This window comes from Balaenoptera borealis (genome assembly GCF_965194805.1).
Source record: "Balaenoptera borealis genome assembly, chromosome: 1".
In the NCBI taxonomy this organism is placed as follows: Eukaryota; Metazoa; Chordata; class Mammalia; order Artiodactyla; family Balaenopteridae; genus Balaenoptera; species Balaenoptera borealis.
In genome coordinates this window covers 69594703-69666480 of record NC_138860.1, presented here as the reverse complement: position 1 = coordinate 69666480, position 71778 = coordinate 69594703, and the positions used below count along the sequence as shown (strand labels likewise).

The 71778-nt window shown below is 50.8% G+C and overlaps 1 pseudogene across 1 annotated transcript; it reads left to right on the top strand.

Annotated features, from left to right (window-relative positions):
- Positions 1-11825: 11825 nt before the first annotated feature.
- Positions 11826-64514, top strand: LOC309617345 (thimet oligopeptidase-like; annotated as a pseudogene). The gene is made up of 14 exons: positions 11826-11967; positions 12168-12543; positions 12623-12818; positions 13823-13874; positions 13981-14109; positions 14746-14884; positions 15098-15223; positions 61093-61228; positions 61429-61804; positions 61884-62079; positions 63084-63135; positions 63242-63370; positions 64007-64145; positions 64359-64514. The product of its transcript is annotated as a thimet oligopeptidase-like (transcript).
- The last annotated feature ends 7264 nt before the right edge of the window (positions 64515-71778 follow it).

The window sequence follows — 71778 nt, the reverse complement described above, 5'->3', positions numbered from 1 at the left end:
TCGAGTCGCTCCGTTACTCGGTGGGCTCAGCGCGCGCCGTGGGGGAAGAGAGGTGGAGGTCCGGGAAGAGGGGACGGGCGGCACTCACGTAGACCAGCAGCAGCCATGGGTAGACGGCGGGCTCGGCCACCACGGGCGACTCCAGCCTCAGCTTCTCCCCCACGTTTTCGCGCGCGGCCCCCGCACCAGGCTAGTCTGGCGGTTGGGGGAGGGGCGGGGCGCCGCCGGCGGGGGCGGGACAGGCGGGCGGGCGGGCGGGAGGCTGAGGGGAGGGAGCCTGGCCTGGGCCTCAGCCGGCGCCGCCGCCGCCGCCGCCGCCGGCCTGCTCCCGTCCGGCCCCCGGCTCCCTCTTTGTGGTCACAGGCCCGGGGCCTCCAGCGCTGCTGCCAACTGGGGCCGGCGTGAGCAAGCACAATGAGCCGGGGCCCGGCTGAACCACTCACTCGCGGCGAGCACCTCCCGCCCCGTGGACCCGCCCCCACGCACGCACGTACGCACGTACGCACGCACGCACGTACGCACGCAAGCACGCACGCACGTCTTCAGCTGCCCCCGGCCACACCCACCGGCCCGAAGTGGAGACCCGGGGAGACCCCTCGGGGCCTGGGGTGGCGGGTTCGACTCCCGCCCTTGACGTACCGTGACACCTCCCCCCCAATATGTTTCTAGGTATTATATGTATATATGAATATACTATTATATACACACTTGCGTATGAATTTATATGTGTATGTACATGCGCATATTTACATATAGGTGTGTGTGTGTACACATTGTATATATGTATGTGTATATATCTTATATATATGATATATGTATGTATATATACGATGAATTTCTATATACAGTACATATATATTTTTATGCTATATGCTTTTATATGTAGGTGTATATGTGTGTCTATATGTATGTACGTGTATGTATTGCATATATTATATGTGTATGTATGTATACTGTCTATATGCACACCTAAATATCTTTGTATGTGTGTATATACGTATGCTATATATGTACCTAGGTGTGTATATTGCATATGTTATACGTATGTGTACATACTGTATACAAACTATGCATTTTATATGTGTGTATGTATAGTGTATATGTATGTGTGTATTGTCTATATTGTGTGTATATGTGTGTATACATACTGTATATATACGAACTGCATTTTATATGTGTGTATATATGTATGTGTGTATTGTATATACTATGTGTGTATATGTGTGTACGCATACTGCATATGTACACAGCTGTATATTTTTGTATGCTTGTACATATGTACGTGTGTGTGTATATACACACACACCCCATATGGATTCTGTTTGTCTGGAGAACCCTCACTGATACGGACACTTATGACAATTGAGTACCTGCTCTTTGCCAGCCAGGGAGCCAAAGGCTTGTCTTTCGGTGTCTCCCTTAAGTATCACGAGTCCCAGGAGGGAAGGTGATGCTGCTCCTACCAGTTGAGGTGCCTCAGGGTCAGTTAGGTGGACAGGGCGGGGGGCTGGAGCCTGGTGGAGCCCAGGTGGAGTTCTAGCAGCAGTACAGCCTAGCAGTCCCACTTCCCCGGGTGCTTCTCACAAAGACGCCGAGGGAGAGTCGGGACCTGAAGGAGGGAATGAGGAAGCTTCCGTGGGTCCGCAAGCCCAGACCAAGGCTGACTCGTCAAGAGTGTTAGAGGTCAGGACTGTGGTTACCCTGGGGGTGGGCTTACACAGAGCCATTCATATCCTGAAAAAGTATCCATTCTGCTCTTGTTTGTATGGTTACCCCCCTCCCCCAAATCTTTTAAAAACAGATTCTCTTGGTTGCTGGGAACACACACGGGGAAGTTGTGTGTGAGGGGGTATGATCCAGGGGACAGGGAGGATAAGCCCCCCACTCGTAGGGCAAGGAGTGGCTCAGCTTTGTGAGCTGAGGATGGCCCACGAGGTTCCAGAGAGAAGGGTCCCTGCTCCGTTCCTGCTCTGTGCACCCCATTCCCAGCCTGAGAAGCCCAGAGCCACCCACCCCCCCGCAACACACACACACCAGGGAGGAGAGCCAGTCACCCTGGCTCCCAGCCTCCGGCTCCAAGGCTCCCGGCACTAGGAGCTATTTTCAGCTTTCATGCCCTAGGACACGGCCAGAGCTATTGTCTCCGGAAACTCTCTGTCTGTCTCTCGCCCGGCCTCCCTCCCTTCCTCCCTCCCTCCTCCGCTTCTTCCCCTCCAGCTCCATCTGTCCTCCCCTCCACCCTGCATTTCTACCCAGGATGGCTCACAGACAGCTGCTCCCCGTGCCCACCTGCCACCATTCCATGGATGTCAAAGCAAGCCCTGGGGACTTCCCTGGAGGTCCAGTGATTAAGACTCCGAGCTTCCACTGCAGGGGACGCGGGTTCGATCCCTGGTCAGGGACATAAGATCCCACATGCCACACAGCACGGCCAAAACAAAATGAATAAATAAAGTTATAGTGATGAAACAGCCCTAGTGGTGCAAGGATGGGACGTATAGCTCTATGGTATAGAAAAAAGGTCCAGAAACAGATATATGAGAACTTGATATGATAGAAAGTGGGGAAATTAAGGAGTTTTCAATAAATGGCATTAGGACAATTGCATATCCATGTGGGGAAAAGTAAATTAGAAAAAAAAAAAAGCAAGCCCTGGTCAGGTGTGACCTTGGGCCCAGGGCCATTGGCACAGGTTGTCATGTGGGATGTTCTTCCTTAGACTCCTCCCTCCCTCCTGTGTCACTGTCACTTCCTCCAGAACCTTCCTGGACTCCCCTCCACAAGCCCAGGGTGTGCCCTCACCCGCCCTGGATCACCAGAATTCCAATCCCGGCCCACCCTTCCCCGCCAGGTAGAGAACTGTGCATGGTCAATAAGACCGTAGAGGTCATTGGCCATTGCTATTGCAGCTGGAATTGTTACTGTGTTTAGATAGGGTGACCAACACCCGCCCCCAGTTTGCCCAGGACCGCTCAGGTTTGAGCGCTGGAACTCTGGGGAAACTCTCAGTCCCGGGGAACCCCAGAAGGCTGGTCAGCCTATTTAGGACAGATCTTTCACTTGATCTCCCAACCCCCGAGAGCCAGAAAGGGAATCTCCCCCCTCCTTCCATTGTAACCTTCATTCATTCATCCACTCATCCCTTTATTCAACTCCTTTATTCAGCAAGTATTTATGAAGCATCTACTACACAGCAGACACTCTTCTAGGTGCTGGGGACATAACAGCATCCCTGTCCTCAAAGAGCTCACGTTCTAGTGAAGGCAGCAAACAGTAAACTGAGAAGGTGTGATTTATTACATGGGGATGATGTCTCGGAGACCACTGCAGGGCAGGGGAGGTGGGAGAGGAAAGGGGCAGTTCTAAATGCAGGCGCTGACGGGATTGGGGCAGACCTTGCCCTGGGCCAGGCTGGTTGCTTCAACACAGCTGTCCTCGCCCAGAGCCATCCTGCCCCCGCCTCACCCAGTTCTTCCGTGATGTGTGGGGAAAATCTGTGGTTGTCACAACTGGGAGGGAGGGCCCCTGGAATCAAATGGGTGAGGCCAGGGATGCTGCTAAACCCCACACAGTGCCCAGGAGGGGCCCTCAGCAGAGGATGACCCGCCCCGAATAACCCCAGTGCCACGGGGGAGACCCTGCACTAATATTATTCAGACCCGCTGGTGCCCCGATTCCTGCACAGGCAGGGACTCTAACCGGCTCACCTCTGTATCCCAAGGTGACCTAGAGTGGGGCAGCCACGAGGGCTGAGATGAGTATCGGGGGTGAAATGACAAACCTCTGCACCCACTCTCCCCTCCGCACCCCAGGGGCGATGGTCTCTATCTCCTCCCCGTGCAGGTAGCTTTTCCCTGAGCCATTTCTTCTTGTCAAGGTCCCTGTCGCAGGTTGGGTTCCCCGAAGATGACGTTGAGAGCAAGGATTGGAGTGCAGGTGGTTGATGTGAGGCGTGCAGGAACAGATACAGCTGCCATAGGGTCCCACAATTCCACTCCCGGGCATAGATCCGGAGAAAACTCTAATTCAAAACTATACATACACCCCTGGCATTTCCCTGGTGGTCCAGTGGTTAAGAATCCATGCTTCCAGTGCAGGGGGCGTGGGTTCCATCTCTGGTCAGGGAACTAAGATCTCACATGCCGTGTGACAATAAAAGAAGAAAGAAAAAAGAAAGAAAGAAAGAGAGAAAGAGAGAAAGAGAGAGAAAGAAAGAAAGAAAGAAAGAGAAAGAGAGAGAGAGAAAGAAAGAAAGAAAGGAAGAAGGAAAGAAGAAAGAAAGAAAGATACATGCACCCCAACGTTCATTGCAGCACTATTTACAGTAGCCAAGACATGGAAGCTACCTAAATGTCCACTGATGGATGAATGGATAAAGAAGATGTGGTACATATATACAATGGAATATTATTCAGCCATAAAAAGAATGAAATAATGCTATTTGCAGCAACGTGGATGGACCTAGAGATTATCATACTAAGTGAAGTAAGTCAGAAGAGAAAGACAAATATCATATGATCTCACTTATATGTGAAATCTAAAATACGACACAAATGAACGCGTCTACAAAACAAAAACAGACTCACAGACATAGAGAACAGACTTGTGGTTGCCAAGGGGGAGAAACAGTGAGGGAGGGTTGGATTGGGAGTTTGGGGTTAGCAGATGCAAACTATTAAATATAGGATGGATAAACTACAACGTCCTACTGTCTAGCACAGGGAACTATATTCAGTATCCTGTGATAAGCCATAACGGAAAAGAAAAAAGTTTTATTTATAGGTTCCATCCCTAACTGAGCTGGCCCATCCCCTCCCATGTTTCTAAGTGCAGCCCGAGGCTGCAGACTTCCCACCGTGGTCTTCAGCTCCAGAGCAAGCCACCTGCGAACCACCCACATCTTCCCAGGGGCTGGCAACTCTCCTTTGCTACTGATTCCAAGACACATCCAAATAGCAAAAATGTGACCATGAAAAGAAACTCAGGCATGTTCAAATCAGGGAAATAACATTCTTAGCTCTGTTCAGTACTCGCTTAATTTTACAAGAGCTTAGAGTTACAAAAAAGTTGCAAAGATCTGTACAGAGTGTACAGAGTGCCGTGGACCCTGACCCAGTACCCCTATTTCCAACTCATTAGTACCTTAGTGTGACATGTTTATCCAACTAAGGAACCAAGATGGATACATTGTTATTAACTAAAGTCCACACTTTATTAGAATTTCCCTAGTGTTCCCCTAACATCCTTTTTCTGTCCCAGTCTCCTCTGGGCTGTGACATTTCTCAGACGTCGCTGGGTTTTGATACCTTGAAAGTTTTGAGGAGGACTGGTCAGGTGTTTTGTCCCTCAATTTGTTAGTCTGTTTGTTTTCTGATGTTTTCTTATGGTTGGTCTGGAGTTATGGGGTTTGGGGCGGAAGACCCAGACAGAGATAAAAATGCCATTCTCCTCAGGTCACATCAAGGATACACACCATCAACGGGACTTATGACAAACGATTTTACCCTTGATCACCTGGCCAGTATCGTCTTTTTTTTCTTGCTGCGTTGGGTCTTCGTTGCGTGTGGGCTTCTGTAGTTGTGGCACGGGGGCTCAGTAGTTCTGGCTCCCAGGATCTAGAGTGCAGGCTCAGTAGTTGTGGCCCACGGGCTTAGTTGATCTGCGGCACCTGGGATCTTCCCGGACCAGGGCTTGAACCTGTGTCCCCTGCATTGGCAGGCGGATTCTTTTCTTTTCTTTTTTTCTTTTGCAACCAAAACGTTAATCCCAAGGATTCTCACAAAACATATTACAAATGACAGCATGAAAAAAAAAATTGCACAGTAACTCAAAGTTCAGCTCTACAATATACTCTTAATCTGGCAGGACATTGGTATCTTGATAATCTCAAATTTCCAAAAAATATTACAAAGAGCTATGTATTCATGTACAGCAATCACAGAGGGGACGTATGACCTAACTCAAAGGTAAACTAACTTCCTTGAAACTTCTTAGATTTTAAACTCCCTGGACAATCTCTTGTCCGGTGTGAAGACTAGTGGAATTTTTAAACCTCTAATCTAGGGTAAGGGTGCGGCTTTCATTTTTACCTGCTGGCTTGGGTTCACAGCACCTTTTAAAGACTGCTTGCTTAACTACAGCTGCATACCACATCCCAGCTACAGAAAGTCTTTTCAATGTTTGCCAGTGTTGTTTCCATAATAGTAAACATCACACTTTAGGTGGGCAGGAGTTAGAGTTTTATTATCAGTCTAGGCAAGACCAAAAATTCAAAGCAAGTTCAATTTTGCTTAAGGGAACATTGTAAGGTAACAATTCTTCATATTACATGCCTCACAGGACCCATTTCAAACCATAGAGAATGACACCTTTATGTGTCACTGTCCCAAGAGACAAACAAATGTGAACAACTAAAACATTTAAAAAGTGCACCAAGCTTCGGAAGTCTCAAACAAAACTTGAATTTTCTGTACATACTCCTGCCAAATGAAGTTATTGCCTGTACACCACTCCTCTTGCAAAGTGGTCTTCTATTTCCTTTCATCTGACCTAGATCGGCTAGGAGACCTAGAGAAAGATCGGGACGGCTTGTGATTTCTCTCTTGGGACAGGGATCTCTCTCTTCTCCTATATCTAGAAAGGGACCTGCTCTGGCTGACGGAGAAGGCTCTCCATCTTGGAGATGTGCGGGAGGTGGAGGACTCCTCCTCCCATAATCATCTCGAGGGCGACGACCCCAAGAAGGAGGCGGTCACGATTTCGACTTCTCTTTTCCCCATTCGACAGGTCCACTCTTACTCGGCAGCCACATAGTGTTCTCCCATCTAGTTCTCGGACAGCATCGGCTGCATCTTGGGGATCTTCACATTCAACGAGAGCGAAGCCGGGAGGGTTTTTAGCACCCCACACACTTCAGAGTGGTCCATAATAGCCTAAAGCTCGTTCCAATTCAGCCTTGTTACCACTGTTTCCAAGATTCCCTACATAAACTTTACAGTCCAACGGACAGGAATCACGTTGCAAGACCCTCGTGGCTCCTGGGTTTCACGGGCCACAGGGTGGTCCCGGGCCTCTAGAATCTGGTAGCTGAATCTGCTCGCACAAGCTGTCCTGTGGGGATGCGTTTTCCCCTATGTGTCCAGCCCGGGGCCCTGCTCTCTTGGCCTGGCCTCCCGGGTGAGAGGGTGAACCCCAGCTCCCTGGAGCAGACACTCAGAGCCCTGGTGACCGGACTCACGGCTGACGGGGCTGGAGCGGCGGCTGGACACGTGTGGCCAGCCTGGTGGTGTTTGGCCCCGTCTGCAGTTCCAGTTCCAGCTGAGAAAGAGCCTCCCTGTGTTACTTTCTCCTGGTTGTGTAAGGATCCCCGGTGTCATTTGACAGAAATGTAGACGGTGTGTTCTTTCTCTCTTTTCTCCCTGCTTCCTCTCCTCCCTCGCTGCCTCCCTCTCTCCCTGTACCTCTTTCCCTGTTCCGCTCTCCCTCTACCTCTTTCCCACTCCCTCTCTCGCTCTCCCTCTGTCTCTTCCTCTCTCCCTCCCTCTCTCCCTCTCCCTCCCTCTCCCTCTCTCTTTCCTCTCCCTATCTCCCTCTCTCCTCTCTCCCTCTTCCCTCTTCCTCTCCCTCTTCCCTCTGCCTCTTTCCTCTGCCTCTTTCCTCTCCCTCTTCCCTCTCCTCTTTCCCTCTCCTTCTCTCCCTCCCCCTCTCTCCCTCTCCCTCTCTCCCCCCTCTCTCTCCCTCTTCCTCTCTCCCTCTCCCCTGTCTCTGCCTCTCCCTCCGTCTCTCCCTCTGGGAGGGAGTGAGGGAGATGGAGAGATGGAGGGAGCGGGAGAGTTGGAGGGAGAGGGAGAGGGAGAGGGAGAAGAGGGAGGAGAGGGAGGGAGAAGACGTCTCTCCCTCCCTCCCTCCCTCTGCCTCCCTCCCTCTCCTCCCTTTCCCTCTCCCTCCGTCTCTCCGTCTCCCTCACTCCCTCTCAGAGAGGGAGAGACGGAGGGAGAGGCAAAGACAAGGGAGAGGGGGAGAGGGGGAGAGGGAGAGAGGGAGGGGGAGAGAGAGGGGGGAGAGAGGGAGAGCTCTCTTCCTCCCTCCTTCTCCCTCTCTCCTCCTTCTCTCCCTCTCTCCCTCACCCTCTCTCCCTCTCCCTCCCTCCATCACTTTCCCTCCTTCTCCCTCTCTCCCTCCCAGAGAGGGAGAGACAGAGGGAGAGGGAGAGGGGGGAGACAGGGACACGGAGAGGGAGGGAGGGAGGGAGGGAGACAGAGAGGGAAGCAGGCACCCTCTCGCCTTCTCCCTCTCCCTACCTCCTTCTCCGACTCCCCCTCTCCTCTCCCTCTGTCTCTCCCTCTCCCTCCCTCCCTCCCTCTAGGAGAGGGAGAGGGAGAGAGAGAGAGGGAGGGGAAGGGAGACGGAGAGGGAGAGACGTCTCGCCCTCCTTCCCTCTCCCTCCCTCGCCCTTTCCCTTCCTCTCTCCCTCTCCCTCCCTCTGTCTCACCCTCTCCCTCCCTCTGTCTCTCCCTCTCCCTCCCTCTGTCTCTCCCTCTCCCTCACTCCCTCCCAGAGAGGGAGAGATGGAGGGAGAGGGAGAGACGAGGGAGAGGGGGAGAGGGAGAGAGGGAGGGGGGAGAGAGGGAGAGGGAAGAGGGAGAGTGGGAGAGAGGGAGAGAAGGAGGAGAGAGGGAAAGGGAGGAAGAGACCTCTCTCTTTCTCCCTCTCTCCGTCTCTCCCTCTCTCCCCCTCTCTCTCCCTCTCCCTCTCTCCCTCTTCCCTCTCTGCCTCTTCCCTCTGCTTCTTTCCTCTGCCTCTTTCCTCTCCCTCTTCCCTCTCCTCTTTCCCTCTCCTTCTCTCCCTCCCCTCTCCCTCTGGGAGGGAGTGAGGGAGATGGAGAGATGGAGGGAGCGGGAGAGTTAGACGGAGAGGGAGAAGGAGAGGGAGAAGAGGGAGGAAAGGGAGGGAGGAAACGTCTCTCCCTCCCTCCCTCCCTCTCCTCCCTTTCCCTCTCCCTCCGTCTCTCCGTCTCCCTCACTCCCTCTCAGAGAGGGAGAGACGGAGGGAGAGGCAAAGACAAGGGAGAGGGGGAGAGGGAGAGAGGGAGGGGGAGAGAGAGGGGGGAGAGAGGGAGAGCTCTCTTCCTCCCTCCCTCTCCCTCTCCCCTCCTTCTCTCCCTCTCCCTCCCTCCATCACTTTCCCTCCTTCTCCCTCTCCCTCTCTCCCTCCCAGAGAGGGAGAGACAGAGGGAGAGGGAGAGGGGGGAGACGGGGACACGGAGAGGGAGGGAGGGAGGGAGGGAGACAGAGAGGGAAGCAGGCACCCTCTCGCCTTCTCCCTCTCCCTACCTCCTTCTCCGACTCCCCGTCTCCTCTCCCTCTGTCTCTCCCTCTCCCTCCCTCCCTCTAGGAGAGGGAGAGGGAGAGGAAGGGAGGGAGAGGGAGAGAGGGAGGGGGAGGGAGACGGAGAGGGAGAGACGGAGAGACGTCTCGTCCTCCTTCCCTCTCCCTCCCTCGCCCTTTCCCTTCCTCTCTCCCTCTCCCTCCCTCTGTCTCACCCTCTCCCTCCCTCTGTCTCTCCCTCTCCCTCACTCCCTCCCAGAGAGGGAGAGATGGAGGGAGAGGGAGAGACGAGGGAGAGGGGGAGAGGGAGAGAGGGAGGGGGGAGGGAGGGAGAGGGAAGAGGGAGAGTGGGAGAGAGGGAGAGAAGGAGGAGAGAGGGAAAGGGAGGAAGAGACCTCTCTCTCTCTCCCTCTCTCCGTCTCTCCCTCTCTCCCCCTCTCTCTCCCTCTCCCTCTCTCCCTCTCCCTTGTCTCTGCCTCTTCGTCTCTCTGTCTCTGGGAGGGAGTGAGGGAGATGGAGAGACGGAGGGAGAGGGAGGAAAGGGAGCGAGGAAGAGGGAGAGAGGGAGGGAGAGAGGGAGAGAGGGATAGAGGGAGGGAGGGAGAGATGTCTTTGTCTTTCCCTCCCTCCATCACTCTCTCCCTCTTCCCCCTCCCTCTCCTGCTCCCTGTCCCTCTCCCTCCCTCTATCCCTCTCTCCCTCTCCCCCCTCCCTCTCCTGCTCCCTGTCCCTCTCCCTCCACCTCCTTCCCTCTCTGGAGAGGGAAGGAGGTGGAGGGAGAGGGAGAGGGAGAGGGAGCACGAGAGGGAGAGAGGGAGAGGGAAAGAGGTATAGGAAGAGCGGAACAGGGAAACAGGGACAGGGAAAGGGGGACAGGGAGAGAGGGAGAGGGAAAGAGGGAGAGGGAGAGCAGAGCAGGGAAACAGGGACAGGGAAAGAGGGAGGCAGAGAGGGAGATGGAAACGGGGAAAGGGAGGGGGGACGGATAGAGGGAGAGGGAGAGAGGGACAGGGAAAGAGAGACAGGGATGGAGGGAGGGAGAGAGGGACAGGACAGGGCAAGAGGGACAGGGAGAGAGGGAGGGAGAGAGGGAGGGAGAGAGGCAGAGGGAGAGATGGAGGGAGAGTGAGAGGCAGGGAGGTAGAGGGAGGGAGGGAGGGAGGGAGACAGAGAGGGAGACAGGGAGAAGGGCTGATGGGGGCTCCCTCCCCCTCCCATCCTCTGCCCACTGCTTTCTCTTTTTTCTGCTTCAACAAACACCAGGCGCCTTTCAGATCAGCCCTGAAGTCAACGTTGATGCTTGGGACGGCCTGACCTCCCCGCTGCCTTCCAGCCCAGGACCACAGCTGGGAGATGAAGTCTGCGGGGCCCTGGGGGGGGGCAGCGGCGGCGGAGGTGGTGGAGGCAGGCACCTCCTCTGACGCCCAATCTCTCCTCGTTTACGAGGCAGCCGCCAGCTCCCCTCCCTGACTCCCCAAGATTTGGGGCCATTTTAATATGTGTCGATAATGCCATGAGCTACTATTTAACTTTTCCACGAGGACCCATCTCCCGAAATGCAGTGGTTTTCAGGCTTGGCTGCACTAGAGAACCCCCAGGGAAAGGAGAGACGTCTGTACCTCCCTCTCTCTCCCTCTCCCTCCGTATCTCCTTCTGGCTCTCTCCCTCTCCTTCTGGGGTGATGCCCGATGAGCTCAGATTCGCAGATGTTCCCCCCATCCCCTCTCTGTGCCTTGCGTGGGGCCTGGGCCTTCTCACTGTGGCCCGGGAACAGCCTCGACATTCAGACATCGGTTCCTGCAAGGACACTTGCGTTTGGTCCATACCGCATGTGGCTGCAGTCTGTGCTTCTCCCGTTTAGCATCTTCAGTAGATGGGGGCTGTGCATGAGCCCTTCATCTTCCCCGCAGACACCACTGGTGCTTGCTCGGCCTCGCGGGTGATGTCCACGGGGGACAGACCTGTGTCCCCACCTTCTTGGGCTGCAGACAGGCCACGTTGGTCCTGTGGTGACTGGGGGCTCCCAGGAGAACCCCACTGCAGACCCAGAGAGGTGGCCCCAGAGAAGGTGGCGTACGCCTGGGGCCAGGCCTCACCAGCCAACCACGGGGCACCTGCAGCAACAGGTCTCTCGCCGTCCAGGGGCTGGGTGTTCGGGCGCCGTGGGGATGAGCTGCTGTCTGCACGGCAGCCAAGTTTGTATTGTTGAGCCCGGGGAGGCCCCTGGGTGGCTCCTGGAGAGCCTGGTCACATTTCTTCCTGCCCTTGGCCTTAGAGCTCATCATGGTTCACGCCGTTTCTGGTTCCAAAAGGACCTGTGTTCATAAAGACCACATGTTAGGACAGCACCAAAGTGTCTAGAAATCCAGGCCAGGAGGAGGAGGGAGGGGGTTTGGCTGTGCCCGCCAGTGGCCTGAGAGCCCTCCCACCCACAGAGACCTGGCCCGGGGCCTGTGGGGAGGGCGTGGCCCACGGTCCCCAGCGCTGGCTGTCTCTGGGTTCCAGGAGAACTGCGCGATCCTCGGGGAGCTGGTAAGGCTGCAGGCTCAGAAGTCCCGCCTGCTGGGATTCAGCACGCGTGCCGACTCTGTGCTGGAGATGAACATGGCCAAGACCAGCCAGGTGGTGGCCACTTTCCTAGGTAACCCCGCCTCCCCGAGTCCCAGTGGGGACGGGGGTCAGGTGGACCTTGACTGGACGTGGTGCTGCCTGAGACCCCACTGTGTCAGCCCTTGGGGGTTGCCTTCCCCAACCCTTCATTCTGCCTCGAGGGGCGTGGGGTGGGGGGCGGCTGGGCGGCTGCCACAGGGACATAGCTGAGCCTCTCCCCTCCGCCCGCAGATGAGCTGGCCCAGAAGCTGAAGCCCCTCGGGGAGCAGGAGCGGCCCTGATCCTGGAGCTAAAGAAGGCTGAGTGCCAGAGGCGGGGCCTGCACTTTGATGGGCCCATCAACGTCTAGGACCTGCGCTACTACATGAACCAGGGGGAGGAGACGCGCTACCACGTGGACCAGTACCTGCTCAATGAGTCCTTCCCCATGCAGGTGGTCACGCGCGGGCGGCTGGGCATCTCCCAGGAGCTGCTGGGGCTGACCTTCGACCTGGAGGAAGGCGCCAACATGCGTCACAAAGATGAAGATGTGAGGCTCTACACGGTCCGGGACGCGGCCTCGGGCAAGGTCATCCATCAGCAAGTTCTACCTGGACCTCTACCCTCGGTGCATGCGTGGGGGAACCTGTCGGCCGTGGGCCGGGGCTCCTCTGTGGTAGCGGGGCCTCACCCGCGTCCCTCCCCAGGGAAGGGAAGTCCGGGCACATGGCCTGCTTTGGCCTGCAGCCGGGCTGCCTGCAGCAGGACGGGAGGCGCCAGATTGCCATCGCGGCCATGGTGGCCAACTTCACCAAGCCTACGCCCAACCCGCCCTCCCTGTTCCAGCATGATGAGCTGGAGACCTACTTCCATGAGTTCTGGCAAGCGATGCACCAGCTCCGCTCCCAGGAGGGTGCGGGCGAGGGGCTGAAGGCAGGGGGCGGGGAGGGCCCGGGCTCTCCCGTGGTCCTCAGGCAGGCCCTCGCCACGGGATTCTTCCGCTGATGTCACCCCGCACGAGGAGACGCCCTCGGTGTCAGTTTCCATCATCAAACCCCACGCACTGGGCGCGTAAACAACGGAAGTGGATGTCCTCGAGACTCTGGAGGCTGGAAGTCCCAGATCAAGGAGTCAGGACTGGTTCCCTGCATGTTAAATACAGGTATTCAAGAGTTGCCTTTAAAAAAGACAAAATAGAAGAAAGGAACGTTGCATGCAAGGCTGGTGAGTGATGAGTGATGAGAACCAGAGGTTAGGCTCTGGGGCCGGGAGCACCACGCCCTGTGAGGCCCTGGGGCTGCTGCCAGTCTCGGTGGAGGCTCAGCAAGTCCCAGTGACTTCCCAATGTGGGGGGGGTCCCCAGATGAGCGTCTGGGCCCAGGACCCAGTGCTCGTTCAGTCTTCCTGCAGTCAGCCCTTCGTCCTGAGAGCGATGCTCTCACAGACTGCAACCGGAGCGCGTGGGGACACTTTACTGAGCTGTGCAGCCGTCACTACTGCCCTGTTCTGGAACATTTCCCTCACCCCAAAAAGGTCCCTCACGCCCTTAGTTATCATTCCCTCCCCTCCCCTGTCCCTGACAACCAGGAACCCACTCTGACTCTGTGGATCTACCTGTTCTGGACGTTTCCCCTCAGTGGGGTCACACCCTGTGTGTCCTTCTGTGTCTGACTTCTCTCGCTGAGCACCGTGTTCTCACGGTGCATCCACGTGGCAGCGAGTGGCAGGGCTTCACACCTTTGCGTGGTCGAGGGCCGGAAAAAAGACAAACGAAAAGAAGGGCACGTTGCCTGCGACTCTGGTGACAGCCGGGGATGAGAACCAGAGGGTAGGCTCTGGGGCCGGGAGCGCCGCGCCCTGTGAAGCCCTGGCGCTGCTGCCAGTCTCGGCGGGGCACGAGCAGCGCCGTCCCCCAGGAGCTGCTGGACAAGCTCATCAAGTCCCGGCTGGCCAACCCCCGTGCGGCCGGGCCGAGGGAAAGGAAAGGGGCTCCCGGACCGCCCGGCTGGAAAGCGCGGCCTGGACACAGTGCCAGCGCCCCCGTCTCCTTCCTCCCGCCCTCCAGGCCTCTTCAACCTGCGCCAGATCGTCCTGGCCAAGGTGGACCAGGCCCTGCACACGCAGACGCCCTCGGACCCGGCCTAGGACAATGCCCGCCTCTGCCAGGAGATCCTCGGGGTCCCAGCCACGCCAGGTAGCCAAGCGCACGCCGGGCCCACCTTAGCGGTCAGTTGGCGGCTACTGCCCAGGTCAAGAGGATCCTCTGGTGGTGTGTGAAGGGGGACCGACTGACGGGCTCTGGTCGAGGCTCGCTGACCTCTGGCCTCTTCCTGCCTGGGTTCCTGGGCTGGTCCCTCCAGCTGTGGCCCGCGGAGTCCGAGGGTGGGCTGGGCGTATCTGCACGTGCTTTCTGGAGAGCCTGGAAGAGGCAGGAGAGGGCTTCATACCCCGGACGGAACGCGTCGACGAGGTTTGCCCGTGCGTGTCGGTGCGGAGACGCAGTTCACTCCCTCGTGAGTGCTTTAACCCGCGCTCTCCCCGTGCTGGAGGGCGAGCCCTGACTCATCCCTCGGAGCCTCGGGCAGCTGTCCCTGTAAGAGGCTTAGGGGTGAACCCTCGTGAGCTTCAGCAGAAAGTCGGCAAAGATTGATTTGTGTCCCTCCACTGAGTTGCCCGCAAGGTCCCCGTTTTCTAGAAGTGTTGGGCCAATACTCCCTCTAGTGGCAGGGGACTCAGACAGGGCTGCTTTGAGGCCCCAAGCTCTGGGCTCTGGGGAAGGGGCACGGAGCGGCCAGGGGGCCGGGCAGGAGCCTCTCCGCGTGTGTCCCAGGGACCCACCTGCCTGCGACCTTCGGCCACCTGGCAGGAAGCTACGACGCCCAGTCCTATGGCTACCTGTGCAGCGAGGTGTACTCCGCGGACACGGTCCACACACTCGTTTCAAGCAGGAGGGCGTCCTGAGTGGCAAGGTGAGAGGCCGGCCTGCCGTGCAGACCAACACGGAGGTCCTTGGCCTGGGCCTAGATGCTTGTGCCGCCCGCCTGGGCCTGCCAGGCTCTGAGGGCCCTGCCCAGAACCCCCTGCTCCCCTGCCCTTTGTTGAGTCACAGCAGAGGTGGCCACACCCACACCCTCCGTGAAGGGGGTGCTCCACCCTCCTGCAGCCCCGCCCCCTCTCCTCAGGTTGCCATGGACTACAGAAGCTGCATTCTGAGGCCAGGGGGCTCCGAGGATGCCAAGGGCATGGTGAAGCTCTTCCTGGGTTGTGACCCCATGCAGGACGCCTTCCTCCTGAGCAAAGGGCTGCAGGTTGAGGGCTGCAAGCCGCCGGCCTGCTGACGGCACGGGGTTTTGCCCCCCCGGGCGGGCCGGGTGCCTTAGCGCCCCGTCGGGGCGGGGGAGGGGCCGTGTGTCCTCCCAGCCCCCGAGTCCCCGGCGGCCGGCCTAGGCCAAAAGTCTCCACCTGGAAGTGTCTGGAAAGCCTGGCATCAAGGCTCCCCCTTGTTGCACTAATGCAATCCCTTCCTGGGGAGCTTTCCTGGTAACAAAACGGTTCTTTGAAAACGCAGCCATTAATAAAAAAGACTCTACTCCTGGTCTCTGCCTGCCGTCCCTTCCACCACAGGAGTGGCATGGGGGCCGTCACACTGGGGGGAGTTCTGACCTTGGTCGGGGATCAGCCCTGGGGCCGTGGTGACGCGTCTGGGTCACTGGGAGACGGCTGAGCTGTGGGGTGAGTTCAGACGGGGATGGTGCCCCGCACCCCGACCGGGCAGGCTCTCCAGTGAGGGGGTGTCAGTTTCCTGCCGGCCTCTCGCCCGTCACTGTTTGGCATCTCGGGGGCTGTGACTGGCTGGAGCTGGTTCTGGCGGTGGGCACAGCTGCGGGAAGCCCGGCTGTGGCTGTCCCTGTCCCCGTGTCCTGTCCTCCTGCTCACGGCCGGCCGGCTGGCTCCCTCTGGTCATCGGCAGCTGCTGAAGTCTGGACCACAGCAAGGGGCCACCTTCCTGGGTCCTAGCAATTCTTCCCAAAGGCCTTAGGGATGTGTTTTGGTGGCAGTAGGAATTCAGAGAGGGTGCTGCACCACTGGAGCGGTAGGGTGGCTCTGGACCGTCCCGTGTGTCCTTCCCTGGCCTTTGAGCTCCTTGGGAGCCCTGCCTCCACAAAGGACGCCAGGCAGCGGAACGAGGGCGCGGGCGGCGCCCCGACCTTCTCCCCGTGGCCCAGGCGGGCAGGCCGTGCCATGCTCTGTCCTCTCCTCAGCCTGCCCGCCCGTTCTGTTGTTATTTTACCGAAGAGGACACAGACATTCAGAGAGGCTAGGGTCCATGCCTGAGGTCTCATATCCAGTAAGTGTCAGAGCCGGGGTTTGAACCCAGACAGCCTGTCCCGGAGACCGCGCCCTAACCTCTACACAAACCACCTCCTGGTTCCCTTTATTAGCACAAGACTCATTTCCCTGACAAGCCCAGGCCCCATAAAGGCAACCCTGCCTCCCCCACGTGACCAGCCCTTGCCAACTACTCACCCCAGTGGCAGAGGGACGAGCCACACAGGGGACCCGCCCATCTTGGCCATGGGGACACAGACACCCACTCACACCCAGAAGGACCTCCTCTTTACCTTAGGCCACACGCCCATGCCGAAGGAGCTGCTGTCTGCCAGCTGGTGCAGGTACAGTTCTGTCCTGGAAACAGAGAAGGGACCAGAAGTAAGGGAGGACCCACCCACACCAGTGGCCTGGCAGGGCAGGTGGGCATCATGGCACGGGGCTCCACAGAGTGCCCCAGGTGGCCCCGGGGTCTGCCTCAGGCCCTGGCCCTGCCTCCCGAATATTCCTCACTTGCTGCCCTCAATGGGCCCTTCTTAAGTGAAGGCCTTCCAGAAGCTTCCTTACTCCTCAGTTACCCTGCTCTGAAAACTGGGAGTTTCCTCCCTAATCTGCCCTCTCTCCAAAGGGTAAGGTGCCCCTCTGGCCTTAGCCAGGAGGCTCAGGACAGGTTGGGCCTGCCCTTCAGACGGGGGTGGAAGGCAGGAGACAAATGATGGGGGACGCAGAGGCAAATTGAAAATTATCACCCCTCGCCTGGGGTGAGCACTCCCTGGAGCTTCACTAGATAGAACCTTACTCATTCGTTCAACAGATGAGGAAACCAAGGCTCAGAGACAGGGAGCCACATGTCCAAGAATTCCCAGGAGTCAGCGAGGGGCAGAGATGACTCCCTGGGCCACCTCCCCCAGAAGGCCCTCCCAGATGAGTCTTGTGGCTTCTCTGCTGTTCCACCTGGTGCCTCCTCGCCCTGAGCTACCTCAGGTGCACCCAAGGCTCTCACAGAGTTTAGGAGCTTCTGGAAGATTTGGGGTCTGCTGTTCCTTGCCCACCTCCCACGCTGCTGTCAGAACCTGTACCAAAATGTCACCGTCACAGCAGACATCCACCACCACCCCCCAGCGTGTATAAAGAGCCATATGTGAATTATCTCACTTAATCCTGTAAGGTCAGCAGTCAAGGTACTATTTCCACTTTACAGAGGAAGAAACGGAGGTTCAGAGCAGGTGACACCTGGCCAGGTTCACCCAGCCCAGGAGCAGTACCAGGCAGCAAGAATCAGAGGCCAGATTCCTAACCACTGGGCTCCACTGCCTCTCACCTCTGGGCAGAGGCAGGGCTGGGGCCCTGGAGAGCGGAGGCCCTTTGTCTCACTGCCCTCGGCTGTCCCTGCTCAGCCCAGTCGCTCACCTGAGAGCCAGGTCCAATCCGGATAGCATCTGGGAGAAAACCTCGAAACTGCCTTCCCCTTCCAGCTGCCGGGCCACGTGGCTCTTCTCCAACAGCATCGTCTGCCAGGGGAGAGGACAGGCGCCGGTCAGCACGAGGCCCCGCTAGGCTGCCCGCACACCCCCACCAACCCCCAGGCCCACTCTTCGAGGCAGCACCTCAGGCCCCAACTTGGCTGGACGCCTCCAAATCAAAACGTGCCAGGCCTTTGTCTCACTGATTCAGCGTCCACGCAGGCAATCAACGAATGCAACGGGCTCATTCCGATGAAGGAATCCAAGGGTACTAACAATTAACCCAGAGCCGCCCTCCAACACACTCTTATGCAACCGAAGCCCTTAATAACTTGACCCACATGGTGATGCACGGTAGACTTTCAGGGCCGGGACAGAAAGGGATTTATCGTGCACCAGCGAGTCTGGGTATTCTCCTAGCTCCGCATACAAACAACCCTTCTCATAACCTAATCCTGTTTTCTGTTCAAACAGAATGTTGGCGGGGGCTGGGGGGGGGGGGGAAGGGGAGGAGCCAGGTGATTTCAGAGAGAGGAACAAACAGGCCATGTGCCTGTCACACACGGGCTGCCGCAGAAGGCCAGCGAGCGCCTGTTTAATTTCAGCTTACGCTTTTAAGACCCAGCTAATGAGCGGCTGAATTATGTATCTACTCATGAATATTTCATCCCTGTGATACTCCGAGGCACAGACGAGCTGGCCTGCTCCGGGAGGAGATGTCTGGGCACTGAGTGAGGTGGGGAGGAGCTGGCCTTGGCCTGGGGAGCGATGACCATTTAGACACATTCCAGGGTCCCAGCTGGAGGCGTGGGCCCTGCTGAGTGGGGCTGAGGCTACTGCAGCCCCAAAGAGCCCCCTCTCCCTCCCATCCAGAGGCCTCACCTGGAGCTGGGCGGCCGTGACTCGGCCTGTGGCGTTCAAGTCCAGTGACATCACCATGGAGCACCGGGTGGCACGGCGGCTGTGGCCGGTGAACACGGAGCCAAAGGCCCGGAGGACAGTGAAGGTGGCTCGAATCTTCTCCACTGGTGGGGCACAGACAGGGCATCACCCGTGGCCCGGGTGCTGCCACCCCCACCTCTCACAGGACCCCATTCTGGCCCCAGGCCCCAGCAGGGGCCCCTCCACTCCCCCAACTCAGCTCTAAGCCACACCTCTTCCGCTGCTGGGCTGGCCCTGTGCTGCAAGCAGGGGCGCGGGGTGAGCAAGAGTGAGCCCAGAAGGGGAGATACACACACCTAGGATTGGTACGATCTGAGTGACAAGGGCTGCCCTAGGGCCTCCTGGGCCTGGTGGAGTCTAGGAGGAGGGCAGAGCATTAACATTCTTGGACCTGCTGTCGGGGAACGCCCATCACAGCCAGCTCAAAAAGCCCAGCAGTCCCAAGCTTTTTAACATAACTATTTAACAAGCACCCACTATGTGCTAGGCACCTGGATACAGCCTAGCCTGACTCCCACTCCCCCAACACACACTTTCAGCAGATCTACATTCTGGGAGGGCCTCTCCTTGCTGTATCCCCAGCTCCTCACAGGGCTCTAACCTGGGCCAGGTGCAGAACAGGTGATCAATAAAGCATTGGAATAAGCCCAGTGGAGAAGCAGGATAGTACAATGGTTAAACAAGCTTGAATATGGCCTCTCCCCGTTGTTAGTCACCTGATTTGGAGCGAATAAATTAACCTCCCTGTGCCTCAGATACCCCATCTATAAGATGGGGGTAATAATAGTACTTACTTACCTCATGTGGTTGCCACAAAGACTAAAAGATTTAATAATGTAAAGTGCTCAGAACATGCTCCAAATGTGGTGGTGTTAGTATTGTTTGTTATTATTAGAAAAGCAATACTGCCTGGGCCATATATTCTCAGCAGGGGGAATACTGCCCCCAAGAGGGCAGAAACTGATTCTTGAGGATGGGGGCAGTTTTCCTTTCTTATGTATAGAATAGAGCACAGATACACACACACACACACACACATGTCTGTGTGTGTCTGTATATATATACACACATACACACACACTGCATAAACAAATATATGGTGAATCTATGGCATTAACTTTTCACGGTGGGAGACGATTAGGAGAAAGAACAACTAAAAAGGCTCCTCAGAGGGGCAACAATACATTGAGGACACTGGCCCAGGGGTAACAGCTCTGGAGCCAAACTGTCTGTGTTTGAATCTCGGTGCTAGGATGTATGAGCTGTGTGGCCTTGGGCAAGCTGGTTAACCTCCCTGCGTTTTAATGGCCTCATCTATAAAATTCAAATAATAATAATGTCTACCTTATAGGGATGTTTTAAATAATAAATAAGTTAACCTGCTTGGAATAGAGCCTGGCGCGTAAGTCCTCAGCAAGCATTTACCACGATCCCCATCAATATTGTAATTATTATCACCAACTGACACTATTTTTTATTGAAGTATAGTTGATTTACAATGTTGAAACTCTTTCTTTAATGCCCAGCTCAAACATCATTTCCTCAAGGAAGCCCCCCGGCCCCTTCTCTGTGCTCCCTCCGCCTCTCCCCTCCCCAGCTCGGCCAGCAAGCGGTGCAGAGCATTGGAGTCTGGCACAGATGAGCAGCTGAGTCTCCCTTCCGGCTGTCAGTGCCTCCTTGTCTTTGTTTTTACTTATCGGGTCCTCTGCACAGTCCAGTGGGCTGTGCGCTGCACAAGGACACCACACCTAAGGGCACAGCATTTATATCAGATAGCCATAGGCCTGTATACTTATTAGGATGATGGCCCAGAACGTGGTGGTCAAGTGTTTGGTTCTAACAATGTCAATGCGTGACGACGGTTCCACATGTGGCAGTGAGTGTCTTAGGCAAGGAGTACCTGTTTCTAATTCACACAAAAGTACCCAACAGACTAGGGGTGGCCCTGCCCAGAAGCCAGCACAGGGTCTGCACACAGGTGCTCAGTGAACGCTAGCTGAGCAGATATAAGAAAGAGCCGCCCAGCACCCCCTCTGACTCTCCCTTCCCTTCCCCCACGCCACCGCCCCCACCACGTCCCAGCTGCACGTCACCTGGAGACCACTGTACCTGAGACCCTGCCATCCACACTGCCTGCCATCCCCACCAGGTGCTCCAGGACCTGCTCGCAGCAGGTGGTCTTGCCAGCACCGCTCTGGCCCAGGGCCACGATGCTCTGGTCCCTCTGCTGGCTCAGCAGAGCCCAGTACGCCCGCTGGGCCAGGGAGCCAACGTGGGCGGGTAGGCCATCCCAGCAGCTCCTGGGCACCTGCAGGAAGAGCGCCGGCATCAGCCTTCCCACCCAGCCGGGACCCAGGGAGCACTCCACAATGCTCCAACCCGGCCTCAGGCCCAGATCCACGTCCATGCCTCCCATCCTACTCCAGCCTTGTCAGAGACGTCGTGCATTTTTCTGGGGAGAGCCCAGCCTGGAGATCTAGTCCTGCCACTGGCTCGCTGTGAGTCCTTGGGCAGCCTTGGACCCTGCTCTGAGCCTGGCCTCTTCTTCAGCCAATGAGAGGCTTGAACTAAAGCTGCATTAGCTCATGGGGCTCATCTCACTTGCTACACAAAGGACTGGATCGTACCTGTCTGAAATGAAGCAGGTGGATAAAATGGCTCAATTGATGAGTGACGTCTGCCATGGAAACAGAATGGGGCATGGGGGAATTGGCGGTATGTGTGCTATGTATTTGCTATAACAGATTTAGATACCGGAAGCCCCTTTGACTTCATTCATTCATCCATCCATACATCCATTCACTCAGTAAAAAAAAAAAAATTCATTGAGTGTCTACTACATAGCAGGCACTAACCCAGGCACTGGGGGCACAACACTACTCAAGGCGAATAAAGGAAATCTCTGCCAACCGTGAGGAGATATCATTATACACCTATTAAGATGGCTAAAAAACCGGTTTTTAATTTTTTTTGACACACTACCAAGTTCTGGTTAAGATGCAGAGCAAGTGGAATTCTCCCACAATGCTACACAATACAGCCACTCTGGAGAACAGCTTGGCAGCCTCTTTTACAGTGATACATACACTCGTCATACAACTGAGCAACCCCACTCCTAGGTATTTACCCAAGAGAAATGGACATTTGTGTTCACCAAAAAACCCTCTGTCACTGGTTATATTGAGTAGGTATTCAAAATCATCAACAACCTAGAAACAACCCAAATGTCCCTCAACTAAAGAACTAAGATAACCAACCACCCTGGTTTTAGCACTGAAAGTCCCATGTCCCAGAAAAACCATTCCCTCCCACGGAAACCAGGACAACTGGTCCCCCTCCGAACAGATAAACAAAGCTGTGCAATAAAATACAATAGAATAAAAGAACTAACGGCTCACAGCTGCAACAATATGGGTGAATCTCAAATGCGCTGTGCATTGTGATAAGTGGAAGAAGCCGATTCCAAAGGTTACACGCAGTACAATCCCATTTATATGACTTTTCAGAAAAGGCACAACTAGGGAAAAGGGACAAAAGAACAGATTAGTGGCTGCCCAGGGCGGGACATGGGGGAGGGGATGACCACAAGGGTATGGAGAACTTTTGGGGGTGATGGGAACTGTCCTGTAATTGACGGCAGAGACAGTTTCACAACTATACGTGTTTGTCAAAAACTTACAGAAGTGAACACTAAAAAGGGTGACATTAACTGTATGTAAATTATACCTTAATAAACCTGACTTAAGACAAAAAAAGCCCTGCCTGTAGAGCTTGCTTTCCTTTGGGAGAAGACAGATGATAAAAAACCAACTAATTAAATTATACTGAACGGGAGTCATTTGAAAGCCATGAGCTTGGATGAGATCACCAAGGAAGTGGGCGTTTAAAGAGGGAGACAGAAGAGGTGTAGGGATGGGGCACCCAGACTTGGAGAGATCAGGGACCAGCAAAGGAGGCTGAGAGGGAGGGCCAGCGGGACAGAAGGAAAACCAGGAGAGCGGAATTCCTGAGCTGCGGAAGGGAGTGATGGCAGGAGGAGGGAAGGACCAGCCCCTGAAGTGCTGCTGAGGGTCAAGTCAGAGGAGGCCGGAGAATTGTCCACTGGGCTTGGCAGCATGGAGGTCACTGTGACCTTGACAAATGTCTGCTTAGCGTGGTTTTCAGGGAGAACGGAAGAGGGCGGTGGAGGTAGTGAGGGCAGTAGAAAGGCACCAAAGGGAGCAGGGAAACGGGCCTGGCTGGAGGAGGACCTTGGAAGCCCAGGATGCTAAGCGGGTGACAAGTGGGCTAGCATCCACCCTCCCAGTGGCTTGGCAGGACCAGGGGCACAAACTCCGGTGTGGCGGCCCTCCCCCTCCCCGAACCCCCAGCCTGGGGCTAAGGAGCACCCCCAGTGCACTGTTGGCCTTTCCTACCCCGAGGCCCCCAGGAACAGCAATGAGTCCCCATCCTGACACAAATCAAAAGGCTCACAGACCTACTAGAGAATGGACCTGAGGATATGGGGAGGGGGAAGGGTAAGATGTGACAAAGTGAGACAGTGGCATGGACATATATACACTATCAAACGTCAAACAGAGAGCTAGTGGGAAGCAGCCGCAGAGCACAGGGAGATCAGCTTGGTGCTTTGTGACCACCTAGAGGGGTGGGATAGGGAGGGTGGGAGGGAGGGAGATGCAAGAGGGAAGAGATATGGGAACATACGTATATGTATAACTGATTCACTTTGTTACACAGCAGAAACTAACACACCATTGTAAAGCAAGTATACTCCAATAAAGATGTTAAAATAAATAAATAAATAAAAAAGGCTCAGCAGGACCCCAAACCTGGCAAAGTAGGACAAGCCGCCACACTGGCTGGACACAGCCTAAGGGAACGCAGCGGGCAGGGGGTCCTGAGGTCCGAGCCTCGGAGCCACCTGCCGCTTTGGAAACATAAAGTTCAAGGGCCAGGCTATCCCAATCGTCAGCCTTCTCAGGCCTGCAGGGGAACAGGGAGGATTCTGCAGACCCAGGCCCCACAGTCACACACAGGTACCCCCTGCATGCTTGCACACGGGCATGCTCAAGGGCACACGCACCCAACAGCTGCAGAGGCCTCTGCACACAGGTGTGCCCATCTACACCCCACGCAGTCACAGCACACTCACCCCAAAAGAGGCCTGCACCCCCAGGCACGCACCCAGCTCCCAGCCACCCGGCAAGCCCAGACCCCCAGTGAGAGAGGCCCCCAGCCCTGCCTGGAGCCCTCCTAGCCCATCTTCAAGGAGGCCTCAGTCCCAGCCTCACCGCAGGTCTCTGCTCCCACCTGGTGGCCATTTGAGGAACCAGAGGGGACTCAGCCAAAGACAGAAGGAAGCTGTGGGTGTGGGAGGCAGCGTGACTTGAGGGGGACCCACGCCCACCGCAGGGTTACAGGGGCTTAGGGGGATCACGGGACTCAAGTTCCTCCTACCAGGTTGGGTCCCAATCCCCGCACTTTTAGGCTCTTTGACCCAGGCCGTGTAGCAGACGCCGCAATCGAGGACAGTCACGGTCGAGAGAACTGGGCTTGCGGAGAGACCTGTGACAAACACCCCTCCCAGGGGCCCCTAAGGAACCAGAGCAGGCTCTCGGGGCCTTGGGCTGCAGTAACAGAAGCACAGCCTGCCTGGCAACGGAGGGGAGAGTGCAGCGTCGCCCTTCCAGGCTAATGAGAACCTACTGTATAGCACAGGGAACTCTACTCAATGCTCTGTGGTGACCTAAATGGGAAGGAAATCCAAAAAAGAGGGGATATATGTATATGTATAGCTGATTCACTTTGCTGTACAGCAGAACTACGCTCAAATAAAATTAATTTTTTAAAAAAGGTGCCTTTTGTTATGTTAATGAGGTGACTTTTGGAAAGCCAAATATATATGAGATGACCAAATATATATATATATATATAATATTTTTTTTTCTTTCTAGATTACCAGTTTATTATAAAAAGATCTAACTCAGGAACAGCCATATGGAAGAGACGCACAGGGCAAGGTATGGGGAAAGGGGTGCAAAGCTTCCATGCTGTCCCACCTGGCACCTCCCTGGGTACACCAATCCAGAAGCTCTCCAAACTCCATTCTTTTTTTTTTTTTTTTTTAATAATTTTGAAGAACTTTTTTTTTAAATTATTTATTTATTTATTTATTTTAGTTGTGTTGGGTCTTCGTTTCTGTGCAAGGGCTTTCTCTAGTTGTGGCAAGCGGGGGCCACTCTTCATCGCGGTGCGCGGGTCTCTCACCATCGCGGCCTCTCTTGTTGCGGAGCACAGGCTCCAGACGCGCAGGCTCAGCAGTTGTGGCTCACGGGCCCACTTGCTCCGTGTCATGTGGCATCTTCCCAGACCAGGGCTCGAGCCCGCGTCCCCTGCATTGGCAGGCAGACTCTCAACCACTGCGCCACCAGGGAAGCCCCAAACTCCATTCTTTTAATTTCACTGAAGCTTCGTTATGTAGACAGGATTAACTGATTCAACCTCAAGCCCCTCTCCCCTTCAAGGGGGTGGGGGGGAGGGTGGAAGAGACTGAAAGTTCCAATCCTCTAATTCTGGTTGGTTCCCCTGGCAACCAGCCCCTTCCTTAGGGGCTTTCCAAAAGTCACCTCATTAACACAAACTCAGGTGTGGTTGAAAGGGTTTTGTTATGAATATCAAAAGACACTCCTATCTGGAAATTCCACGGGGTTTAGAAGTTTTGTGCCAGGAATGAGGGACAAAGACCAAATATATATTTTATTATACCTACTGCCTAATACTAAATCTTACTGCTAATAAGGTAAGTACAATTAAAACGATAGTGAAATACCATTTTCACCTATCAAATTGGCCACATGGAAAAGTTTGATATTACTCTGTGTTGGTGAGGATACTGGGGAACAGGCAATCTCATACACTGCTAGTGCAAGTATGAAGGGCAGCATCTGCTGAAATTTTCAATGCATATTTCCTTTAATCCAGCAAGTCCACTTTTGTGGGCAATTCAGAACCCTCTCTAGAATAAGGGTCCGCAAATTTTTTTTTTCCAAAAAGGGCGAAAATGTAAATATTTTAAGGTTTGGGCCACGTGGGAGATGGCCAAATATATATTTTTGGTCTGAATGACCAAATATGTATTTTTCTTCATAAATCACAATATTGCACCCAGCTCAATAAAAATCTCCAAATGCTTTGCACATCAGCTGGCTTTGACAAGTCTTCACCTCTCCCCCCACCCCCTTCCTCTCTCCCTAAATCATGCTCTGAGTGTTTCTTGAAGAAATAGAAAAATCTTGGCTCCTCCAGCACATTGCCTCTCCACTCTCCATATTTGTGGTTGCCTCACTGACCCAGGTTGGCCACACGTCCCTTGCCAGCCACCTTACAGCCTGGTGAGATCCTGGACCTCCCAGATGGGCCTCCTGGCCTAGGGATGACCAGTAATATTTCTCTCAAATGCTAGCATCTACTGATCTGTAGTTGGGGACTGCCTGGAGTGTTGTATTGAGAAGGATCCTGAGCTATGGCTGAACTAGCAAGAAAGTGTGTGGTGATTGACTAGCAATGTCTGCCATGGGCGCAGGAATGGTTCGGAGTGGTGCCTGTGCCAAGTATTTGCCATTTCCAGCCTGGGGCTTCCCCTGCCACAGTGAGGCAAGAGGCTGGTCAGTCTTTTGCTGGGAGGCTCCCCTGACTGCTCCATCACAGGGCTGTCTTTCTACCCCTGCTCCCTTGCTACCTGGAGTTTTGCTGTCTAATACGGCAGCCACTAGCCACATGGGGCTATTTCAATTTAAATGAATTAAAATTAAATTAAAACCTCAGGGGCTTCCCTGGTGGCACAGTGGTTAAGAATCCGCCTGTCAATGCAGGGGACACGGGTTTAAGCCCTGGTCCGGGAAGATCCCACATGCCTCGGAGCAACTAAGCCCGTGCACTACAACTACTGAGCCTGCGCTCTAGAGCCGGTGAGCCACAACTACTGAAGCCCACGCACCACAACTACTGAAGCCCGCGTGCTACAGCCCGTGCTCTGCAACAAGAGAAGCTACCACAGTGAGAAGCCCTCACACCACAACGAAGAGCAGCCCCCGCTCGCCGCAACTAGAGAAAACCCGTGCACAGCAACGAAGACTCAACGCAGCCAAAAATAAATAAATAAATAAATAAATAATTTAAAAAACACACACGTAAGATGATTTTTTTAAAAAAGATCTGTATGTAGAACACTGAGCACCTAAGGGCTCGATTATGGGCTGTTATCATTCAAACGGGACTGATACAGAACTTTTCAAAGCTTCTGCTTCTGAGGTTTACACGTGCTGCTATGCCTAAGCCGGAAACTGATCATCACCATCTTTACATCACTTTGTGAAGTCATAACAATGGTGTTATGCATCTAGGGTTTTACAGGCAGTCCCAATTTCACATATTTAACACATTCTCCTGCCAAGAACCAAATACTTTATTTCAAAAATAAAATTACACTTCAGAACATAATATGGTAACCAGAGCCGAACCTAAGCTCCCACAATAACAACCAGAAAACTGGACAAAGTATATGAAGTAACTGTTTTCAGACACAGAAGGGGCTAGAGTCCCTGAAAGAAGGGAAGCAAACTAGGAGGACCCCAGGCTGCGTCAGCTCTTCGCCTGGAGGCACTTTCTGAAATGTGGTGCTGGGAGGGGGACCCAAGCAGACCATGGTGGTCCTGCCGAGGCAAAGGCACCAGGAGTTCACGGAAGACGAGGTGCCTGGAAACACCAGAAAAATAAATGAAATGAAGAGCTATATAGCTATTATAAGCCAGTGGTGATGACAACTTACTAGGATATACTCAATCCAAAAGAAGACTGGAGAAGAAAAAAGCAACAAGGAAACAAATAATACATACGAGATTTAAATCCAACTAAACTGGTAATTATTCAAGTGTAAATGGTCTAAATAGTCTAATTACAAGGCAGAGGTCAGAGAACAGACATACCATGCAAACACCAATATCAAGAAAGCTCGAGTGATTATAACAATATTAGACAAAGTAGACGTCAGAACAAATATATTATTACCAGGACAGACTTCTCATCATGATAAAAGTGGTAGATTCATCAAGATGACATAACAATCATAATGTGTGTGTACTGGGAATTCCCTGGCGGTAAGTGGTTAGGGGTCCATGCTTCCACTGCAGGGGGCACAGGTTCAATCTCTGGTCAGGGGACTAAGATCCCGCAAGCTGCATGGTACGACCAAAAAACAAAAAAATACCGTGTGTACCTATCACAGGAGATGCAACAATGCCTCTCCTAGGCACTTACCAAAGAGAAATGACAGCATTTGTTCACAACAAGACTTGATGAAAAATATCCATAGCAGCTTTACTCATAATTTCCCTGAACTGGAAACAACCCGATGTCCATGAAAAGTGAAGTGTGTTAATAAGTCCATACATTGGAATACTATTCAGCAATAAAAGAAACAAAAATCCCAACACAAGCAACATGATAATGAACCTCAAGGAAGAACATGGTGCTGAGGCAAAGGGGCCAGACCCAAAAGAGTGCATAGGATTTGATTCTATTGATAGGATGTTCTAGAAAAGGCAAATATAATCTATTGTGACTGGAAGCAGAAGCAGATCAGTGTTTGCCTGGGGCTGGGTGGGATGAGCTATTTAGAAACGGGCCCAGAGTGTACTTTTTAAAGTGATGGAAATGGTCCATATATGGATCGTGGTAACAGGTACACGGGTGCACACTTTTGTCAAAACTCAAACTCTATACTTAAATTGGATGTATTTTATTGTGAGTGTTTTATACCTCAATAAAATTGCTTTTTAAAAGAACAAAAGCATACAGCATATTTATCAGTAAACAAAGAAAAATTAAGTAACAACTGGATCCTTAGACATGTGGTATCTCACGAGAAGGAAATCAGGCATATTCTGAAAGAGATAAGCTAAAAAGTTAACACTAGAAGAAAAGGGCCCAAATCAATGTTCCCAATAAGCTATCCTATTTCAAGTTCTCTTCCATCACCAATTCTGAACCCACTTCTTGGTTTAAAAGTAGAAGCCACAAAACAAACCTAATTTCAATCTTCTGAAATAGTCATAGATTATATGGTAAGCAAATGAATTCTGAAAGAGCAAACTTTGAAGACAATGAATTAAAAAATAAAATCAAAGCAGTGAAATATTTCCAGTAAGGAAAAAAAAAAAAGATTTCTTTGGAGAGTAAGTGCCTCTTACAAGGGAAGAAAGAATATGTGCTTCTTGAAGAAGCTGTCCTAGTTGCTCTCACTGTGTTCTACTGTTATAAACAGTCTCTTTGAGGGACTAAAGCAATTCTCTCTGCCCCCACCTCCATCCACACTTTGCTGGGATTTCTCTTGGAAACCACCAAATCACAAGAATCTTCTCTGTTCATCAGCGAGCAGAGTTGGGACAAAGCTCTGAACTCTAAGGCTGACCTAAAAGCATCACGCAGAACACAGAGCGGGTGTGACAATACTCTTCAGCAGACGGCCCACTGTGCAAAGCAAGCAAGTCACCTTAATTCCGAGATGCATGAACACAGTCATCGCCCTACACCCTCAGGCTCTTGCCTGAGCCTTTCTTTCACCTTCTGACCCCAGCTGAACCCAAGCACATGGTACCCTGCAAGCCCCTGTGCCTCCCACCCGCTTTTGTACCACAGCACAATTCACTGCAAATCTATCCTCCCATCTTCAGATGACTTCTCACCACCTCCACTGCTGGCCGCTGGTCCCAAAGCCGGGATCATCTCTTGCTGAGCGCTGCAGCATCTCCTGCTTCTTGCTTCCACAGCACCGAGACGATGCTGCATGAGCACTTGAGTCAGGGTGTGCCGCCCCAGTGCTCAAACTTTCCTGTGCCCCATCCCAGGACCAGTAAAAGTGGAGATCCTCGTGATTGCCTAAAAAGCCTCGCCAACCACCCCCCACCTGTCTCGCGGTCCCTCGCACTCAGCCCCTTGGCTGCAGCCACCTTGCTCTTCCTCCACCACGTGGTTCCAGTCTTAGGGTCTCTGCCCTGCTGAGCCCTCTGCCTGGACCCACTTCCCCCCAGTACACAGGGGCTCAGCCCTCACACCTCCCCAGGACGCTGTTCAACCGTCCCTTTATAAGTGGTGCCTTCTCCAAACACCCTTTTGAAACTGCCGCACATACCGGCAAGCCCTGCCCCCCTCTGGCCTCTACAATTCTCCACAACATTTACTACTGTGCGGACAGTGTGTATTCGTTGGTCTGTCTCCCGCCCCCCCCCAACCCCCCGGTAGAATGTTAGCTCCAGGGACTTCCCTGGTGGTCCAGTGGCTAAGTGCAGGGGGGCCCGGGTTCGATCCCTGGTCAGGGCACTAGATCCCACATGCCACAACTAAGAGTTCGCATGCTGCAACTAAAAGATCCCACGTGCCACAACTAAGACCCAGCGCAGCCAAATAAATAATTAAATAAGTATATTAAACAAAGAATGTCAGCTCCATAGGGGCACCCATAGCAGTACTACTCACGGATGCATGGTACACAGTGAAAGTCACTGAATGAAGGACGGAATTTTTAGTAGATTTCAAACAAAGCCCGAGAACCACCTCATAGCATATCTCTACATTTCCTGGTCTTGACTTTGACTAGAAGTAGGAATACTAAAATAAATCAAAAATAATGTATAAAACCCTCAGAAAAGGTATCTCCCAAAGAGCTAAAACCAGGGGATATTAATGACAGTGCACTGCCACCTGGAATTTCAGGCGTTTGGGGCTCCTAAAGTCCTAAACCCGCCCAATCATCCCTCTACTGTCAGTTCAAAAAGCTGACGGTCAACTTTTCCAGTAGAGGTGATGTTTCCTGGGTCCTTAGAACTCTCTAGGAATATATATTAAGACCCCAGCTTTGCTAATATTGCTAGAGCATGTAGCATTTTCCCTTAATTATGTGGACCCAGGCAACGAGACAGCTACAAAGTTGAGTCAGTTGCAGATGTTGGCTGATTGGCTAGACTTTCCTTTTGGCTAAGAGTGGTTTCCCCACACTTGCCGTGGGATCTAAACTCATGGCTCTGAAACATCACCAGTAGCCCCTTCCAAGAATTTCGGAGACTTCTGGGCAGTAGTAAACACTCCTTACAGCTGTCTGATACTGGCATGCCAGAGGTCTGTGGGTTTCACATCCATCCTTTTGCAGAGTGAGCTGGTGGCAGGTGGAAAGTCCTCTGTGGCCTGACGCTGTTCTAGTCTCCCCTATGTGCTGTTTTGTTTAATAAGACATTTCCAGTGGAGCACTTAATATATATTAGATTCTCAATGTCTCATTCAACAAAGCACATAAAGCAGAGACCTGTGCACTGCCCCCAAATTCTGGATTTTAGTATCATGATATATTAACTAGGAATTGTATAGTTTATATGCTTTTTTAAAAAACAAACTCCAGCACTACTTACAATAGCCAAGACATGGAAGCAGCCTAAATGTCCGTCCACAGATGAATGGATAAAGATGATGTGGTATATATCAATATATACACAATGGTATATTATGCAGCCATAAAAAAGAATGAAATAATGCCATTTGCAGCAACATGGACGGACCTAGAGATGATCATACTAAGTGAAGTGAGTCAGACAGAGAAAGACAAATATTACATGGTATCACTTATACATGGAATCTAAAAAAATGATACAAATGAACTGATTTACAAAACAGAAATAGACTCACAGACATAGAAAACAAACTTATGGCTACCGAAGGAGAAACGTGGGGAGGGATAAATTAGGAGTTTGGGATTAACAGATACACACCATTATATATAAAATAGATAAACACAAGGACCTACTGTATGGCACAGGGAACTACATTCAGTATCTTGTAATAACCTATAATGGAAAAGAATCTGAAAAACAATATATATATGTATAGCTGAATCACTTTGCTGTACACCTGAAACTAACACAACATTCTATCAACTATACTTCAATTAAAAAAAAACCCAGGGCTTCCCTGGTGGCGCAGTGGTTGAGAATCTGCCTGCCAATGCAGGGGACACGGGTTCGAGCCCTGGTCTGGGAAGATCCCACATGCCGCGGAGCAACTAGGCCCGTGAGCCACAACTACTGAGCCTGCGCGTCTGGAGCCTGTGCTCCGCAACAAGAGAGGCCGCGAGAGTGAGAGGCCGGCGCACCGCGATGAAGAGTGGCCCCCGCTTGCCGCAACTGGAGAAAAGCCCTCGCGTAGAAACAAAGACCCAACACAGCCAAAAATAAATATAAATAAATAAATTTAAAGAAAAAAATAAAATAAAAAAAAAAACCCCGAGGCGTGCTCATTTCCCCACTAACTTTTCCTGGTGACAGACGGAAAATAGCAGTTGTGAAGTGCCTACCTCCTATTCAGGCTCTGCTTTTTGGGGGATGGGCAAACTTGGTCACATTATTTTAACTAGCATAGAAAATACTAGTGCTGTGTTTAGTACACAGGTGGCCATCACTGTCTTAAACCAACAGTAATTCCCATCAACCACGGGCTCAGAAGAGCTCAGGGAAAATTAAATAGCAACCACCTACAAGATCAGAGAGAGAGTTGCCAGCCTGCAGATCAGGGGTCTGGTGGTCACATGCCAGGGTTCCTATAGTTCTAGTGATTAGCAGATGTTAAAGGATTGTGCCATTCCAGCAGAAGTGTAGCTCTTCTGAATTTTTCTGGGAAGAGATAATCATGGCTGATCTTAGAACCTGAATGATGTCTTGTAAGAGGAAAACCGGCCCAAATAAACTGGTTTAAAATAAACGAACAAAAAAGACAACGAAATTTCTCATAGGACTGGTTTAAGCCTTTTTACTCTCTTTGAAAGCTGCCACAATTTTCTCAGATGTCCCCAGTTTTCAGAGCCGCAGAGGCTGCGTGGCAGGGCAGGTGGCGTCTCCAACCCGGGGCGCCAATACCCAGGCTTGTGGGAGCCAACACAGATAAGGAGTCAGCCCAAAGGACTGCCTACCAGTGGGGTTTGGACTCACAGCCTTTCCCTCTTCTTCAGTGTCTTTCCTCTCTAGGCGGCATTTCTGTCTAGAGATGCAAGTTGAAAGTGCAGAATCTGTGTCCATCATTTCTGTGGGTTCCTCACCACCCGTTGCCTGTGGCTGCCTGGCCTCTTCAATTGAAAATCCAATCAGCTGTGCTTAGCCAAGTGTTTACCTCTGCTGTTTGAAAGTTTAAATGGATCTTTAACTCTTTCCCTCACTAGAAGTCTCCACAAAGCCATGGATAATTGATGCAGGGTTGAATGGGGCCTCAGGTTTTCTTCCCTTTTGGGGCTGGTGGCTCTCAGCTGGAGGAAGTTTTACACGTCAGACAGGGTGGGACGGCGGCCATCTGTGACTGTCAATCAGGGAGGCTGTTTGTCTGGGGAAGGCCCTGCACAGGGACACAAACAAACTCTTCCAAACAAAGGTGGAAACAAAAGAGAAAACAAAGCCTGAAGGGGGGTTCCCAGGTTAAGATTTCCCTCTCTACGACCACAAGCAAAAGGGCTCGATGTTCTATCATTTAACTCTGCTCTTCAAGTCAGAAGTTGCACAGAGGTTAAGTATTTGCAGATTTTAGCCACCTACCATGTTTTGAAGCACAAAGCACTTCGAGCAATAATTTTATAATCATACAATAGGCTGGTAACTTTGTTCCTTGAAACTGACAAAAAAGTAAACCTAAAATGTTTTCCTCTGTGTCGCTTATTTTTTTTTCAGTACTTCTGTGGTCCTGTATTTTGCATATAATTACCAAATTAAAAAAAGAGGTCTCTATGTCATGTCTGTGTCCATCTTTCTTTCTACAGGCCTGCTTAGAAAATCCTTTTAAAAAGAACTTTGGGGCTTCCCTGGTGGCGCAGTGGTTGAGACTCTGCCTGCCAATGCAGGGGACACGGGTTCGAGCCCTGGTCTGGGAAGATCCCGCATGCCGTGGAGCAACTAGGCCCGTGAGCCACAACTACTGAGCCTGCGCGTCTGGAGCCCGTGCTCCGCAACGAAAGGCCACGATAGTGAGGCCCACGCACCGCGATGAAGAGTGGCTCCCACTTGCCGCAGCTAGAGGAAGCCCTCGCACAGAAACGAAGACCCAACACAGCCAAAAATAAATAAATAAATAAATAAATAAATAATAATTTAAAAAAAAAGAACTTTGTAAGATAGCAATTTGTCTTTCCAATGTATCCTTTTTATAATGAAACATACATTTTTTTTTCAAAGTCCATGGCAAGTATATTTCTTATGCCTTAGCCCCAAACGCCAAATATAATTTATGCATTCTTTCAACCCGAATGTTCTTTGAAAGCATGCTAAATATGTTTGAGACCAACGTTAATAAATATTTAAGAAATTAAAGTGAAAAGTAAAAATCGAAAAGAAAAGGCACCAGACTGGAAAGAAAGGAGTACATTTGTTTTTATTCAGAGACAGGATCTTACATGTAGAAAATCCTGAAGAACTCACACACATACACACATACACAAATCTACTAGAACTAATAAATTAGTTCAGCAAGATTGTAGGATACAAGATCACCATACAAAATCCAATTCTATTTCCATGTACTAGCAATGAACAACCAAAAATGAAATTAAAGAAACAATTTCATCCATAATAGCATCAAAAACATTAAAATATTTGTGAATAAATTTAAGAAGACACATAAGACTGAAAACTACAAAGCACTGCTGAGAGAAATTAGGGACGACGTAAACAACTGTAGAGACATTTCATTCATGGATTGGAAGACTTAATGTTGTTAAAATGACAGTTGTCTCCAAATCTATACGTTCAACAAAATCCCTACCAAAATCTGAGTAGGCTTTTTTTTGAGGGGGGGCAGAAATTGAAAAACTGATGCTAAAATTCATATGGAAATGCAAAGGATCCAGAAGAGCCAAAAACAAGTTTGAAAAAAAAAAAGAAAGAAAAGAATAAAGTGAGAAGATTTTTATTTCCTGATTTCAAAACTTACTATAAAGCTACAGTAATCAAGACACTGTGGGACCAGCATAAGGACAGACATATACATCAACAGAACAAAACTAAGAGTCCAGAAATAAGTCCTTAAGTTTATGGTCAATCAATTTTCAACAAAGGTGCCAAGACAATCCAACGGGGGAAGAAAACGTTTTTATCTTCAAACAAAAAAACAAACATTTTTCAGACAACTAGATAGCCACATGCAAAAAAAGATGAATTTAGACCCTTACCTCACGTTATACATGACAACTCAAAAATCAAACAAAGACCTAAGAGCTAAAATGCTAAAACACTTCTAGAAGAAAAAGAGAAAAAAATCTTTGGGGAATTCAGTTAGGCAAAAAGTTCTTAGATAAGACACTAAAATTCATTCCAAAAAGTTGTAAACTGGACTTCAAAATTAAAACCTTCTGTACTTCAAAAGTCACTATGAAGAAAATGAAAAAGAAGCCACTGACTGGGAGGAAGTATTTGTGAATTATACACATGATAAATAACATAAATAAAGACAATCAATTTTTTAAATGGGCATAAGATTTAAATAGATATTTCACCAAAGAAGATATAAGAATGGCTAATCACCACAAACATGTCCAATATCACTAACTGTTAGGGAAATGCAAATCAAGACCCCAATGAAGCACCACTTCACACCCACTAGGAAGGCTAGAATCAAAGACAACAGCAAGTGTTGATGAGGCTATGGCAAACCCGGAACTCTCATAAAATGATGGTGAGAATGTAAATGTAGTATAATTTAGAAAGCAACTAGTGATTCCTTAGAAAGTTAAACATGAATTCACCATACAGCCCAGCAATTCCACTCCTAGTTACATACCCAGGAGAAATGAAAACATACATCCACACTTGTACGTGAATGTGAACACAGCAGCATCGTTTGTAATAGACCAAAAGTGGGAATAATTCAAATGTCCATCAACTGGCGAAGGGATAAACAAAATGTGGTCTATCCACGTAATGGAATATTATTCAGCAACAAAAGGGAACGAGAGACCGGAACACACAACGTGGATCAACCTCCAAAACCTGGTGTTAAATGAAAGAAGCCATGTGCAAAAGACAAACAGTCTACAACCTGTAAGATTCCACTCATATGAAATGTTCAGAAAAGGAAAATTACTATAGAGACAGAAAGCAGATTATTGGTTGCCTGGGGATGGGAGCAGGAAGTGACTACAAGTGGGCACAGGGGGTCTCTTTGACACATGGAAATGTTTTAAAATTAGACTGTGGTGCTGGCTGCACAACTCAGAGTTTACTAAAACTCATCAAATTTACACTCATAGTGAGTGAATTTTATAACATGTAATAGCATGCCTCGATAAAGCTGTTTTTCAAAGAGTAAAAGTTGCAAAATTTTGTTTTGACCAAAACCATGTTTCAAAGACACCAATTCTCACACGAATTCAAAAAGATCAATATTCAGACTCTGGATTAAGCTCTGAAGTCAGTGTGAGAAAATGAAATGTCTTCCATGGCAATAATGATGTGACGTCATAGTACTTTAACCATGATGTTCTTTATATATGAGAGTAACATTTGCATACTTTATGAATTAAGCATCTATTTTGGAGTCTCCTTATAATCGGAAACATCCTTCTCTAACAGGAGAGGGTATGCAGTCAGAGAAGTGAGTAGATTGTCAACAGACAGATGGAATTTATCAAATGTTATGTGCCCCACTTGCATATGATGAAATTATTTCAGTATATCACAGAAGAAAATGGTAGCAAAACATCTTAACCATACAAATTGATTTTAACCGACAAATTGATTTTACTGTCTATTTGATAACCAGTATCCCTTTAAAACCATTCTTTCAATGAGCCAAACCCAGGACACTTGTCAATCTCTAAATGAGTAAGTTTTACTGACAGCAAATTAGGAATCCACTTCATTGATGTCCGTTAAGACGTATGGTTTCTATGTAAGGATGAGGAAGATAAAGGCAGCTGTCATTTACTTAACCTTTTTTATTCTGGAAACCGGCAATTAAAAACAAAGAAGTTAAGCATTGATCCTGCTCTATTAGTCTTCTATTGCTGTGTAACAAACATCCACAAACTCAGTGACTTAAAAACACCGCTAATAAATACCTCCCAGTTCTGGAGGTCAGAAGTCCTGGCTGGCTCTGCTGGGTTTTCTGCCTAGGGGCTCACAAAGCCAGAATCAAGGTGCTGGCAACCTGGGTTCTTATCTAGAGGCTCCAGGGAGGAATCTGCTCCCAAACTCATTCATGCTGTTGGCAGAATGCAGTTCCGAGGGCTGTAGGACTGAGGTCCCCGTTCCCTTGCTGCCTGCCAAGGAGGAGGGGTCACCCTCAGCTCCTCGACACACTCACAATCCTTCTCATGGGGCCCCCTCCACCTGCAAAGTTGCCAAGGGTGCGTCCCACCTTTCTCCTGCTTCAATCTCTCTGACTTCTGCTGCCGGCCTGAGGATATTCTCTGCTTTTAAAGGGCTGGTGTGAGCAAATTCAACCCACCCAGAACACAACCTTAATTATATCTGCAAAATCTCTTTCAGCGGGTTACCCCTGGGAGTAACCCCTGGAGGCTTTTAAAAGTCACGGGAGACGTCGCAGAAATCTGCCAACCGCACCTGACTGTCTTTACAGGCAAATATATAGCGCAAGTGGATGAGTAAAAAGCAGTCAACGTGGAAGGAATGGCATGATTAGCAAACTCACCGCTTCCTAACTTCCTAATAAAATAATCGATTTATGCAGAGATCGTCAGTGAAAATGAAACGAATGGCAGATGACAGCTGAGTGAGGAGCCGGAGAGCTGAGCGCACCTGAGCCCACTTTAGAGAAGTGACGGACGGCAGAGCGGCCCCTACGTGTCATGTGCCTCTTGCTACAAAGTCCGAACCTAACACGCTAATCCAGCTGTTGGAGCTGGCTTTCAGCTCATAGGAAATTTAGGAAGCAGAAGTGCAATTTAAATGACACCACGAAAAAGCAAACAGAGAAATCCAGAATGTGGAACACTCTACAGCCGGCCCAGTTTCTTCAATACGTCAATTACCTGGGGGTGGGGGTGGGGGTGGGGTGGGGGGCTGTTCTGGATTAATGGGATGTTATTACCAATTACAATATAAGAACAATATTTGGATCCTGATTCAAAAAACACAAGAGTAAAAGGACATTTTAAAGTTAATCAGAAAAACCTGAATATGGACTCAGTATTAAAGTAAGAATCATCATTTTCATTGGTTGGCATAAAGGTCTTAAGGTTGTATGAGAAAACATTCAGATTTTTTAGAGACGCACATAGGGCTGAAATGCTACGAGGGGTTTGCTAATTGCTTTAAAATATTCCGGCAACCACAAGAAGAGGGGATGGACAAAGCAGGTACACAAAATGTTGAAACATACCGAATCTGGCTGATGTATATGCATGGGGGCTCATTGTTCTGGTCCACTTTTACCCCGGACTAAACATTTTTATAATAAACGATTTCATTTAAGAGATTTCATTCATTGAGCATCTGCTGAGAATCAATCACTGTGCTCAGGGCTTCGCATCCACTTCCTGCTGGATCCTCACTACGGCCTTATGAAGCAGGTACCATTTGTATCCCCACTTTTATAGCTAAGAATATGAAACAACGACCAGTGTGGGGTGTAGCCGACAGGCCTGCCAATTGCCCGCCACCCCAGCGAAGCCTCAGAGGCCAAGGAAATGAAAGATTTCTACATTTTTTGGTTTCACAAAGCAGTCTGACAAGTCGCCTGCAGCCCGCGTTGGAGGGCGATCCCCCAAACCATGCGCCAACCGCAGCACAGGGGATGCTGGAAGGTTCAGAAGGAGACAAAAGGCGGAGACAGGTAGAGGGTGAAAGAGAAACAGAGGGACCACAGAAAAGCAACAAGGTGGAAACACACGGAGACAGTCACGGAAAGGGGCGGAGGGAAGAGATGGGGAGACAGTGGGGAAGAGGGATGTGCTTGAAGGGGGATGTCACAGACCTAGAGTCAGACAAAGCTACTGCAACCTTGGTCCACCTTCCACTCTGCCCCACCCCTCACACCAACCAGAAAACGGGAACGCCTCGGAGCAAAGGAGGGACCAGACACGTTCAGTATAGAGCTCTGTCCACGTGTAGTTACAGATCCGTGTCAGGCACGGTTACCTTGTCCTCTCTCCCCATCCCCCAGCCCCCATCCCGTGACCTTCTCCCCAGACAGCTCACCAGCTCCAAGCTCAGAGCCAGGAGGAAGGGAAGGAGGAGTTATTTATTTATCTAAACCATGTTTCAGTTTTTTAACGGCCTAACTGAGATAAAAGTCACAGACCCTCAGTGCCCAGCAAAGCTGTTCTCAGCGGGGAAAGTCTGTGAGGCTGAAGTTAATAGCACGAGGGCCACGTTAATGCCACTAGGGGGTTCAGATCAGAGGCTCCTGGAGGCGGCTTCAGGTGACGGTTTAATCACAACGGAAAAAACGGGTCTGGGGTTTGCAACGTGTGACTGGGGGGGTGGGGGGAGTGGGGATGGCAGAAAGGGGTTACAGGAGGGAGCGTGGGGAGCAGAAAACACAAAGGAAGACAGAATCCTCAAACAGAATCCTCAATGCCTTTCAGAGACTGGAACTAGACCTGCAGAGGAGGGCAGGCCTGTCACACCGACCCCCCACCCCACCCCGGGCATGTTAATAACACGGAACCACTTGCTCAAATTACACGTTAAAAAACACCTTCTTGGCCTTCCCTGGTGGCGCAGTGGTTACGAATCCGCCTGCCAACGCAGGGGACACGGGTTCGAGCCCTGGTCCCGGAAGATCCCACATGCCGCGGAGCAACTAAGCCCGTGCGCCACAACTACTGAGCCCGCGTGCCACAACTACTGAAGCCCGCGCACCCTAGAGCCCGTGCTCCACAATAAGAGAAGCCACCACAATGAGAGGCCTGCGCACTGTAACAAAGAGTAGCCCCCGCTCACCGCAACTAGAGGAAGCCAGTGCGCAGCAATGAAGACCCAACACAGCCAAAAATAAAATAAAATAAAAAATAAAATAAATTAAATTTAAAAAAAAACTGTAAATGACGCCTGCCCTCAAAAAATGCCCTGGGGTAGGGCATAGGCAAGGAAATTCAACACATGACAAATTTTTCAAGAACTCAATATGAAGAGGGAAGGTGTAGTCACTCTTTAAAAAAAAAAGGAAAAGAAAAAAAAGGACATGCCTAAAGTTCACTATAAGGAATTCTTAGCCATATGCAAATCCAACGTCCAAAAAGGTTTCAGCTCACACCAGTCAAATGACCATCAGCAAAAAGTCTACAAACTATAAATGCTGAAGGGCTTGTAGAGAACTGTGTACCTTCTAGCTGCTGGTGGGATGTAAAGTGGTAACAGCACTAACACAAACTGAATGGAGCTGCTTTAAAAGGTAAAAATTCAGCTACCATATGATGCGGCAGGGCACCTTTTGGGCCTATAACCTAAGGCCACCAGAATCGGAAAGACAGAGGCAGGCAAATGTGCACTGCAGCAATATTGAAATAGCCAAGATATGGAAGCAAAAAAAAGGTCCATAAACAGATGAATGGACAAAGAAGAAGTGGTATATAGACAGAATGGAATATAAGTCACGAAAAAAAATAAAAGAATGGCATATGCAGCACCACACATGAGCCTAGAGATAATCACACAACGTGAAGTAAATCAGAATGCGAAAGACAAATGCCTATTGATATCACTTATGTTATCTGAAAATTCATAAAAATGAACATATTTCCACAGAGAAAGGCAATCTCAGATTGAGAAGACAAACTTATGGTTAAGCCAAAGAAAAGGTGTGAGGAATGGATAAATTAGGATATTGGGGTTAACACACATATACTAATACATATAAAATATATAATCCCCAAAGACCTATGGAATACCAAGAGTGGTCTACTCAACACTCTGTAATAACCTACATGGAAAAGAACCCAAAGATCAATAGATATATGTATATGTGTAAATGAACAAGATTCTGTACACCTAGAAAAAAAGACATTTTTCAATCAAGTTTGCTCTGATAAAAACTACAACTTAAAGACACAGACAAGAATTAAGGAGGCTAAAACTTATGGGGGTTTGTCCTGGCACATTCCACTCTAATCTGCAACCTAAAAGCACAACTTGCAGCAAGGTTCTGTTTCCCTAGCAAGCAGAGTTGGCAACGTAGAAGTCTTCCCACCCTAAGGCCGTTTCCTCAAACAGCAGCTCAAATCTACTGCTAATGGTCACTAATATTCACAAGGACTGCAGGGCTGTAAATGACTCATGCCCTCAAAAAATATCCTGGGGCAGGGAATGGCCAAAAAATCCAAACGCGGCAAATTTTTCAAGAAGGCAATTAGAAGTTGTAAGTTTAGCTCAATCTTAAAAAAAAATGAAAAGGACATTGATAAACGCAAAACATCAGGAATTGTCAGACGCATGGAAACCCAATCTACACAAAGGTATCACCTCACACCAGTCAGAATGACCATCAGCAAAAAGTCAACAAACAATAGATGTTGAAGAAGTTGTGGAGAACAGCATAACCTCTCGGTCTAAGTGGGATGTAAACTGGTAACAGCCAATAATAGGAACAGAATGGCAGTGTGTTTAAAGGTAAAAAGTGAGTCACCATATGATCTGGAAGGCCCACTATTGGGCCTGTCACCTGTGAAAGCCAGAATCCAAAAGACACGGGATGGAAAATCGTGTATTGCAGCAGTATTTACAATAGGCAAGACATGGAAGCAAACAAAATGCCCATCAACAGATAAATGGACAAAGAAGAAGTGGTATACGTACCGAATGGAATAGTAGCCTCGGGAAAAAAATGAACAATGCCGTTTACAGGACTACAGATGAGCCTAGAAATAATCATATTAGGTTAAGTCAGTCAAAAGGGAATGACAAATATCCTATGATATCATTTATACATGTTATCCTAAGATTGCTACCAATGAACATATTTCCACAGAAAAAGACACTCACAGACTTATAAAACAAACTAATGGTTAACCAAAATGAAAGGTGGGAGGATGGATAATTTAGGACTAAGGGGCTAACATACATAGATTAATGTATGTTAAATGTATATAAACATATAACATATAAACTATATGAATTATATAATCACTAATACATAGAAAATATATAATGACAAAACACCTACCAAATACCAAGGGAGGTCTACTCAACATTCTGTAATAACATACATGGTAACAGGATCCGAAGATGAACAGACATATGCATGAATCGTTGAGCAGATTCTGTACAGCCAAACAATCACAACACTCTAATCAAATTTACTCCGATAAGAAATAGAAATTAAATTTAAAAAGCAAACATAAGTAAGGAGACATAAACTTCTGGGGGCTTGTCCCAGCACATTCCACTCTAATTTACAACCTTGGAACGCTACCTCCAGGAAGACTCTGTTGCCCTAGTAACAAGAGTTGAGAACGAAATAATGCTGCCACCTTGTGGCTCTTTCCCACAACAGCAGCTTTAAACCCAGTGCTAATGGTAGCTTAATAGTCACAAGGACTGCTGGGCTGTAAATGACGCCTGCCCTCAACAAATGCCCTGGGGTAGGGAATAGGCAAGGAAATTCAACACATGACAAATTTTTCAAGACGTCAATATGAAGAGGGAAGTTGTAGTCACTCTTTAAAAAAAAGGAAAAGAAAAAAAAGGACATGCCTAAAGCTCAGTATAAGGAATTATTAGCCACATGCAAATTCAACGTCAAAAAGGTTTCAGCTCACACCAGTCAAATGACCATCAGCAAACACTGCAGGATTCCACTCCCTGTGCTTTGTGGCTGCTTCCCAATAGCTATCTAGTTTACATTTGGTAGTGTATATATGTCCATGCCACTCTCTGACTTCATCCCAGATTACCCTTCCCCCTCCCTGTGTCCTCAAGTCCATTCTCTATGGCTGAGTCTTTATTCCTGTCCTGCCCCTAGGTTCTTCATAACCATTTTTTTCTTTTTTTTTAGATTCCATATATATGTGTTAGCATACGGTATTTGTTTTTCTCTTTCTGACTTACTTCACTCTGTATGACAGTCTCTAGGTCAATCCACCTCACTACAAATAACTCAATTTCATTTCTTTTTATGGCTGAGTAATAGTCCATTGTATATATGTGCCACAGCTTTATCCATTCATCTGTCGATCCTGCCAACACTTTTACTTTACTCAACTGAGACCAATGTCAGACTTGTAAGGTAATAAATTTACGATGTTTTGAGTCACTCAATTTGCGGTAATTCGTATGAAAGCAATAAAAAACAAATACAGACGTCCTACAAGAGCCAGGCTATATATTTATATTTAAGTATTTCTAAAATGAATTTAACCCTGTGATTCACAGCAGCAGCAGCTTCCAAGGGATCCCACCACACACCTGAGGCGAAAGCAGCCTAATAAAGAAGCAGTGACAGCAGCAGGTCACTGCCCCACACTTGGGGTAGAGGGGGATTTGATCTACTGTAGCAGCAGCATAGCCTGAATGGGAATGCATCCTCCTGTGGCACTAGTCCCATCAGCATGAGTCTAATCTGCTAGCATCTGCTGTGCCAACAGGCCCAACGTATACAAACCCTCCAACTCAGTAGCATTAAGTGAGCCAGGCTCAGTGTTTCCTGAAACTCATATCCAATGGCACTGGAAAGCCCAGATATCACCTACTGTTATGAAAACATAAAAAACAATAACAGAAGACTGGCAACTTCAGAAAGAAAAGGCGAACAATGGAATGGGTGAAAACAAGTGGGATAAATATAAGAGACTATCATTAGTCTCATGAGTTTCTTAAATTCCCTATGATGGTCAAACAAAAATTATGACACCATCTGATGTGGTTCTCAATGTATATAAAGGAAATACTACAGAAAATCATACTTTAAAACTGGGGACTATTAAGAGACCTAAATGGAAGTAAAATTTTGAAACTTCACTTGAAGTAATAAAAGACAGATTCCAGTAGGCTATGATAAGTTACATATGTATAGTGTAAGGCCAAAAGCAACCACTAAGAAAACTATACAAACAGTATACACAAATGATTATAAATAAATTAGATTAAAATGGACTTACCAAAAAATGTTTAAGTAACCCACAAGAAGGCAAAATAAGAGAAACACAGGATTGAGAAACTAAGGTAAAAGACAAAACAAAAAATAAAATGGTAGACCTAATCTTTAACATAGCAATAATTACATTAACTGTAAATGATCTAAATAACCAAGTCAAAGACAGAGATTGGAAGAGTAGATGAAAAAATCACAAGCATGATCCAACTCTATACTGTCTATAAGAAGCTTACTTTAAACATCATGATATAGGTAGTTCAAAGTAAAAGGATGAAAAAGGTATATCATGTGAACATTCATCAGAAAAAGCAGGAATGGCTATATTAATATCAGATAAAGTAGATTTCAGAGCAAAGGAAATTATTAGGGGCAAAGAGGGTCATTACATAAAGATAACAGGAATAATCCACCTAGATGACCTAGTGATACTAAATGTGTGTGCACCAAACAACAGAACTTCAAAACACATGAAGCAAACACTGAAAAAGGTAAAAGGAGAGAATTTCAAATCCACAATTATTATTTGAGACTTCAACACAGCAATTTATAGAACTCCCAGAGAGAAAAATCAGCAAGGGTATGGAAGAACTGAAAACATCATCAATCAACAGGATATAACTGACATTTAAAGAACACACTCAATAAAAGCAGAATACATATTCAAGTGTCCATGGAACATTCACTCATATACCATACACTGGGTGATAAAAAAAAAAACATTAGCAGATTTAAAAGAATTAAAATCATAGAGAGTATATTCTCTAGCCATAATGGAACCAGACTAGAAATCAATAACAGAAAGACAACAGGAAAATCTTCAATCACATGAAAACTAAACATCACAATTCCAAATAACTCATGGGTAAAAAGTCAAGGAAAAATTTTTAAATGCATAGAATAAAAGAAAATGGAGATATAACAGATCAACATTTGTGGAATGAAGTGAAAGCAATGCTGAAAGGGAAGTCTATAGCACTAAATTGGGAAAGAAAATATTTCAAAGAAATAGTCTAATTTTCTATATTAAAATAGTAAAAACGGAAGAGGAAAAAACACTAAACAAGCAGAAAGAAAGAAATAATAAAGATGAAACAAAAATCCATGAAACTGAAAACAGGAAAATGGGGGGGGGGCAGGAAATCAATGAAACAAAAGGCTGGTTCTTCAAAATAAACAATCTCATCAAGAAAGATGTAGCAAGACTGATCAAGATAAAAAGAGAGATGGCACAAATCACAGATATCAGAAATGCAACCAAGGATACCATGACATATCCTGCAGGTTAATAAGGGACAAGTTATTATGAACAAGTCTACACTATAAATTCAAAAATGTGGATGAAATGGACCAATGCGTCTACACCCAAAACTACCAAAACTCAGCCAAGATGAAAGAGACAATCTCAATTTTCCTGTAACCATGAGAAACACTGATTTTTCATTTAAAAACTCCCAAAAGAAATATTCAGGCTTAGATGTTTCACTTTTACCCAAGACTTAAAGAATTAACACCAATTTTACATGACTTGATAAGAAACAGAAGTAGAGGGAACAGTTCCTAATTAATTTTATGAAGCCAGTATTACCTTGATACCAAAACCAGACTGGGATAGTATAGAAAGAAGAAAACTACAGGCCAGTATTTTTTATGAAATTGGCTGTAAAAATCTTCAGCCAAATATGAGCAAATTAACTCCAGAAATATATAAAAAGAATAATATACCATGACCAAGTGGTATTTATTCCAGTTATGCAAAGTTGGTTAAATATTTGAAAATCAAACAATGTAATCTACCATATCCAATAGATTAAGGGGGAAAAGTCATGTGATCCTAATCATTAATGCAGAGAAAGCATTTGACAAAATCCAATCCCATTCATGATTTAAAAAAAAAGAAGAAAAGAAACTCCAAGCAAACTAGGAATAGAAAAGGAACATACAGAAACTCATAAAGATGATCTACAAACAACCTATACCGACATTATATTTAACTGTGAAAGACTGAACGCTTTCTCTGTAAGATCAGAAACAAGGCACCGATATCTGCTCTCACCACTTTTATTAAATATATTACTGGGGGTTCTAGTAAGAAAATAAAGCAAAAATAAATAAATAGATAAATTTAAAAGTTAAATTTTTAAAAAGTTTATTTAAAAGATGAAAGAACTATTCCTACTATGTTGAATAGGAAGGAATATATCCTCCTGAATGTTGAATAGTAATATATCCTATTATATTGAATAAGGAAAACTAAAACTGTCTATATCTGAAGATGAGATGATAATCTAAATGGAGAAAATACCAAGGAATCCACATAAAGCTTGAGAAATAATATTAGTTTGTAAATGTTTTAGAGTACAAGATCCACACAATTTTATCAAATTATATATTAATAACAAATGTGTAGAAGCTTAAATAAAAATATGTGATGCCATTTACAACTGACCTAAATAAATACTTAAATAGAAGCCCAATAAGACATTTATAGGACCTCTATACTGAAAATTACAAAATGCTGATGAAGAAAATTTTAAAAGTCCCAAACAAAGAGGGAGACATACCTTGTTCATGGATTAGAAAACACAACAGAATAAAGCTGTCAATTCTCCCCAAGTTAAGAGGCTTAACACAATTACTCTTAAAATGCCCTCAAGGTTTTTGTGGATATAGACAAGCTTATTCTAAGATTTATATGGTAGGAAGAGGCTGAAGAATAGCTAAAACAATTTGTAAAGGAAGATTAAAATGGGAGGAATTAATCTACCCAATTTCAAGATTTCGCAGTAGTGATGGAGGGTAGATACATAGATCAATGGAATGGAACAGAGAACCCAGCAATAGACTGACACAAATACATTTAACTTGGTTTTGACAGCAGTGCAAAAGCTATCAAGGAAGAATAGACTTTTCAAAAAATGGTACTGAAACAGTTGGACATCCCTCGACAAAAACAAACAAACAAACAATGAACCTTAACCTAAACCTTACACATCTTACACAAAAATTAAATCAAAGTGGATCATAATCTTAAATGTAAAAGCAGGACATTTTTAGAAAAAAAAAATAGGAGAAAATCTTTGGCATCTACAACTAGGTGAATAATTCTTAGACTTGACACCGAAAGTATGATCAATAAAAGCAAAAACTGATCAATTGGATCTCATCAAAATGAGTTAAAAATGCTTCATAGAAGATCCTTTTAAGTGGATGAAAACTCAAATTACACAGTGGGAAAACATATTTGAAAATCCCATAGGAGACAAATGACTTGTATCTATAATATACAAAGAACTCTCCAAACAACTTAAAAAAATCCAACTAGAGAATAGGCAGAAGACAGGAACAGACATTTCATGGAAGAGAATATACACATGGCAAAGAAGCACATGAAAAGATGTTCAACATCGTTAGCCATCAGGGAAATGCAAATTAAGACCATAATGAGATATCAGAGAATAACTAAAATTAAAGTATAGTGACAACATCAAATGCTAGCGAGTACGTAGAAAAATTATATCACATCACTGGTGGGAAAATAAAATGGTTTAGCCACTCTGAGAAACAGCTTGACAGTCTCTTTTAATCCTAAAAGTAGATTCACCCTACAATGCAGTAATTGTACTCTTGAGCATTTATCCAAAAGAAACAAAAACTTAATGAAGTTCCCACAGAAACTTACACATAAATGTTCATAGCAGTTTTATTTCTAATAGCCACAAACTGGCAACTCCCCAAATGTCTTTCAATGGGTGAATGTTGAAACAGATTGTGATAAAATCTTATGATAGAATACTACCGAGCAACAACAAGGAACAAATTATTAATATATGCAAAAATTGAAATGAACTTCAAGGGAATGATGCCGAGGGAAAAGTTTTTAAAAGCCAATCTCCGAAGATTAAGTAATTCATGATTATGTTTACATATTATTCTTAAAATAACAAAACTGTGGAGATGGAGAACAGATTAGAAGTTGCCAAGGGTTAGAGATGGGGGTAGAAGGTACAGCGGGGGAACTCTGTGAGGTTTTTGTGGTCCCAGTACAAATAATACAACAATCTTGGTTTTAATCCCTAAAGATTTTTAAAAGCAATTCCTAATAAGAGGTGTCCAGATATTTAGCAATGGCAGCAGATTAGAGGTATAGCTCCCCAACATGACAACTTCGAAAGAGATCTATACTATCAATACTAATTTAATGCATATGTTAATTTTTAAAAGGCCAGTCACAATACTTAAATGGTACATATCTTAACGATATTACTCTGGGTATCCAGCTATACCAAATGGACTAGCAGGATTTTCTGTCCATTCAATCTTATTTAAGACAGTAAATCTTATAATAAGACAGTTAAAAAAAGAAAAAGAAAAACAACAAACCTCAACTACAGTTGGATATTCTCACAGCAAGATGAGGTGAAAATACATAGCAGCGGTTCAAAAGCTTAAGCAGTGGCACCTAAATTTGGCTGCACATTAGAATCCTCTGAAGCACTTTTTAAAAACCCTCACACCGACGGTTGGTCATGCTAGACCAATACAATCATTTTAACTCTCCTCAGACGATGCCAATGTCTAGCCAGAACGGAGAACCAGCGGACTAAGCAGAAGGGGATGTTTCTACAAAGATCTCTTAACAATAAGTCCTCTCACCCAATCAAGATTTACCTCCCTGCAAAGGGGTAAAGAAGGCTAGATGTTGTCCATACTTGCTTAGCTTTAATTAGCACTTGTGACTTGCCCAAAACCTAGATCATGTTTCCCCTAAATTTCATGTTATTCCCTAAGTTTATCAAACCCAAGGCTAAGGGGTTTGCCAGGATGAGATTTTAAGTGCTCACACAGGGGAAGTCCCTGGCAAACCAGGACAGCGGTCACTCTACACTGCAATGTAAAGCATCCTAAATAACCCTGCCACTGCTCCCAGATACTAGTCTGTGCCAACCAGTGGAGAAAAGGCATTCTCCATTACTACCATGGCAAATGCTACTGTACTTACCTTGGCTAGTCCCTATCTTTTCCAGGCGCCACTCCCCTTCACCTGCTGGTGGACGCTTCGGCCAGCTGACAATGCAGATATTTTCAAACTTTAAGGTGAATAAAAATCATCTGGAGGGCCTGTTGTAACAGAGATCACTGAGCCCCACCAGAGTTGCTGATTCCATAGGGCTGGGACCGGGCCCTAAAACTTGAATATCTAACACATTATCAGGGGATGCTGGGAAAGCTGGTCAGGTAATGGTAAAGCTGGCCAGGAAAAAGAAACCCGACGTGTCAAGATCATAAAGTACGGAAGGGCAAGCCCGCCGGCAGTCCAGGCCGGGGTGGGGGGGACCTGGGTCCCCAGCCCTACAGGGCCAACGGCAGACCGGCTCGGGCGCCCCTCGGAAGCGCGGGGTCCCCGCTGCCGAGTCTGTGGCCCCGGCCGGCCCCGGCTCCCCTCTGCCCACCCTGCGCGCGGGGGCTGGAAACGGCCGCGGAGAACCAGGCAGGGCGGGAAGGGGGGCTCCAAAGAGGGTCTGGCGACTCGAGTCGCTCCGTTACTCGGTGGGCTCAGCGCGCGCCGTGGGGGAAGAGAGGTGGAGGTCCGGGAAGAGGGGACGGGCGGCACTCACGTAGACCAGCAGCAGCCATGGGTAGACGGCGGGCTCGGCCACCACGGGCGACTCCAGCCTCAGCTTCTCCCCCACGTTTTCGCGCGCGGCCCCCGCACCAGGCTAGTCTGGCGGTTGGGGGAGGGGCGGGGCGCCGCCGGCGGGGGCGGGACAGGCGGGCGGGCGGGCGGGAGGCTGAGGGGAGGGAGCCTGGCCTGGGCCTCAGCCGGCGCCGCCGCCGCCGCCGCCGCCGGCCTGCTCCCGTCCGGCCCCCGGCTCCCTCTTTGTGGTCACAGGCCCGGGGCCTCCAGCGCTGCTGCCAACTGGGGCCGGCGTGAGCAAGCACAATGAGCCGGGGCCCGGCTGAACCACTCACTCGCGGCGAGCACCTCCCGCCCCGTGGACCCGCCCCCACGCACGCACGTACGCACGTACGCACGCACGCACGTACGCACGCAAGCACGCACGCACGTCTTCAGCTGCCCCCGGCCACACCCACCGGCCCGAAGTGGAGACCCGGGGAGACCCCTCGGGGCCTGGGGTGGCGGGTTCGACTCCCGCCCTTGACGTACCGTGACACCTCCCCCCCAATATGTTTCTAGGTATTATATGTATATATGAATATACTATTATATACACACTTGCGTATGAATTTATATGTGTATGTACATGCGCATATTTACATATAGGTGTGTGTGTGTACACATTGTATATATGTATGTGTATATATCTTATATATATGATATATGTATGTATATATACGATGAATTTCTATATACAGTACATATATATTTTTATGCTATATGCTTTTATATGTAGGTGTATATGTGTGTCTATATGTATGTATGTGTATGTATTGCATATATTATATGTGTATGTATGTATACTGTCTATATGCACACCTAAATATCTTTGTATGTGTGTATATACGTATGCTATATATGTACCTAGGTGTGTATATTGCATATGTTATACGTATGTGTACATACTGTATACAAACTATGCATTTTATATGTGTGTATGTATAGTGTATATGTATGTGTGTATTGTCTATATTGTGTGTATATGTGTGTATACATACTGTATATATACGAACTGCATTTTATATGTGTGTATATATGTATGTGTGTATTGTATATACTATGTGTGTATATGTGTGTACGCATACTGCATATGTACACAGCTGTATATTTTTGTATGCTTGTACATATGTACGTGTGTGTGTATATACACACACACCCCATATGGATTCTGTTTGTCTGGAGAACCCTCACTGATACGGACACTTATGACAATTGAGTACCTGCTCTTTGCCAGCCAGGGAGCCAAAGGCTTGTCTTTCGGTGTCTCCCTTAAGTATCACGAGTCCCAGGAGGGAAGGTGATGCTGCTCCTACCAGTTGAGGTGCCTCAGGGTCAGTTAGGTGGACAGGGCGGGGGGCTGGAGCCTGGTGGAGCCCAGGTGGAGTTCTAGCAGCAGTACAGCCTAGCAGTCCCACTTCCCCGGGTGCTTCTCACAAAGACGCCGAGGGAGAGTCGGGACCTGAAGGAGGGAATGAGGAAGCTTCCGTGGGTCCGCAAGCCCAGACCAAGGCTGACTCGTCAAGAGTGTTAGAGGTCAGGACTGTGGTTACCCTGGGGGTGGGCTTACACAGAGCCATTCATATCCTGAAAAAGTATCCATTCTGCTCTTGTTTGTATGGTTACCCCCCTCCCCCAAATCTTTTAAAAACAGATTCTCTTGGTTGCTGGGAACACACACGGGGAAGTTGTGTGTGAGGGGGTATGATCCAGGGGACAGGGAGGATAAGCCCCCCACTCGTAGGGCAAGGAGTGGCTCAGCTTTGTGAGCTGAGGATGGCCCACGAGGTTCCAGAGAGAAGGGTCCCTGCTCCGTTCCTGCTCTGTGCACCCCATTCCCAGCCTGAGAAGCCCAGAGCCACCCACCCCCCCGCAACACACACACACCAGGGAGGAGAGCCAGTCACCCTGGCTCCCAGCCTCCGGCTCCAAGGCTCCCGGCACTAGGAGCTATTTTCAGCTTTCATGCCCTAGGACACGGCCAGAGCTATTGTCTCCGGAAACTCTCTGTCTGTCTCTCGCCCGGCCTCCCTCCCTTCCTCCCTCCCTCCTCCGCTTCTTCCCCTCCAGCTCCATCTGTCCTCCCCTCCACCCTGCATTTCTACCCAGGATGGCTCACAGACAGCTGCTCCCCGTGCCCACCTGCCACCATTCCATGGATGTCAAAGCAAGCCCTGGGGACTTCCCTGGAGGTCCAGTGATTAAGACTCCGAGCTTCCACTGCAGGGGATGCGGGTTCGATCCCTGGTCAGGGACATAAGATCCCACATGCCACACAGCACGGCCAAAACAAAATGAATAAATAAAGTTATAGTGATGAAACAGCCCTAGTGGTGCAAGGATGGGACGTATAGCTCTATGGTATAGAAAAAAGGTCCAGAAACAGATATATGAGAACTTGATATGATAGAAAGTGGGGAAATTAAGGAGTTTTCAATAAATGGCATTAGGACAATTGCATATCCATGTGGGGAAAAGTAAATTAGAAAAAAAAAAAGCAAGCCCTGGTCAGGTGTGACCTTGGGCCCAGGGCCATTGGCACAGGTTGTCATGTGGGATGTTCTTCCTTAGACTCCTCCCTCCCTCCTGTGTCACTGTCACTTCCTCCAGAACCTTCCTGGACTCCCCTCCACAAGCCCAGGGTGTGCCCTCACCCGCCCTGGATCACCAGAATTCCAATCCCGGCCCACCCTTCCCCGCCAGGTAGAGAACTGTGCATGGTCAATAAGACCGTAGAGGTCATTGGCCATTGCTATTGCAGCTGGAATTGTTACTGTGTTTAGATAGGGTGACCAACACCCGCCCCCAGTTTGCCCAGGACCGCTCAGGTTTGAGCGCTGGAACTCTGGGGAAACTCTCAGTCCCGGGGAACCCCAGAAGGCTGGTCAGCCTATTTAGGACAGATCTTTCACTTGATCTCCCAACCCCCGAGAGCCAGAAAGGGAATCTCCCCCCTCCTTCCATTGTAACCTTCATTCATTCATCCACTCATCCCTTTATTCAACTCCTTTATTCAGCAAGTATTTATGAAGCATCTACTACACAGCAGACACTCTTCTAGGTGCTGGGGACATAACAGCATCCCTGTCCTCAAAGAGCTCACGTTCTAGTGAAGGCAGCAAACAGTAAACTGAGAAGGTGTGATTTATTACATGGGGATGATGTCTCGGAGACCACTGCAGGGCAGGGGAGGTGGGAGAGGAAAGGGGCAGTTCTAAATGCAGGCGCTGACGGGATTGGGGCAGACCTTGCCCTGGGCCAGGCTGGTTGCTTCAACACAGCTGTCCTCGCCCAGAGCCATCCTGCCCCCGCCTCACCCAGTTCTTCCGTGATGTGTGGGGAAAATCTGTGGTTGTCACAACTGGGAGGGAGGGCCCCTGGAATCAAATGGGTGAGGCCAGGGATGCTGCTAAACCCCACACAGTGCCCAGGAGGGGCCCTCAGCAGAGGATGACCCGCCCCGAATAACCCCAGTGCCACGGGGGAGACCCTGCACTAATATTATTCAGACCCGCTGGTGCCCCGATTCCTGCACAGGCAGGGACTCTAACCGGCTCACCTCTGTATCCCAAGGTGACCTAGAGTGGGGCAGCCACGAGGGCTGAGATGAGTATCGGGGGTGAAATGACAAACCTCTGCACCCACTCTCCCCTCCGCACCCCAGGGGCGATGGTCTCTATCTCCTCCCCGTGCAGGTAGCTTTTCCCTGAGCCATTTCTTCTTGTCAAGGTCCCTGTCGCAGGTTGGGTTCCCCGAAGATGACGTTGAGAGCAAGGATTGGAGTGCAGGTGGTTGATGTGAGGCGTGCAGGAACAGATACAGCTGCCATAGGGTCCCACAATTCCACTCCCGGGCATAGATCCGGAGAAAACTCTAATTCAAAACTATACATACACCCCTGGCATTTCCCTGGTGGTCCAGTGGTTAAGAATCCATGCTTCCAGTGCAGGGGGCGTGGGTTCCATCTCTGGTCAGGGAACTAAGATCTCACATGCCGTGTGACAATAAAAGAAGAAAGAAAAAAGAAAGAAAGAAAGAGAGAAAGAGAGAAAGAGAGAGAAAGAAAGAAAGAAAGAAAGAGAAAGAGAGAGAGAGAAAGAAAGAAAGAAAGGAAGAAGGAAAGAAGAAAGAAAGAAAGATACATGCACCCCAACGTTCATTGCAGCACTATTTACAGTAGCCAAGACATGGAAGCTACCTAAATGTCCACTGATGGATGAATGGATAAAGAAGATGTGGTACATATATACAATGGAATATTATTCAGCCATAAAAAGAATGAAATAATGCTATTTGCAGCAACGTGGATGGACCTAGAGATTATCATACTAAGTGAAGTAAGTCAGAAGAGAAAGACAAATATCATATGATCTCACTTATATGTGAAATCTAAAATACGACACAAATGAACGCGTCTACAAAACAAAAACAGACTCACAGACATAGAGAACAGACTTGTGGTTGCCAAGGGGGAGAAACAGTGAGGGAGGGTTGGATTGGGAGTTTGGGGTTAGCAGATGCAAACTATTAAATATAGGATGGATAAACTACAACGTCCTACTGTCTAGCACAGGGAACTATATTCAGTATCCTGTGATAAGCCATAACGGAAAAGAAAAAAGTTTTATTTATAGGTTCCATCCCTAACTGAGCTGGCCCATCCCCTCCCATGTTTCTAAGTGCAGCCCGAGGCTGCAGACTTCCCACCGTGGTCTTCAGCTCCAGAGCAAGCCACCTGCGAACCACCCACATCTTCCCAGGGGCTGGCAACTCTCCTTTGCTACTGATTCCAAGACACATCCAAATAGCAAAAATGTGACCATGAAAAGAAACTCAGGCATGTTCAAATCAGGGAAATAACATTCTTAGCTCTGTTCAGTACTCGCTTAATTTTACAAGAGCTTAGAGTTACAAAAAAGTTGCAAAGATCTGTACAGAGTGTACAGAGTGCCGTGGACCCTGACCCAGTACCCCTATTTCCAACTCATTAGTACCTTAGTGTGACATGTTTATCCAACTAAGGAACCAAGATGGATACATTGTTATTAACTAAAGTCCACACTTTATTAGAATTTCCCTAGTGTTCCCCTAACATCCTTTTTCTGTCCCAGTCTCCTCTGGGCTGTGACATTTCTCAGACGTCGCTGGGTTTTGATACCTTGAAAGTTTTGAGGAGGACTGGTCAGGTGTTTTGTCCCTCAATTTGTTAGTCTGTTTGTTTTCTGATGTTTTCTTATGGTTGGTCTGGAGTTATGGGGTTTGGGGCGGAAGACCCAGACAGAGATAAAAATGCCATTCTCCTCAGGTCACATCAAGGATACACACCATCAACGGGACTTATGACAAACGATTTTACCCTTGATCACCTGGCCAGTATCGTCTTTTTTTTCTTGCTGCGTTGGGTCTTCGTTGCGTGTGGGCTTCTGTAGTTGTGGCACGGGGGCTCAGTAGTTCTGGCTCCCAGGATCTAGAGTGCAGGCTCAGTAGTTGTGGCCCACGGGCTTAGTTGATCTGCGGCACCTGGGATCTTCCCGGACCAGGGCTTGAACCTGTGTCCCCTGCATTGGCAGGCGGATTCTTTTCTTTTCTTTTTTTCTTTTGCAACCAAAACGTTAATCCCAAGGATTCTCACAAAACATATTACAAATGACAGCATGAAAAAAAAAATTGCACAGTAACTCAAAGTTCAGCTCTACAATATACTCTTAATCTGGCAGGACATTGGTATCTTGATAATCTCAAATTTCCAAAAAATATTACAAAGAGCTATGTATTCATGTACAGCAATCACAGAGGGGACGTATGACCTAACTCAAAGGTAAACTAACTTCCTTGAAACTTCTTAGATTTTAAACTCCCTGGACAATCTCTTGTCCGGTGTGAAGACTAGTGGAATTTTTAAACCTCTAATCTAGGGTAAGGGTGCGGCTTTCATTTTTACCTGCTGGCTTGGGTTCACAGCACCTTTTAAAGACTGCTTGCTTAACTACAGCTGCATACCACATCCCAGCTACAGAAAGTCTTTTCAATGTTTGCCAGTGTTGTTTCCATAATAGTAAACATCACACTTTAGGTGGGCAGGAGTTAGAGTTTTATTATCAGTCTAGGCAAGACCAAAAATTCAAAGCAAGTTCAATTTTGCTTAAGGGAACATTGTAAGGTAACAATTCTTCATATTACATGCCTCACAGGACCCATTTCAAACCATAGAGAATGACACCTTTATGTGTCACTGTCCCAAGAGACAAACAAATGTGAACAACTAAAACATTTAAAAAGTGCACCAAGCTTCGGAAGTCTCAAACAAAACTTGAATTTTCTGTACATACTCCTGCCAAATGAAGTTATTGCCTGTACACCACTCCTCTTGCAAAGTGGTCTTCTATTTCCTTTCATCTGACCTAGATCGGCTAGGAGACCTAGAGAAAGATCAGGACGGCTTGTGATTTCTCTCTTGGGACAGGGATCTCTCTCTTCTCCTATATCTAGAAAGGGACCTGCTCTGGCTGACGGAGAAGGCTCTCCATCTTGGAGATGTGCGGGAGGTGGAGGACTCCTCCTCCCATAATCATCTCGAGGGCGACGACCCCAAGAAGGAGGCGGTCACGATTTCGACTTCTCTTTTCCCCATTCGACAGGTCCACTCTTACTCGGCAGCCACATAGTGTTCTCCCATCTAGTTCTCGGACAGCATCGGCTGCATCTTGGGGATCTTCACATTCAACGAGAGCGAAGCCGGGAGGGTTTTTAGCACCCCACACACTTCAGAGTGGTCCATAATAGCCTAAAGCTCGTTCCAATTCAGCCTTGTTACCACTGTTTCCAAGATTCCCTACATAAACTTTACAGTCCAACGGACAGGAATCACGTTGCAAGACCCTCGTGGCTCCTGGGTTTCACGGGCCACAGGGTGGTCCCGGGCCTCTAGAATCTGGTAGCTGAATCTGCTCGCACAAGCTGTCCTGTGGGGATGCGTTTTCCCCTATGTGTCCAGCCCGGGGCCCTGCTCTCTTGGCCTGGCCTCCCGGGTGAGAGGGTGAACCCCAGCTCCCTGGAGCAGACACTCAGAGCCCTGGTGACCGGACTCACGGCTGACGGGGCTGGAGCGGCGGCTGGACACGTGTGGCCAGCCTGGTGGTGTTTGGCCCCGTCTGCAGTTCCAGTTCCAGCTGAGAAAGAGCCTCCCTGTGTTACTTTCTCCTGGTTGTGTAAGGATCCCCGGTGTCATTTGACAGAAATGTAGACGGTGTGTTCTTTCTCTCTTTTCTCCCTGCTTCCTCTCCTCCCTCGCTGCCTCCCTCTCTCCCTGTACCTCTTTCCCTGTTCCGCTCTCCCTCTACCTCTTTCCCACTCCCTCTCTCGCTCTCCCTCTGTCTCTTCCTCTCTCCCTCCCTCTCTCCCTCTCCCTCCCTCTCCCTCTCTCTTTCCTCTCCCTATCTCCCTCTCTCCTCTCTCCCTCTTCCCTCTTCCTCTCCCTCTTCCCTCTGCCTCTTTCCTCTGCCTCTTTCCTCTCCCTCTTCCCTCTCCTCTTTCCCTCTCCTTCTCTCCCTCCCCCTCTCTCCCTCTCCCTCTCTCCCCCCTCTCTCTCCCTCTTCCTCTCTCCCTCTCCCCTGTCTCTGCCTCTCCCTCCGTCTCTCCCTCTGGGAGGGAGTGAGGGAGATGGAGAGATGGAGGGAGCGGGAGAGTTGGAGGGAGAGGGAGAGGGAGAGGGAGAAGAGGGAGGAGAGGGAGGGAGAAGACGTCTCTCCCTCCCTCCCTCCCTCTGCCTCCCTCCCTCTCCTCCCTTTCCCTCTCCCTCCGTCTCTCCGTCTCCCTCACTCCCTCTCAGAGAGGGAGAGACGGAGGGAGAGGCAAAGACAAGGGAGAGGGGGAGAGGGGGAGAGGGAGAGAGGGAGGGGGAGAGAGAGGGGGGAGAGAGGGAGAGCTCTCTTCCTCCCTCCTTCTCCCTCTCTCCTCCTTCTCTCCCTCTCTCCCTCACCCTCTCTCCCTCTCCCTCCCTCCATCACTTTCCCTCCTTCTCCCTCTCTCCCTCCCAGAGAGGGAGAGACAGAGGGAGAGGGAGAGGGGGGAGACAGGGACACGGAGAGGGAGGGAGGGAGGGAGGGAGACAGAGAGGGAAGCAGGCACCCTCTCGCCTTCTCCCTCTCCCTACCTCCTTCTCCGACTCCCCCTCTCCTCTCCCTCTGTCTCTCCCTCTCCCTCCCTCCCTCCCTCTAGGAGAGGGAGAGGGAGAGAGAGAGAGGGAGGGGAAGGGAGACGGAGAGGGAGAGACGTCTCGCCCTCCTTCCCTCTCCCTCCCTCGCCCTTTCCCTTCCTCTCTCCCTCTCCCTCCCTCTGTCTCACCCTCTCCCTCCCTCTGTCTCTCCCTCTCCCTCCCTCTGTCTCTCCCTCTCCCTCACTCCCTCCCAGAGAGGGAGAGATGGAGGGAGAGGGAGAGACGAGGGAGAGGGGGAGAGGGAGAGAGGGAGGGGGGAGAGAGGGAGAGGGAAGAGGGAGAGTGGGAGAGAGGGAGAGAAGGAGGAGAGAGGGAAAGGGAGGAAGAGACCTCTCTCCCTCTCCCTCTCTCCCTCTTCCCTCTCTGCCTCTTCCCTCTGCTTCTTTCCTCTGCCTCTTTCCTCTCCCTCTTCCCTCTCCTCTTTCCCTCTCCTTCTCTCCCTCCCCTCTCCCTCTGGGAGGGAGTGAGGGAGATGGAGAGATGGAGGGAGCGGGAGAGTTAGACGGAGAGGGAGAAGGAGAGGGAGAAGAGGGAGGAAAGGGAGGGAGGAAACGTCTCTCCCTCCCTCCCTCCCTCTCCTCCCTTTCCCTCTCCCTCCGTCTCTCCGTCTCCCTCACTCCCTCTCAGAGAGGGAGAGACGGAGGGAGAGGCAAAGACAAGGGAGAGGGGGAGAGGGAGAGAGGGAGGGGGAGAGAGAGGGGGGAGAGAGGGAGAGCTCTCTTCCTCCCTCCCTCTCCCTCTCCCCTCCTTCTCTCCCTCTCCCTCCCTCCATCACTTTCCCTCCTTCTCCCTCTCCCTCTCTCCCTCCCAGAGAGGGAGAGACAGAGGGAGAGGGAGAGGGGGGAGACAGGGACACGGAGAGGGAGGGAGGGAGGGAGGGAGACAGAGAGGGAAGCAGGCACCCTCTCGCCTTCTCCCTCTCCCTACCTCCTTCTCCGACTCCCCCTCTCCTCTCCCTCTGTCTCTCCCTCTCCCTCCCTCCCTCTAGGAGAGGGAGAGGGAGAGGAAGGGAGGGAGAGGGAGAGAGGGAGGGGGAGGGAGACGGAGAGGGAGAGACGGAGAGACGTCTCGTCCTCCTTCCCTCTCCCTCCCTCGCCCTTTCCCTTCCTCTCTCCCTCTCCCTCCCTCTGTCTCACCCTCTCCCTCCCTCTGTCTCTCCCTCTCCCTCACTCCCTCCCAGAGAGGGAGAGATGGAGGGAGAGGGAGAGACGAGGGAGAGGGGGAGAGGGAGAGAGGGAGGGGGGAGGGAGGGAGAGGGAAGAGGGAGAGTGGGAGAGAGGGAGAGAAGGAGGAGAGAGGGAAAGGGAGGAAGAGACCTCTCTCTCTCTCCCTCTCTCCGTCTCTCCCTCTCTCCCCCTCTCTCTCCCTCTCCCTCTCTCCCTCTCCCTTGTCTCTGCCTCTTCGTCTCTCTGTCTCTGGGAGGGAGTGAGGGAGATGGAGAGACGGAGGGAGAGGGAGGAGAGGGAGCGAGGAAGAGGGAGAGAGGGAGGGAGAGAGGGAGAGAGGGATAGAGGGAGGGAGGGAGAGATGTCTTTGTCTTTCCCTCCCTCCATCACTCTCTCCCTCTTCCCCCTCCCTCTCCTGCTCCCTGTCCCTCTCCCTCCCTCTATCCCTCTCTCCCTCTCCCCCCTCCCTCTCCTGCTCCCTGTCCCTCTCCCTCCACCTCCTTCCCTCTCTGGAGAGGGAAGGAGGTGGAGGGAGAGGGTGAGGGAGAGGGAGCACGAGAGGGAGAGAGGGAGAGGGAAAGAGGTATAGGAAGAGCGGAACAGGGAAACAGGGACAGGGAAAGGGGGACAGGGAGAGAGGGAGAGGGAAAGAGGGAGAGGGAGAGCAGAGCAGGGAAACAGGGACAGGGAAAGAGGGAGGCAGAGAGGGAGATGGAAACGGGGAAAGGGAGGGGGGACGGATAGAGGGAGAGGGAGAGAGGGACAGGGAAAGAGAGACAGGGATGGAGGGAGGGAGAGAGGGACAGGACAGGGCAAGAGGGACAGGGAGAGAGGGAGGGAGAGAGGGAGGGAGAGAGGCAGAGGGAGAGATGGAGGGAGAGTGAGAGGCAGGGAGGTAGAGGGAGGGAGGGAGGGAGGGAGACAGAGAGGGAGACAGGGAGAAGGGCTGATGGGGGCTCCCTCCCCCTCCCATCCTCTGCCCACTGCTTTCTCTTTTTTCTGCTTCAACAAACACCAGGCGCCTTTCAGATCAGCCCTGAAGTCAACGTTGATGCTTGGGACGGCCTGACCTCCCCGCTGCCTTCCAGCCCAGGACCACAGCTGGGAGATGAAGTCTGCGGGGCCCTGGGGGGGGGCGGCGGCGGCGGAGGTGGTGGAGGCAGGCACCTCCTCTGACGCCCAATCTCTCCTCGTTTACGAGGCAGCCGCCAGCTCCCCTCCCTGACTCCCCAAGATTTGGGGCCATTTTAATATGTGTCGATAATGCCATGAGCTACTATTTAACTTTTCCACGAGGACCCATCTCCCGAAATGCAGTGGTTTTCAGGCTTGGCTGCACTAGAGAACCCCCAGGGAAAGGAGAGACGTCTGTACCTCCCTCTCTCTCCCTCTCCCTCCGTATCTCCTTCTGGCTCTCTCCCTCTCCTTCTGGGGTGATGCCCGATGAGCTCAGATTCGCAGATGTTCCCCCCATCCCCTCTCTGTGCCTTGCGTGGGGCCTGGGCCTTCTCACTGTGGCCCGGGAACAGCCTCGACATTCAGACATCGGTTCCTGCAAGGACACTTGCGTTTGGTCCATACCGCATGTGGCTGCAGTCTGTGCTTCTCCCGTTTAGCATCTTCAGTAGATGGGGGCTGTGCATGAGCCCTTCATCTTCCCCGCAGACACCACTGGTGCTTGCTCGGCCTCGCGGGTGATGTCCACGGGGGACAGACCTGTGTCCCCACCTTCTTGGGCTGCAGACAGGCCACGTTGGTCCTGTGGTGACTGGGGGCTCCCAGGAGAACCCCACTGCAGACCCAGAGAGGTGGCCCCAGAGAAGGTGGCGTACGCCTGGGGCCAGGCCTCACCAGCCAACCACGGGGCACCTGCAGCAACAGGTCTCTCGCCGTCCAGGGGCTGGGTGTTCGGGCGCCGTGGGGATGAGCTGCTGTCTGCACGGCAGCCAAGTTTGTATTGTTGAGCCCGGGGAGGCCCCTGGGTGGCTCCTGGAGAGCCTGGTCACATTTCTTCCTGCCCTTGGCCTTAGAGCTCATCATGGTTCACGCCGTTTCTGGTTCCAAAAGGACCTGTGTTCATAAAGACCACATGTTAGGACAGCACCAAAGTGTCTAGAAATCCAGGCCAGGAGGAGGAGGGAGGGGGTTTGGCTGTGCCCGCCAGTGGCCTGAGAGCCCTCCCACCCACAGAGACCTGGCCCGGGGCCTGTGGGGAGGGCGTGGCCCACGGTCCCCAGCGCTGGCTGTCTCTGGGTTCCAGGAGAACTGCGCGATCCTCGGGGAGCTGGTAAGGCTGCAGGCTCAGAAGTCCCGCCTGCTGGGATTCAGCACGCGTGCCGACTCTGTGCTGGAGATGAACATGGCCAAGACCAGCCAGGTGGTGGCCACTTTCCTAGGTAACCCCGCCTCCCCGAGTCCCAGTGGGGACGGGGGTCAGGTGGACCTTGACTGGACGTGGTGCTGCCTGAGACCCCACTGTGTCAGCCCTTGGGGGTTGCCTTCCCCAACCCTTCATTCTGCCTCGAGGGGCGTGGGGTGGGGGGCGGCTGGGCGGCTGCCACAGGGACATAGCTGAGCCTCTCCCCTCCGCCCGCAGATGAGCTGGCCCAGAAGCTGAAGCCCCTCGGGGAGCAGGAGCGGCCGTGATCCTGGAGCTAAAGAAGGCTGAGTGCCAGAGGCGGGGCCTGCACTTTGATGGGCCCATCAACGTCTAGGACCTGCGCTACTACATGAACCAGGGGGAGGAGACGCGCTACCACGTGGACCAGTACCTGCTCAATGAGTCCTTCCCCATGCAGGTGGTCACGCGCGGGCAGCTGGGCATCTCCCAGGAGCTGCTGGGGCTGACCTTCGACCTGGAGGAAGGCGCCAACATGCGTCACAAAGATGAAGATGTGAGGCTCTACACGGTCCGGGACGCGGCCTCGGGCAAGGTCATCCATCAGCAAGTTCTACCTGGACCTCTACCCTCGGTGCATGCGTGGGAGAACCTGTCGGCCGTGGGCCGGGGCTCCTCTGTGGTAGCGGGGCCTCACCCGCGTCCCTCCCCAGGGAAGGGAAGTCCGGGCACATGGCCTGCTTTGGCCTGCAGCCGGGCTGCCTGCAGCAGGACGGGAGGCGCCAGATTGCCATCGCGGCCATGGTGGCCAACTTCACCAAGCCTACGCCCAACCCGCCCTCCCTGTTCCAGCATGATGAGCTGGAGACCTACTTCCATGAGTTCTGGCAAGCGATGCACCAGCTCCGCTCCCAGGAGGGTGCGGGCGAGGGGCTGAAGGCAGGGGGCGGGGAGGGCCCGGGCTCTCCCGTGGTCCTCAGGCAGGCCCTCGCCACGGGATTCTTCCGCTGATGTCACCCCGCACGAGGAGACGCCCTCGGTGTCAGTTTCCATCATCAAACCCCACGCACTGGGCGCGTAAACAACGGAAGTGGATGTCCTCGAGACTCTGGAGGCTGGAAGTCCCAGATCAAGGAGTCAGGACTGGTTCCCTGCATGTTAAATACAGGTATTCAAGAGTTGCCTTTAAAAAAGACAAAATAGAAGAAAGGAACGTTGCATGCAAGGCTGGTGAGTGATGAGTGATGAGAACCAGAGGTTAGGCTCTGGGGCCGGGAGCACCACGCCCTGTGAGGCCCTGGGGCTGCTGCCAGTCTCGGTGGAGGCTCAGCAAGTCCCAGTGACTTCCCAATGTGGGGGGGGTCCCCAGATGAGCGTCTGGGCCCAGGACCCAGTGCTCGTTCAGTCTTCCTGCAGTCAGCCCTTCGTCCTGAGAGCGATGCTCTCACAGACTGCAACCGGAGCGCGTGGGGACACTTTACTGAGCTGTGCAGCCGTCACTACTGCCCTGTTCTGGAACATTTCCCTCACCCCAAAAAGGTCCCTCACGCCCTTAGTTATCATTCCCTCCCCTCCCCTGTCCCTGACAACCAGGAACCCACTCTGACTCTGTGGATCTACCTGTTCTGGACGTTTCCCCTCAGTGGGGTCACACCCTGTGTGTCCTTCTGTGTCTGACTTCTCTCGCTGAGCACCGTGTTCTCACGGTGCATCCACGTGGCAGCGAGTGGCAGGGCTTCACACCTTTGCGTGGTCGAGGGCCGGAAAAAAGACAAACGAAAAGAAGGGCACGTTGCCTGCGACTCTGGTGACAGCTGGGGATGAGAACCAGAGGGTAGGCTCTGGGGCCGGGAGCGCCGCGCCCTGTGAAGCCCTGGCGCTGCTGCCAGTCTCGGCGGGGCACGAGCAGCGCCGTCCCCCAGGAGCTGCTGGACAAGCTCATCAAGTCCCGGCTGGCCAACCCCCGTGCGGCCGGGCCGAGGGAAAGGAAAGGGGCTCCCGGACCGCCCGGCTGGAAAGCGCGGCCTGGACACAGTGCCAGCGCCCCCGTCTCCTTCCTCCCGCCCTCCAGGCCTCTTCAACCTGCGCCAGATCGTCCTGGCCAAGGTGGACCAGGCCCTGCACACGCAGACGCCCTCGGACCCGGCCTAGGACAATGCCCGCCTCTGCCAGGAGATCCTCGGGGTCCCAGCCACGCCAGGTAGCCAAGCGCACGCCGGGCCCACCTTAGCGGTCAGTTGGCGGCTACTGCCCAGGTCAAGAGGATCCTCTGGTGGTGTGTGAAGGGGGACCGACTGACGGGCTCTGGTCGAGGCTCGCTGACCTCTGGCCTCTTCCTGCCTGGGTTCCTGGGCTGGTCCCTCCAGCTGTGGCCCGCGGAGTCCGAGGGTGGGCTGGGCGTATCTGCACGTGCTTTCTGGAGAGCCTGGAAGAGGCAGGAGAGGGCTTCATACCCCGGACGGAACGCGTCGACGAGGTTTGCCCGTGCGTGTCGGTGCGGAGACGCAGTTCACTCCCTCGTGAGTGCTTTAACCCGCGCTCTCCCCGTGCTGGAGGGCGAGCCCTGACTCATCCCTCGGAGCCTCGGGCAGCTGTCCCTGTAAGAGGCTTAGGGGTGAACCCTCGTGAGCTTCAGCAGAAAGTCGGCAAAGATTGATTTGTGTCCCTCCACTGAGTTGCCCGCAAGGTCCCCGTTTTCTAGAAGTGTTGGGCCAATACTCCCTCTAGTGGCAGGGGACTCAGACAGGGCTGCTTTGAGGCCCCAAGCTCTGGGCTCTGGGGAAGGGGCACGGAGCGGCCAGGGGGCCGGGCAGGAGCCTCTCCGCGTGTGTCCCAGGGACCCACCTGCCTGCGACCTTCGGCCACCTGGCAGGAAGCTACGACGCCCAGTCCTATGGCTACCTGTGCAGCGAGGTGTACTCCGCGGACACGGTCCACACACTCGTTTCAAGCAGGAGGGCGTCCTGAGTGGCAAGGTGAGAGGCCGGCCTGCCGTGCAGACCAACACGGAGGTCCTTGGCCTGGGCCTAGATGCTTGTGCCGCCCGCCTGGGCCTGCCAGGCTCTGAGGGCCCTGCCCAGAACCCCCTGCTCCCCTGCCCTTTGTTGAGTCACAGCAGAGGTGGCCACACCCACACCCTCCGTGAAGGGGGTGCTCCACCCTCCTGCAGCCCCGCCCCCTCTCCTCAGGTTGCCATGGACTACAGAAGCTGCATTCTGAGGCCAGGGGGCTCCGAGGATGCCAAGGGCATGGTGAAGCTCTTCCTGGGTTGTGACCCCATGCAGGACGCCTTCCTCCTGAGCAAAGGGCTGCAGGTTGAGGGCTGCAAGCCGCCGGCCTGCTGACGGCACGGGGTTTTGCCCCCCCGGGCGGGCCGGGTGCCTTAGCGCCCCGTCGGGGCGGGGGAGGGGCCGTGTGTCCTCCCAGCCCCCGAGTCCCCGGCGGCCGGCCTAGGCCAAAAGTCTCCACCTGGAAGTGTCTGGAAAGCCTGGCATCAAGGCTCCCCCTTGTTGCACTAATGCAATCCCTTCCTGGGGAGCTTTCCTGGTAACAAAACGGTTCTTTGAAAACGCAGCCATTAATAAAAAAGACTCTACTCCTGGTCTCTGCCTGCCGTCCCTTCCACCACAGGAGTGGCATGGGGGCCGTCACACTGGGGGGAGTTCTGACCTTGGTCGGGGATCAGCCCTGGGGCCGTGGTGACGCGTCTGGGTCACTGGGAGACGGCTGAGCTGTGGGGTGAGTTCAGACGGGGATGGTGCCCCGCACCCCGACCGGGCAGGCTCTCCAGTGAGGGGGTGTCAGTTTCCTGCCGGCCTCTCGCCCGTCACTGTTTGGCATCTCGGGGGCTGTGACTGGCTGGAGCTGGTTCTGGCGGTGGGCACAGCTGCGGGAAGCCCGGCTGTGGCTGTCCCTGTCCCCGTGTCCTGTCCTCCTGCTCACGGCCGGCCGGCTGGCTCCCTCTGGTCATCGGCAGCTGCTGAAGTCTGGACCACAGCAAGGGGCCACCTTCCTGGGTCCTAGCAATTCTTCCCAAAGGCCTTAGGGATGTGTTTTGGTGGCAGTAGGAATTCAGAGAGGGTGCTGCACCACTGGAGCGGTAGGGTGGCTCTGGACCGTCCCGTGTGTCCTTCCCTGGCCTTTGAGCTCCTTGGGAGCCCTGCCTCCACAAAGGACGCCAGGCAGCGGAACGAGGGCGCGGGCGGCGCCCCGACCTTCTCCCCGTGGCCCAGGCGGGCAGGCCGTGCCATGCTCTGTCCTCTCCTCAGCCTGCCCGCCCGTTCTGTTGTTATTTTACCGAAGAGGACACAGACATTCAGAGAGGCTAGGGTCCATGCCTGAGGTCTCATATCCAGTAAGTGTCAGAGCCGGGGTTTGAACCCAGACAGCCTGTCCCGGAGACCGCGCCCTAACCTCTACACAAACCACCTCCTGGTTCCCTTTATTAGCACAAGACTCATTTCCCTGACAAGCCCAGGCCCCATAAAGGCAACCCTGCCTCCCCCACGTGACCAGCCCTTGCCAACTACTCACCCCAGTGGCAGAGGGACGAGCCACACAGGGGACCCGCCCATCTTGGCCATGGGGACACAGACACCCACTCACACCCAGAAGGACCTCCTCTTTACCTTAGGCCACACGCCCATGCCGAAGGAGCTGCTGTCTGCCAGCTGGTGCAGGTACAGTTCTGTCCTGGAAACAGAGAAGGGACCAGAAGTAAGGGAGGACCCACCCACACCAGTGGCCTGGCAGGGCAGGTGGGCATCATGGCACGGGGCTCCACAGAGTGCCCCAGGTGGCCCCGGGGTCTGCCTCAGGCCCTGGCCCTGCCTCCCGAATATTCCTCACTTGCTGCCCTCAATGGGCCCTTCTTAAGTGAAGGCCTTCCAGAAGCTTCCTTACTCCTCAGTTACCCTGCTCTGAAAACTGGGAGTTTCCTCCCTAATCTGCCCTCTCTCCAAAGGGTAAGGTGCCCCTCTGGCCTTAGCCAGGAGGCTCAGGACAGGTTGGGCCTGCCCTTCAGACGGGGGTGGAAGGCAGGAGACAAATGATGGGGGACGCAGAGGCAAATTGAAAATTATCACCCCTCGCCTGGGGTGAGCACTCCCTGGAGCTTCACTAGATAGAACCTTACTCATTCGTTCAACAGATGAGGAAACCAAGGCTCAGAGACAGGGAGCCACATGTCCAAGAATTCCCAGGAGTCAGCGAGGGGCAGAGATGACTCCCTGGGCCACCTCCCCCAGAAGGCCCTCCCAGATGAGTCTTGTGGCTTCTCTGCTGTTCCACCTGGTGCCTCCTCGCCCTGAGCTACCTCAGGTGCACCCAAGGCTCTCACAGAGTTTAGGAGCTTCTGGAAGATTTGGGGTCTGCTGTTCCTTGCCCACCTCCCACGCTGCTGTCAGAACCTGTACCAAAATGTCACCGTCACAGCAGACATCCACCACCACCCCCCAGCGTGTATAAAGAGCCATATGTGAATTATCTCACTTAATCCTGTAAGGTCAGCAGTCAAGGTACTATTTCCACTTTACAGAGGAAGAAACGGAGGTTCAGAGCAGGTGACACCTGGCCAGGTTCACCCAGCCCAGGAGCAGTACCAGGCAGCAAGAATCAGAGGCCAGATTCCTAACCACTGGGCTCCACTGCCTCTCACCTCTGGGCAGAGGCAGGGCTGGGGCCCTGGAGAGCGGAGGCCCTTTGTCTCACTGCCCTCGGCTGTCCCTGCTCAGCCCAGTCGCTCACCTGAGAGCCAGGTCCAATCCGGATAGCATCTGGGAGAAAACCTCGAAACTGCCTTCCCCTTCCAGCTGCCGGGCCACGTGGCTCTTCTCCAACAGCATCGTCTGCCAGGGGAGAGGACAGGCGCCGGTCAGCACGAGGCCCCGCTAGGCTGCCCGCACACCCCCACCAACCCCCAGGCCCACTCTTCGAGGCAGCACCTCAGGCCCCAACTTGGCTGGACGCCTCCAAATCAAAACGTGCCAGGCCTTTGTCTCACTGATTCAGAGTCCACGCAGGCAATCAACGAATGCAACGGGCTCATTCCGATGAAGGAATCCAAGGGTACTAACAATTAACCCAGAGCCGCCCTCCAACACACTCTTATGCAACCGAAGCCCTTAATAACTTGACCCACATGGTGATGCACGGTAGACTTTCAGGGCCGGGACAGAAAGGGATTTATCGTGCACCAGCGAGTCTGGGTATTCTCCTAGCTCCGCATACAAACAACCCTTCTAATAACCTAATCCTGTTTTCTGTTCAAACAGAATGTTGGCGGGGGCGCGGGGGGGGGGGAAGGGGAGGAGCCAGGTGATTTCAGAGAGAGGAACAAACAGGCCATGTGCCTGTCACACACGGGCTGCTGCAGAAGGCCAGCGAGCGCCTGTTTAATTTCAGCTTACGCTTTTAAGACCCAGCTAATGAGCGGCTGAATTATGTATCTACTCATGAATATTTCATCCCTGTGATACTCCGAGGCACAGACGAGCTGGCCTGCTCCGGGAGGAGATGTCTGGGCACTGAGTGAGGTGGGGAGGAGCTGGCCTTGGCCTGGGGAGCGATGACCATTTAGACACATTCCAGGGTCCCAGCTGGAGGCGTGGGCCCTGCTGAGTGGGGCTGAGGCTACTGCAGCCCCAAAGAGCCCCCTCTCCCTCCCACCCAGAGGCCTCACCTGGAGCTGGGCGGCCGTGACTCGGCCTGTGGCGTTCAAGTCCAGTGACATCACCATGGAGCACCGGGTGGCACGGCGGCTGTGGCCGGTGAACACGGAGCCAAAGGCCCGGAGGACAGTGAAGGTGGCTCGAATCTTCTCCACTGGTGGGGCACAGACAGGGCATCACCCGTGGCCCGGGTGCTGCCACCCCCACCTCTCACAGGACCCCATTCTGGCCCCAGGCCCCAGCAGGGGCCCCTCCACTCCCCCAACTCAGCTCTAAGCCACACCTCTTCCGCTGCTGGGCTGGCCCTGTGCTGCAAGCAGGGGCGCGGGGTGAGCAAGAGTGAGCCCAGAAGGGGAGATACACACACCTAGGATTGGTACGATCTGAGTGACAAGGGCTGCCCTAGGGCCTCCTGGGCCTGGTGGAGTCTAGGAGGAGGGCAGAGCATTAACATTCTTGGACCTGCTCTCGGGGAACGCCCATCACAGCCAGCTCAAAAAGCCCAGCAGTCCCAAGCTTTTTAACATAACTATTTAACAAGCACCCACTATGTGCTAGGCACCTGGATACAGCCTAGCCTGACTCCCACTCCCCCAACACACACTTTCAGCAGATCTACATTCTGGGAGGGCCTCTCCTTGCTGTATCCCCAGCTCCTCACAGGGCTCTAACCTGGGCCAGGTGCAGAACAGGTGATCAATAAAGCATTGGAATAAGCCCAGTGGAGAAGCAGGATAGTACAATGGTTAAACAAGCTTGAATATGGCCTCTCCCCGTTGTTAGTCACCTGATTTGGAGCGAATAAATTAACCTCCCTGTGCCTCAGATACCCCATCTATAAGATGGGGGTAATAATAGTACTTACTTACCTCATGTGGTTGCCACAAAGACTAAAAGATTTAATAATGTAAAGTGCTCAGAACATGCTCCAAATGTGGTGGTGTTAGTATTGTTTGTTATTATTAGAAAAGCAATACTGCCTGGGCCATATATTCTCAGCAGGGGGAATACTGCCCCCAAGAGGGCAGAAACTGATTCTTGAGGATGGGGGCAGTTTTCCTTTCTTATGTATAGAATAGAGCACAGATACACACACACACACACACACATGTCTGTGTGTGTCTGTATATATATACACACATACACACACACTGCATAAACAAATATATGGTGAATCTATGGCATTAACTTTTCACGGTGGGAGACGATTAGGAGAAAGAACAACTAAAAAGGCTCCTCAGAGGGGCAACAATACATTGAGGACACTGGCCCAGGGGTAACAGCTCTGGAGCCAAACTGTCTGTGTTTGAATCTCGGTGCTAGGATGTATGAGCTGTGTGGCCTTGGGCAAGCTGGTTAACCTCCCTGCGTTTTAATGGCCTCATCTATAAAATTCAAATAATAATAATGTCTACCTTATAGGGATGTTTTAAATAATAAATAAGTTAACCTGCTTGGAATAGAGCCTGGCGCGTAAGTCCTCAGCAAGCATTTACCACGATCCCCATCAATATTGTAATTATTATCACCAACTGACACTATTTTTTATTGAAGTATAGTTGATTTACAATGTTGAAACTCTTTCTTTAATGCCCAGCTCAAACATCATTTCCTCAAGGAAGCCCCCCGGCCCCTTCTCTGTGCTCCCTCCGCCTCTCCCCTCCCCAGCTCGGCCAGCAAGCGGTGCAGAGCATTGGAGTCTGGCACAGATGAGCAGCTGAGTCTCCCTTCCGGCTGTCAGTGCCTCCTTGTCTTTGTTTTTACTTATCGGGTCCTCTGCACAGTCCAGTGGGCTGTGCGCTGCACAAGGACACCACACCTAAGGGCACAGCATTTATATCAGATAGCCATAGGCCTGTATACTTATTAGGATGATGGCCCAGAACGTGGTGGTCAAGTGTTTGGTTCTAACAATGTCAATGCGTGACGACGGTTCCACATGTGGCAGTGAGTGTCTTAGGCAAGGAGTACCTGTTTCTAATTCACACAAAAGTACCCAACAGACTAGGGGTGGCCCTGCCCAGAAGCCAGCACAGGGTCTGCACACAGGTGCTCAGTGAACGCTAGCTGAGCAGATATAAGAAAGAGCCGCCCAGCACCCCCTCTGACTCTCCCTTCCCTTCCCCCACGCCACCGCCCCCACCACGTCCCAGCTGCACGTCACCTGGAGACCACTGTACCTGAGACCCTGCCATCCACACTGCCTGCCATCCCCACCAGGTGCTCCAGGACCTGCTCGCAGCAGGTGGTCTTGCCAGCACCGCTCTGGCCCAGGGCCACGATGCTCTGGTCCCTCTGCTGGCTCAGCAGAGCCCAGTACGCCCGCTGGGCCAGGGAGCCAACGTGGGCGGGTAGGCCATCCCAGCAGCTCCTGGGCACCTGCAGGAAGAGCGCCGGCATCAGCCTTCCCACCCAGCCGGGACCCAGGGAGCACTCCACAATGCTCCAACCCGGCCTCAGGCCCAGATCCACGTCCATGCCTCCCATCCTACTCCAGCCTTGTCAGAGACGTCGTGCATTTTTCTGGGGAGAGCCCAGCCTGGAGATCTAGTCCTGCCACTGGCTCGCTGTGAGTCCTTGGGCAGCCTTGGACCCTGCTCTGAGCCTGGCCTCTTCTTCAGCCAATGAGAGGCTTGAACTAAAGCTGCATTAGCTCATGGGGCTCATCTCACTTGCTACACAAAGGACTGGATCGTACCTGTCTGAAATGAAGCAGGTGGATAAAATGGCTCAATTGATGAGTGACGTCTGCCATGGAAACAGAATGGGGCATGGGGGAATTGGCGGTACGTGTGCTATGTATTTGCTATAACAGATTTAGATACCGGAAGCCCCTTTGACTTCATTCATTCATCCATCCATACATCCATTCACTCAGTAAAAAAAAAAAATTCATTGAGTGTCTACTACATAGCAGGCACTAACCCAGGCACTGGGGGCACAACACTACTCAAGGCGAATAAAGGAAATCTCTGCCAGCCGTGAGGAGATATCATTATACACCTATTAAGATGGCTAAAAAACCGGTTTTTAATTTTTTTTGACACACTACCAAGTTCTGGTTAAGATGCAGAGCAAGTGGAATTCTCCCACAATGCTACACAATACAGCCACTCTGGAGAACAGCTTGGCAGCCTCTTTTACAGTGATACGTACACTCGTCATACAACTGAGCAACCCCACTCCTAGGTATTTACCCAAGAGAAATGGACATTTGTGTTCACCAAAAAACCCTCTGTCACTGGTTATATTGAGTAGGTATTCAAAATCATCAACAACCTAGAAACAACCCAAATGTCCCTCAACTAAAGAACTAAGATAACCAACCACCCTGGTTTTAGCACTGAAAGTCCCATGTCCCAGAAAAACCATTCCCTCCCACGGAAACCAGGACAACTGGTCCCCCTCCGAACAGATAAACAAAGCTGTGCAATAAAATACAATAGAATAAAAGAACTAACGGCTCACAGCTGCAACAATATGGGTGAATCTCAAATGCGCTGTGCATTGTGATAAGTGGAAGAAGCCGATTCCAAAGGTTACACGCAGTACAATCCCATTTATATGACTTTTCAGAAAAGGCACAACTAGGGAAAAGGGACAAAAGAACAGATTAGTGGCTGCCCAGGGCGGGACATGGGGGAGGGGATGACCACAAGGGTATGGAGAACTTTTGGGGGTGATGGGAACTGTCCTGTAATTGACGGCAGAGACAGTTTCACAACTATACGTGTTTGTCAAAAACTTACAGAAGTGAACACTAAAAAGGGTGACATTAACTGTATGTAAATTATACCTTAATAAACCTGACTTAAGACAAAAAAAGCCCTGCCTGTAGAGCTTGCTTTCCTTTGGGAGAAGACAGATGATAAAAAACCAACTAATTAAATTATACTGAACGGGAGTCATTTGAAAGCCATGAGCTTGGATGAGATCACCA